Below are 72,089 nucleotides of genomic sequence, written 5' to 3' on the forward strand. Positions count from 1 at the left end.
GGGTGGGTCTCCACCAAATTTGGTGGGATGGTTCCAGCCTGAGCCAATTTAGATGCCTTTAGAGATATCATTGCCAAGCATTCCTGATATTATTGGTACAAGTATTCCCAAGATGGAGGCAGTGGTCTTCATCTACCCTTTATGTAGTTTTTATGTAGTTTTATGTAGTTTTTCATTTTCATTGTTCTGCATGGGGCAATGACAATAAAGATATCATATATCATAGATGTCAGACACCTTTTTGGAATCAAGCCAAATTAACCCTAAATAAACATTAACTGCCCCCTCCAAATAATTGATTTGGGGCCAAGACAAGTGTTACCCAGGTCAGCTTGGAGACCTTGGTTAGTGTGTGGTGCACAGCCCAAAAACTTATGAATTACTCTATCCATTTATATAATAATAATAATAACCACAATTTTGTGTGTTTGTCTTCAAATTCCCAGGCACTCCTAACTTGTCATTTATATAGTGCTATCCATGTTCATAACACTTTGCAAAGAACAAGAGGTCAGGTTCTTGCAAATGACCCATCTCATCTAGCAGTCTGTCTCACAGTGGCCAACCAGATGTTGATGGGAAGCCTGCTGCTAGGACCTGAGAGGAAGATCACTCTCCTCTCCTGCTGTTTCAAGCAATTGTCATTCTGAAGCATAACAGTGGAACATGGTGATTAATTAACTTGATTAAGTTGAGATGGTAACATTTCCACCTTTACCACCACCAGTTTATATATCCAACTTTTTCTCCAAGGAACATAAGGTAGCCTATGTGGACTTTCCTCACTCTTACCTCAACAAACCTGTGAAGAAGGTTAGGGGGACTGTTAGTGCAACTGGGGCAACAGCCCAGTAAAATAATGGCCAAGTGGGAATTTGAATATGGGTCTCCAAATTGCTAGTCTACCATTCAATTCATATAATGATAGCTTACGATATCTCCAGTTTATTCTCCATTAACCAATCTCTGAATTCAAAAGGTGGTTTTAGGCAAACAACCTAAATCCTCAGTTTTCCCTTCTGCTGTATTTTATTTATTGAAAACTTTCTCTCTTTTCCTTTAGTGCCTTACACGGGCTCTCAAGTAGGGTGTACAGTCTCAAAAAAGGGCGGGGCCTCCTATGCTTGCTTAATTCTCCTGTTTTGTGCACAACTATTGAAGGTGGCACGGTCTGTCTGCTTCCAGTGTCCCTGTTTTCCAGGGACGTCCTTGATTTAGAAAAGTACAGTGGTACCTCGGGTTAAGAACTGAATTTGTTCTGGAGGTATGTTCTTAACCTGAAACTGTTCTTAACCTGAAGCACCACTTTAGCTAATGGGGCCTCCTGCTACTGCCGCACCGCCGGAGCACAATTTCTGTTCTCATCCTGAAGCAAAGTTCTTAACCCGAGGTAATATTTCTGGGTTAGCGGAGTCTGTAACCTGAAGCGTATGTAACCTGAGGTACCACTGTAATCCCAGTTTCTGATTTGACCCTGGAATGTTCCGCTTTTACTTAGGAAGTCCCTATTTTCACTGGAGAAATGTAATGGAGTTATCTGACCCCCGAGCCATCTGAAGGCAGTCCTGTATAGGGAAGGTGTTTTTTTATGTTTAGTGTTTTTATATATGTTGGAAGTCACCCAGAGTGGCTGCTGCAACCCAGTAATATGTGTGGAGTATAAATATTTAAATTATCATTATGGAATGGGACATCACTATTTTCATTGGAGAAATGTTGGAGGGTATGTGCTTCTGCATTGACTACCTCACCCCAAAGACAGTCTAGATAGATACAGCAAGATATTAGCAAACAACTGTTTGAAACAGTTCCAAACAGAACGAGAGTGAAAAACCATATAGCTACTAAAATAAAGTTAAGCATATGAAACAGCAGAAGGCATCGTGTGTGCAGGTCAGTCAAAGGATAATATATTTTAAATGTTATTGGTATTAAATTTTAATTGTTGCAAGCTGCTTTAGAGGCTAAAATAAGAAAAGCAAAGGAACAAATAAATAAATAACAATTATGATCATCAGAGGTCTAAAGCCCATTGTCAGGGACTGGGCAGAGGAGGAATGGTGGAGACCGCCTCCCCAGCCTGACCCTTCTAGAGAAGAAGACAGATCAGAATTACAACAGGGGTTGGAGGGAGATCACAGCTCAGAGGCAGATGAGGGGAAAAGCTGGAAAATAATGGGAGAGGAGGAAGAAGAAGCACCAGAGGGGCGACAGTGTCCTCAGAAACCATTCCAGACCCCCCAGAACCCGGCGAGCATTGAAAGTAGGAGAGCAAAGAGCTCAGAGGCAGAGGGCACTTCTCAGCACCTGTAGTGATGGCACATGAGGAAGTGGGAGAGGAAGGGGGTGGAGACTCACTTGGGACAATGCCATTATTCCAAGAGGCTGCATTTCTAAGCCTCTCTCTGTGAATATTGAATAAAAAGCAGTTGGTAAGAACTTTTCCTTCTCTTATCAATTCCTGGCAACCTGCCGTGGGGGCTGAATCCTCTGCCGCCTGACACCCATCTTATTATGGCAGCAAGTCTTCACTTCCAACTAGAGCAGTGCTCTATTGCTGTAACCTCGGAGGTTGCTGTAAGTATGATTCAGACAGTGTGAAGCAATCATATTTAACACCTTTGCATAAGCTCCAGTGTTACCACTATTTATTACTTTATGCACATTGTGAATTATTCCACCTGCTGAATGGGAAAGCTTCCTCACACATCATGAATCCAACCTGGAAAAAGAGCAAAGTCTTCCAATGTGCGGATCAGAGGAAAATTGTCACAAAGAAACAGCCTTGAAAAAATCCAAGTGAATGTTTTGCCCATGCTGTGATAATTCTCCTGGTAGTGAACATCCAACATTTTTTTTAAAAAAACCACACACATCCTGATTGTTCCTGGAACAAATATTGAAAACTTGTTGACAAAGGAACCTAAAAGATGGTTTGATGTGAGATATATTTAGTCAAAACCCAAATAGGTGTGCATGATAAGTGTTAAGAAACAAAGATGCACTGAAAATGTAACCTTGTGTGCTTGTACTCCCTATATTTAGAAGACTGCATGCTCTATAAAAAGACAAATGCAAAGTGCCTTTTAGGGCTTGAGCAAAGAAATTATTCAAATGTATAGTTAATATTAAACTACTACTGAGATATAAATACCTTGTTTCCTTGAATGCCCTGTGGAAGTAAACCTCATGATGGGAACAAAAGGAGAAAAATAGACACTGCTATATAAGCCTGATGAAACACACCATAAATAAAGTTACAGTTGTTTTTACTATCCATGTGCACAATGCTTTACAAAGCAGGTAAGATACCCTACCAGAGGAGTTCGGAATTTAAATTTATACAGTGGGTAAAGACGAGAGAAAGAGTAACAAGGGAGGAAACTGGGAGAGCTACTGTCGCTCAGAGCAGACAGTAATGATTTCCATGGTGCAATTGTCTAACTCACTATAATGCCGTTTTCATATCATCAATGAGTTGTGCCAGAGCTTCACAACAGAGGTGAATAACTAACATAATTTTCAGGATTTCCCTTCATGTTCAATATAATGCTCAGGGCTGACCTCAGACATTTTTGCAGCAGTAGCAATAAATAAATAAAAATGCTGTGCTCTTCAATGAGCACTGCAATACATAAAAAGCCCAACAAACACTCCAAGTGTCTTAGATACCACTTGGCTAGAGCCTGGTACTGATAATGCCAAGGATGCAGGTTCGATCTCCATATGGGACAGCTGCATATTCCTTCATTTCAGGAGGTTGGACCAGATGATTATCAGGGTTCTTTCCAAGCCTACAAGTCTATGATTCTATAATTCTGTATTACAACAGGGATGTCTCTTGAAGACCTTTTAAAATTTAAATGGAAGCTTACCATTGGAGGATACATGCAGAAATAGCAAGAGAAAGGGCTGCTTAACCCTTTCCTTGTGTGCCACCAATCCACTCATTGCACCTTTTCATCAAGAAAAGAAAAGGTGTAGGGACCCCATGTCTTTCCCTTCATGGGTGAAAAAGCATTGGGGAGGGAGGTGATTTTGAAATGAGATACTGTAGGAAGTGAAAAGGATTAAACAGAGCATGCCCTGCCATCACAGTCTCCAAGGCTGTTTCTCCATTATTGTTATTTTTTTAAAAAAACAACAACACTATAAAGAAACACGTCCCCCATCTAGGTTGACCCCAGGAGACAAAAACTGAAAGCGGGGGGGGGGGGGATAATTTGGACTGTAATCTGGAGCCAAAGAAACTACTTCATATTGTATCACAATAAGATCAGCCCTGGAAATTAAGATGTGTTTCCGCTAAAGAATTCTGCTTCCTATAGGAAGTGCTTTATGTGGCTCCATGATATGGGTGCTCCTGCTAAGGCTACCCTATAGTTGCCAGCCCTTACCTCAGTTTTTATTTCCTTGGAATGAAGGACACTGGAGACTGGGGGACAGTGGCCAATGTAGCAGGGGACCCAGCAGATGACACTTCACTGAGGGGTCCCTAGAAACTGGAGCTGGCTCTAGTTATTCCAATTGCCTCCATGTAATTAAGATATGTCTGTGTTCCCTCCACATCAAAAACTGGATGTGCATTTCTTGCAAGTGAGAGAATTGAAGTCTATACATCTTTTTCTATGTGGAGCAGATATCCATACATCTAAAAAGTCATACATGAAACAACCTTGAGCTGCAATATAGAAAGATGATGATGATGATGATGATGATGATGATTATTATTACCCTGCCCATCTGGCTGAATTTCCCCAGCCACTCTGGGTGGCTCCCAATAGAGTGTTAAAAACAATACAGCATTAAATATTAAAAACTTCCCTAAACAGGGCTGTCGTCAGATGTCTTTTAAAAATAGGATAGCTGCTTATTTCCTTGGCATCTGATGGGAGGGTGTTCCACAGGGTGGGCGCCACTACCGAGAAGACCCTCTGTCTGGTTCCCTGTAACCTCACTTCTCGCAATGAGGGAACCACCAGAAGGCCCTCAGCGCTGGATCTTAGTGTCCGGGCTGAACGATGGGGGTGGAGACGCTCCTTCAGGTATACAGGTGTTGAACACCTCAGTTTTTTCAAACATTTCTCTCTACCCATACTATTAATATTTTTGTGGGACCAGCACTGAAAAAATTCTCTCTGTTTCTCCCAGTCTTAACCCTTCCCCTTGCGTCAGAGAGAATTCTCTCTCTTTAATAGCAAAATTATTGATGTGAAAATCAAAATCCACAAACATTTGGCTCAACCTTAGGAGGCAATAGTATCGAAGACAATTGGGTGCACTTCTAATTATACCATTTAAGCCTGCAATCTTATCCATGTCTACTCAGAAGTAAGTCTTATTGAATTCAGTTGTGCTTACTCTTGGGTTTAGTCTGGGTTTAGTCTGGCAGCCTCCATTCAAATCAGTGGGGCTTACTTCTTATTAAACATCCATAGGATTATGCCTAATGACTGGAATGTAAATTTCATGCACGCATACACACACAACACCCATTAGTTTAGCAGAAAAAATAAAAATGTGGCTAGCTGCTCCACTTCCATCATCCATTTTACTGTCATTAAGCTAAAATAGTGAAACTATCTTGTCTAAAAGGAGAAAATAAAGAAAAGAGATCAAGAAATTATCAAGAGTTCCTGGATTTTTTTCAATCCCTTAAGCAATATTATCGTGAATATTCAAAGAAGAACAGGAAAGACTCTGATGAGAGACTTTTGAGTCCCATATCCATATCCCCTATCCCTTTCAAATCTCTTAATACCAATCTAATTTATTAGCAAATGCATGGGGCTGCGTTTATGTTAATTTTCTTATATAAAAAAATGATATGTAAAGCAAAAGCCTTCTAATACATATTTGAATAATTGCTTATTTTTTCTCCCAAGAGTTTATCCAATTTTGACTACTAAGTGAATATACAATTAGCAACTTTATCAAAAGATAGAATAAATACATATCAGGGAGTTTGCTAGATAAATCACTCTGGATACAGCAGGATTTCAGTTCTTTCTTTCACATGATCCAAGGTCTTGACAAGGATAAAGTATGGTCAGCTGGGAACCCAAAATTTGGAAGAGATCAGGATGGGTGGCACTGCTTCATATATAAAGCTCCCCTGCTCTGAGCTGCTAGTTAGAGCACACATGTACCACGGTCAGTTAAAAAGAGAGAATGCTTGCAAAAGTGGAGCTTTATCCAGTGGTAAATCTACATAAACTTTATGTTTATGTTGCTGACAAGAATATTGGAGTGGGGAAACAAAGGAGCTCCATTTGAATTTTGCAGAACTTACAAGGATATAGAAAATGACTGCTGTTTTGGGGCTTGCTTACCTAATGTTTCTCCAGAATTGCTTCTTTACAACCACTTGCAAAACGCTTTGGTTCCACAAAACCAAACACAGTCAACCAAAGTGCTCCGCTATTTTTTGTCATCTTGAAAAACCAGGGGAGTTGTCACACTTCTGATCAACCACAATTCATTGCTGGTGACCTGCATTTCCTTTGGTGACCCACAAGTTGTCAGGCCTGATCTATAGTCACGATAGACTAAGGGAGTTGGAGCATATCTAGTCGTTGTCTTTGTTGTATGGGCAAATAAATATGTAAACAGTGGGCATTTAATCTGCTTTTTAAATGAGGCATAGCCCACTGGAAATGTGTAAGCCACATAGAAATGAATGGAGGCTGTACCATAGTGAATTGGGTAACAAAGACTATTCACTATGGTACAGCCTCCATATATATAGTCAGAGACATGGCCAGCAGAGAGGAATCTACAGAGGGGGAGGAAGAGGCAAAGGAAAGCAGGCATTTGGTTCATTCACACCAGGAAAGTGAGATAAGCCCTTCTCACTCTGGATTGCTGCCTGTAAGTTTTCGCAGCAGCCCAGAGATGAAGGAGGAGGATGCAGGTGGTAGTAGGGGGTCGGATTCAACTCCAGAGGAGGAGGAATTGGCTGCACCTGAGTCTCCCAGAAGTAGGAGGTGGAGCAAGCGATTAGAACAAAGGAAGACCAGAAGGAAGCAATGGCAGGCTTGGCAGGTGTATATCTGGCCTTGGAAGAGGCCGGAAGCCAGTTGAGTCAACTGACTCCGACAGTGACGTATGAATTGTGGGAAGCTCGGATTGCTGATAGCCTGTTGTCGATAAATAAACCTCAACTAGTCGAACTGCCAGCGTGTCATGTCTTGTGTGGGAGAAGTGCTAAACCTGACAGTGTACATGTGTGTGTGTATAAAATCCACATTGCCACCATATTTTCTAGGGCACTATCCATTGGAAAGTTTCTCTGTAGTATCCCTGTTGAAAAGAGCAAGACCTATACAATAGTGTAGGGTTGCCATATTTCAAAAAGTGAAAATCTGGACACAAGAGTTGTTGAGCTTTTTTGTTGTTGTTGCCAAAGTTGTTCAGGACACTGCTTCTGACTGCAGTATTCCAGCTATGTCCAGGATATTCTGGACGTATGACAACCCTACAATAGTGGTCTTACACAGCTCGCATTCGTTTCAATGGCATTTGCCCAGGAGATCTTCTCAGCTGTCAAAGTTAAGCCGCGCCCAGACCTCAATGGCATTTGCCCAGGAGATCTTCTCAGCTGTCAAAGTTAAGCCGCGCCCAGACCTCAGATCTGAGCAGGGGATGAGCAGGACCTCCCACCCCACTCTCCAAGCAGATTTCCACACTGCTAGTGACTCTGAAGAGCTGTAGAATCTGGACCTCCTTTCACTAGGAATAGAGGAAACCCCACCATCAGTTGCCTGGTTTCCAGAATGGCTCTCAGATCCCCATCCTGAATCTTTGCCAAGGGCACAGAGCAGAGGAGATGGTAAACCAGGCAAGACATTGAGGGCTGCTACTGAAGTACCTAGCTAGCTGCTCATGAGGCACCTGCGTGGATCATGGCCTGACTGAGAGCTAGGAAGAAATGAAGCTTCTGCCCACCATAGAAGATCTCAGTCTGAGCTGCTTCACTGCTGGCACTGCAGCTCTCTTCCAGGCTCCAGCCTTCCTGACCCGAGGAAACAGACACCAGTAGAAAATTCCCCTTTGGCAAAATGAGAGCACATCGTTAATTATATTTAGGCATCTAAGGCTTCTAGCAAGCTGAAAACTGTGGGAGGAATGCTTTTGAATATTTGATAACCTCAGAAAGGAGACTTGGTTCAAGGCTGATTCATCAAGTGAAAAGAGATTATGTGAATCTAGTTTATTTTTGAGACACTTAATTTACCATTTTCTTCTCTTCAACAACACTTTGCCTAGCAGAGGAAGGCCAATAAAAGGACAATTGTGGGCTCCAGGGTGATCTCATTGCTGGGAAAATGGCTATACTAAATACAAGTGCCTCCTCCTTCCTGGGGCAGAGAGAGACAGATGAGGCAGATTCACAGAACCCTTCCACCCTCACACACACTCACCAGAGAGGTGGAGGGTTGTCTTGGTTGTCAGATTTTTCTCCAGAGCTGGCCGACCCATTAGGTGGGGTGAAAGAACTGCCTCAGGCAGCAGAATTGCAGGAGGTAGCACCCCACCCACCCCACTGCTTCCACTGCCACTGGAACATCCCCTCTCTCTGAGTTCTGGCAAAAAGGTACATGGCATTGCTGCTTGTCTTACCTGTCCCTGGGACAAAGTAGATGAGTAGTGAGGCTTGCAGAACAACACTCTCTCTTGCTGGGTTATGGTAAGAGAGAGGCATTCAGGCATGCAACATTATCACTTGTCTCCCCTGCCCCTGCAGAGGGTGTTCTGCAAGGCCTTGGATGCCCTCTTCTGGAGTGGGCACACAAATAACAGCCTCAGATTATGATCACAGGGTATGGGTTAGTTCATATGCAAAGAGGCAGTCATCAAAACCAGCACTTTAAATTGGCTCTGGAATCTAATTGGCAGCCAGTGCAGTTAGGCCAGGATTGGTGCTATAAGCTTAACCCCGTCTTGCCCCGGTGAGCAACCTGGCCACTGATTCTGCACCAGCTGAATTTTGTGAATCATCTTCAGAGGCAGTCCCCCATATAACACGTTGCAGTAATCTAACCTAGAGGTTACCAGACAACAGAAATCAGGATATCCATGTCCAGTTAGGGGTGTAGGTGGGTACCAGCGAAAGCTGATTGAATAGTAGACTGTTTGTACTATGGTGAGAATCTACTAGTCCAGATCTCTTAATAAAGAGCAATTTATATTTTTAAGAAAACTTAAAACTTCATAGCAGAAACCACCCATCCCTAAAAAGCCTTAAGCTGCTACTCTGGTAGAAGTCAACTTGAGTGTGAAAAAAATGCTATAAGGGAGGGTAATCAGTTTTGCCTGAAAGCTGGTGGTCTAATGAGGCAAATTTTCCATCGATTTCATCCATATTTGTTTCTTTTGCATGACACCAAGATGTGCTTACGCAAAACCTCCTCAGGCACTCTTTTTCATGGGTGCAATGGATCCAATTCACATGACAAATTCCTGAGTGCAAACAGATGTTCATAACTCCAAGTGAGAAGGGGGAAAAACACTGCTTCCCTAATTTGCATCTTCAATTACTACCATTGAATACATAATGGGAAATTGTGTGCACAAATGGCTTTCCTACGCGCCCCCCCCCCACCTTTTTGCTTCAAATATGCATTAACAAAAGGAGAAAAATCTGGAACCGGAATATGGGCGCTTGGAGTAGTGAGGACTACGATCTGCTAGCTTGACCCTTCATGGCTTTTGGGACTGGCGAGATCAGGGTTGGGTGACAAGACCCTGAAGGCAGTTAAAAGCCAACAACAACATCACCACTAAAAAAAAATAAATCCAAATTATTTGGATGTGGACCATCCATCTTCAATTAGCCTTTCTTGAGCGTGTGATAGAAAAAGTAGTTGCCTCTCAACTCCAGGTAATTTTGGGTGACATTGATTAGTTGGATGCATCCCAGTTATGGGATGAAAACAGCCTTGTTCATCCTGGTGGGTGACTTACACTGGAGGACGGATGGGGAACTGCTACCTTGTGAGTCTTTCTGGTTATCTCTGATCATCAGTCATTTCATCCTTCTGGATTGACTGCCAGGATTGGTTCTAGTCCTTCAGTGGTTGCACACAGAAGGTAGTTCTGGTAGACTTTTGCTTTCTCCATGGTGATTGGCTTGAGGGAGTCCACAGGAGTTAATTTTGCCCTTTTTGAAAGATATACATGAAACTGCTGGGCTGCAGTATCATCTGTGTGCTGATGACACTCAGTTCTACTTTTCTTTTCCATCCTCAGGTCAAAATCCTCAAGTGGTGCCTAGAATAAGTTCTTAAATCAGGTATAGGTAAAGTCCGGCCCTCCAGGTGTTTGGGACTACAATTCCCATCATCCCTGCCCACTGGTCCTGTTAGCTAGGGATGATGGGAATTGTAGTCCCAAACATCTGGAGGGCTGGAGTTTGCCTATGCCTGTCTGAAATGGATGCAGGCAAAAAAGAAAAAAGTGAGGTTGAATCTAAGCAAGATGGAGATGCTGTGGGCAGGATCATTTACTATTGGGATTGGATGTAGTAGAATACAATTTGGAAGTGCTCCTGGGTTCAACACTGACTTGGGGAGCCCAGTTGGCATTAGTGACCAAGAGTGTTTTTTTAACAGCTTAGTCTTGTATTCCAGCTGTGACCATATCCAAAGAGGGCTGGCCTTGCTACATTGATCCAAGCTCTGGTCACATCCGGATTATTTACTGTAATGCACTCTATGTGGAGCTGATTTTAAATGCAGTTTGGAAACCTCAGCTGGTCTAGAATGTGGTTGCCAGAATCCTAATGAGGGTGAGACATTGAGCATCTTAAATACCTTTACAACTGTACTGGTTACTTATACATTTCCAGGCTCACTTTAAATTCTGGTTTTGACCTGTAAAACCCCAAATCTTCCTGCCTGCACTTTATGGTCTGATTTAGATGTCTTTAAAAGACACAACAGAAAAGGTGTTGGGACATAATCTGGAAGGGTGGGAAGCTACTGGCAAACTTAAACTGCAGAAGATGGGTGTTTGCTGTGGATGGGTGCAAATGGCAGTATAAGCTACAGCACAAGTAGATAAATAGGAACTTCTGTGGCAGGAAAATAAATGGTGTTTCCGTGTGCTCTGGCCATGCTGTCCCATTGCACCAGAAGCCTTTTAGCCATGCTGGCCATATGACCCAGAAAGCTGTCTGTAGACAAACGCCAGCTCCCTTGGCCTGAAAGCAGAGATGAGCGCTGCACCCCATAGTCAATTTTGACTGGACTTAACTGTCCAGGGGTCCTTTACCTAAGCTACAGCAAAACCATGTGGTGTACAACAAGGAGGAAAACCTATTCTTACCTCATGAACCTAACTAAGGTTAAGGAAAGACAGCATTGCACCCACCCTATGAATTTTGGAGAAACATTTCCCACACAATCAGAGTCTTCAGGGGTGTTTCCCCAGCCCAACCCCACAAGCCTACACAAACTATTAAAGAGAACTGGCTTCAGAATTTTGCCCCAGCATTGATATATATTGCCTAACTTGGCTATAATACCAGAAAGAGAACTTCCATTTCACCTCACCTTACCTCAAGCACAGTGTTTTCCAATGGAATCAATGAACTCATTCTGCCGCATTAAAGTGTACTGTAATCAAATGATGTGCATAAATACGTGTGTGCCATTCAGGCTTTGGCCTTAATGTATTTAAGAGCAGCACATTCTGATCAGTGGCAGCTGAGCAGCAAGGTTTTTGCTCTTTGTAACAGACTATTACTTAGGGAATACTTCAGAAGTGAGAAAATCATATTAGAAGCAATCCACACCATATGGACAAGGCATGGCACAGGGTTTGAAATTCTGCTGCTTCCTCCCCCACCCCACTTCATTAAATGTTAATGAAATAGACAATCTAAGGACACCACTTTGAAGGATAAACCAGTTGTGTTTACTAGATGAGCAGCGTTATTGACAAACCATTTAAGTGGAACATTTAACCCATGCATCACTCTCTCTCTTTTCTAAACCACCCTATATTGAAATTGAGTCAGGTAGCCATAATTTTAAGATGGGAAGGAAAAGCATACAGGTAAAACAGCTGATTAAATTTTCACTGCCATATTTTGGAATACACACACACACACATACAGTCATACCTCAGGTTACAAATGCTTCGGGTTGTGCAATTTCGGGTTGCGCACCATGCCGAACCCGGAAGTACCGGAATGGGTTACTTCTGGGTTTCGGCGCTTGCACATGTCAATTGATTTCACCTCAACAGCTGGATTTTCAAAGAAGCTGTCCATTCAGGCTTGAGAAATATGGAAATATGTATAATTAACTGACTGGTCATGTATACATTTTGTCACGTCTTTACTTTTTTGTTGTTGTTTCTGTGCTACCGAGCAAAGTAAGTTGGGTGGTATGCTATCTGTAACTCCAGTAAATATATTGTGTGCATAAAGGTTTTCTTGTTTTCTTGTTGAGGTTTCTGTATATTGTACTTGGGAGACTGTGTAAAAAGGAAAATATATATACTGTGTATGTGTGTATATGTGTATACACACACACACACACACACACACACACACACACAGAGTAGTACCTCGGGTTAAGTACTTAATTCGTTCCAGAGGCCCGTTCTTAACCTGAAACTGTTCTTAACCTGAAGCACCACTTTAGCTAATGGGACCTCCTGCTGCCGCTGTGCCAGCGGAGCATGATTTCTGTTCTTATCCTGAAGCAAAGTTCTTAACCTGAAGTACTTTTTCTGGGTTAGTGGAGTGTGTAACCTGAAGCGTATGTAACCTGAGGCGTATGTAACCCAAGGTTCCACTGTGTGTGTGTGTGTGTGTGTGTGTGAACAAGTATCTCTATATTCACTGCTCCATGGCTGGATGCACCTCCAAAGACTTTTCTGGAATTCATGAGCCATGGTCTTGACATAACTGCAGTTGTACAAAGCATTCACACAAATATTTAACATGCTAAAATTAAAAAGAAGAAAAGAAGCCAGTCTGCCAACCCACAGGGCCATGTGGTTTTGGATCTGGAATTTCTCTTGGCTTGATTTGGAAGTGAGCTTGACAAAGTAAGCTTGTTTTATATGTGAGTCCAGTTCCAAATTTCAAAACCCACTACAATCCTAATGACTACCAGGAGTACAACCAAGTCCAAAGGCCTCTCCCACTGCCAGAAGCCCTGGAATTTTTAATTACAAAGACACTTGACATTAATATAGCAGCTCTCAGTCACCACCACCACAAAGTATATAGGAAGGGGACATTTGTGGAGACCCAGTGGTGATGGCACTGCCATACTAAATATGAGTTTGGCTCAGACTTTTTTTGACATAAACTCATAAAGTCCCCCGTACAACCCTCATTTTGGCACCCTCATTAGTCTAGATTCATGCAATATCTCACAATTGATTATCAACTATATGGAATGTGTAGGACCTTATTCACACATGCTTGTTGCTTGTCACCGAATATGTGGTCTGCTACTATTATGGAGTATCATCTTTGAGGTGATGTGAAACTTCTGTATTTTGCAACCAAAATGTCAGCAGTTCCAGAAGAAGAAAAACACTTGCTATTTACTAAGGAACTCTAGGTATATTTAAAGTTATGATAACTTTAACATTTTTTTCCTGAAAGGTAGGCATAGCAATGAATCACTCGCCTAACGACGCCCACAGTCATTTTAACCATTTTAAAAATAAACTGTATAAAATGATTGCTTTTTATACTTCCTTTGGAAAATGCAAATGTACAGCATATATATGCAAATATATAGCTCTTTTGATGAATCTTATGTTTCAAGACAATTTGATCTCTGTTCCATCAGGTTCATACATAAACTGTCATCCTTAAAGCCCTGCCATGAAGTGTGTGGTTCTCTCACTGTCAACCAAAAATACTTCATTTTTTTTCCTGCCAAGCTTCATCTGCAGCAGCTGACAGTTGGAAATTCTATTCCCACAACTTCTGATAAGCAGCCATTTTGTACTCTCTTCCACTCTTCATCATTCTGAAGAAAGTGGGTTTTCTTCTTTTCGCTCCCCCCCGCCCCCATTTTCCCCCTTATGGTTTTTATCTTTTATCTTCTGCGTCTGTTTATTCTTCTTTCTATGGTTTAAATTCCACTGCTCCCCATTTGTAAAGAAAGCAAGAAATATTAGAATTACTATTATTTCATTTCAGCCTCAACAGCTGTGCTCTTAAAGTGAAGAAACCTCCTATCAAATTTATTGCAAATGATGAAAAAGGCAGAGATGTATTCCACAATTTCTAAATTTAATTTACAGCAGGCTGCTATATTAACAGCTACTGAGAATTGAAAATGGTGGCGGTGGTAACTCTGGCAGTATGGTAAGAATGAATCCAGGTAGACCAAGCAAACAGCTGGCATATATACTATCAGGACATTTGAAATTTCCTGGGAAGTATATGATTGACAGTAGCTAGATACTTTTTACTTAGCCTCTTTAATAAAATGCAGTAATCTTATTTAAATATAACATTGCATAAATAATTGATTAAACACAAACCACCATAAAAGGTGATCCAATCAAGTCTTGGTGATCCCGCTTTTGATCTTTCACTGTAAAAGAGGTTCTTCCCTGCTACTGCTCTGTACAAAGTATACCAGTTCAACACTGTCTGTTAAGGAGAACATGAACAGACAAATGGAAGAGATGAATACAATGGTTGGGATTAAGGATGGGGAAGCAATTGGTTTGATCCACTTTTTACAGCAAATTAACCTGTCTGAACCTGCATGCCCATCAGAATACAGCCCAGTCAGATGACACACTTTGCCAGATTTTTCAGTGGATTCTCGGTTCACGAAAAGCACAAATTTCATATAACACCACCGTTCTACAAAATACATACTTGATTGGTGAATGAATTGAAAAGTGTGCATTTTTCACTTTAAAAATGCATACCAAATGCATACAATGTGACAGGGCAGAGTAGCACACAGCAGGATGAACTGCCATGGCATGCAACAAACTAGAACAGATCTATGACTGCTGGGACTTAATGAAAGCTATAAAGGATGGAATTAGTTGCTCAGCCAGCTATACAGGATGGAATTAGTTGCTAGACTGTGTGGTTGCTACTGAAAGCAGAATTCAGATATCTCCTCCTCCTCTCTCCCATATAATATCTAGTAATACCAATAATATCTGTTCCCTACAAATAACAGACAATGAAGTGGAGTGCAGGTGGAGAAACACATTCCTCTTTGATATTAAGAAGAGTAAGCTGTATAATTGCTGCAGCTGCTTATGGAGGGAACAACATGTGACCAGTAGTGATTGCTTTTATCTATTAGCAGTCTAGGCACTACAGTAATCACAGATATTTTGCCTATGTGATTTTTTTTTCCCGGGTTCCTGTCTATGTGAAACATCTGAAGGAAAACCAAAAGAATTTCAATTAAACTAGCATCCATTCTTGGAATTTTTCTGCACATCCTTACTATATTCAAGCGTCAGCAACCTTTCTATATCTGCCTTGATGATGGCTATCAAATCGATATGCCTGTTATAGGGAGATGATTGGGGGAGAGACAATAGAACAAGAAGAGTAAGGCTGGCATAGATTTACAGGGAACAAAGGGTGGAATTCAGCAAGGGGTTAAAGGCGTTCCTGGGGCGTGCAGAAAGGTTGCTCAGAGGGAGAAGACCTTCAGAAAGTATTGTAGGGAGTGCTCAGGGGGAGATGAACAATACTAAAACCTGGTGTTAAAAAGACTTGTAGCAGATCCCAAAGTGTGTCTAAATGAGTTGGCATGATGACCAACAAGGAGAGGTCAAAATGAGGGGATGGAAGGGGATCAAGTAAAATCTAGGTAGGTGTGTTTGAGCTTAAGGGAAGGGTTTCATGAGACAAGACCCAGTAATGTGACGAGGAAGGGTCTGGTAAGAGGTAGCTTGTGGCATGTAAACAAGCAAAGATGGTTCATCCAGAAGGTTTATCTTGTAGGTGGTCCTCCTGGATGAATATACCTATCAAAAACAATGACTAGGGCAAACAGCTTACTGGTGAGTCATGCTAGCTTGCCTGGAGATGCTGTTGTTCTGTCTGTTTTGCACTTCCATTTCTTTAGAATTTATAGTTCATGTAGGAAGTTTGTCTCTGGAGCTTGTTGTAGGGGCTTCTAGAGGCAAAAACCTGCCTCTGGTGGCTTTTTGATTACCAATAATTTTACCTTTTTTGCAATGATTGCATCCTAGCTCTCTACTGAGTCAATTAACTTTCTGGAGCCTCGTGACCTTGTTGGCAAGAAGCTCAAGTATAGAGAAACCAACCAGAACACCGTACATAAGGTCAAAGGAGGAGAGCCATTTCCCCTGGTCCTTCACTTTAGTCAAATCCATCTTTGGTCCAGTGCTGAATATAAAATAGAAGCAAGCAGAGAAATCTTCATAGAATATATGCTAGCTCTCTTTATGGATGTGAAAAGAAATGATGGAATTGTAACTGTTATAATATTTCCATGAACTCCAGCAGTAGCAGAAAAAACTTCTGTCCACTGACCATTAAACTGGCAAAGTGTATTCAGGGGATGTGGGGGAGTGGGAATAATAATCTTCTAGCTAAAATGAGTGTATATTTACCATTCTCACCCAAGGAGTCCGCTAATCAAATAAATATATTTGATTTTTAATTCCACACAGCACTCTGTCTCCATGGAAAGTAGATTAGCAAATGGATTAATAAACAGTAAGTGCATCTGCAATGTAATTCCACTGAAGTCAATAGAAATACTCTAGGGGTAAATTCAGTCCCACTAATCTTTTGATGTTTGCAGTTCTTTGACTACAGAGGCATTGTTAATCCAGCCCAAAGGTTGGTAGATTAAGGAATGCTTTCATTGCTTGTCTGAATAAACAGGTGAAACTAAGTAGGCAAGGCCTTCATGCACATTGAAACTTAAAAGGAGTGATAATTTAAAAGCAAAATCAACATGTTTTCAGGGTATATTTCACAGATATCCCTATATGTGGAGAGGAACTGCCAATGTTCCTGAATATATGGATATTTTGATCTTTGCCCACAGCCATTTAATGTTCCCCAAAAAACCATGTATAGATATATTTAATCTATCTGTCTTAAATATTTATACCTTAACCTTTTAAAAAATGGGTTGGTGTTTAATAATTTTGCTGTGTGTATGTGTATAGAATTAGATCAAGACAGCTAGTCATCATGTACTATATGTAATTTATCGGGCTTCTATGTATAGTTCTCTGTATTTAAATTATATTTTTGAGCATATGTCTTACTCTCACTCAGAAAGGATAAAAATCTGTTTTGCTATACACATAAATAGCAATGGGAAATGTTGTAAATCTTTAACAATGGTGTGATTTCTGTCATTTATACGAGATGTGCCAGCTTTGTCCCACGTGAAGAAGGAAAAAAAGGAGTCCTCCTGCCACGATCAATATTAGTTTTTGCAATATTAGTTCTGTAGTGTACTTAATGTGGGGCTTTCTGTGGGGCTGTGCGAAAAGTTTCAATAAACTTTGTGAGTTTTATTGAAATAGCTTTCCACCAGAAGAAGAAGAAGAAGAAGAAGAAGAAGAAGAAGAAGAAGAAGAAGTGTATCTTCAGCTATTTCCCATCAGGACTTGAAATTCACTTCAAAGTTCATTTCAGGGAACATTTAAAGGAGCAGCTATATTAATGTTGGCAGCAGAAGCAACAGAGAGCCTTGTGACATATCAACAACTGACAAAAATTGTGCTTCCATTGAATAGAGCCTAGCTCATCCCATGAAGTGTATGAAGTGGCTCATACACTTCAGCTGCTGCTGGCTGCTGCTGCCCATCTTGTACCAAGAGGGAAATAGTATGTTCCATTTATAGTGCAGAACATTGCCCAGGCATAAAAGAGGTGAAATAGCTGAGAAAGGACAATGGTGTAGCGTGAAATCAGGCCAAATCTTTATTGACCACAGTGGGTAAACAGGGTTGGAATGGGTGTGCAGCAAGAATCACTTCCTTAATCCACTGTCCATGCTGATGGAATGGCACTCCATTGGGGTTGGGAAGTGCCTCAAACCTCCCCCATGGCAGTCGTCCAGCACTGAATCTTGGTGTGGTCCAAGCCAGGCATTCAGGGTCTTAGAATGAAAGATTCCATCCAAGTAGAGGCCCTAACATGAGGTTAGGTCATGCCTTAGCAAATCATCCCCTCAGGCCCCCTAATGGGCACCCCCTTTATTATGCTGATCCTGCCATATGCAATTTTCTCCCACAAAAGTACTGAATTCTCTCAATGCCTAACATACACAAGCCATATTTCTCTGAGGGAAAGGCAAAGGGAGAAAACCTCAACCAGTGGGCCAACTGAGGTTGGAAGAAGAAGAAAAGCTCACGGGACAAAATAGTCTCAAAACCTTGTGGGTGAGGCTCTTTAAAGGCCTCAGCCACTCCTTCCATTTGTGACATCCTGTGGTATGATTGACATCCCACAACATCTTGTGAGAATGGCAAGGAGCTGTGCTTGGTCCCGCAAACCACTTTGTGTTCCCACACCACCAGGCAAAGTGGAGCAAGGCTTATTATACTTCCTATTGGTTGGCCTCCAGACCCAATTCAAGAAGTTGGTTTTGTCTTTGAATTCTCAGGCCTGGTTATTTCAGGGACCAGCCTTCTGCATATTGATTTTCTCTCCCACTGTACTGTTGCCTTTGGAAGTCCTTCAAAGAGTCCCATCACAGGAGAGGGGAGAATGGGGAAGGATAGGGCGATGCTTTCACACAGATTGCCCTGAACATCTGAAATGTATTCCCCAAGCAAGGAAATATTTTAAGCAACATACAAACATACAAATATAAAATGATTTCACGGCTTCCGTTGAATTTTCTACAGATGTTTTGCCCTAGCAGGAAATATCCTTTCATTTCTGGAGACATTTCAGTAGAAACTCTGGAGAAACACTAACAGCCTTTCAGACAATTAACTTCCTTCGAAGGGCTAACTCATGTTGGTGTAATTCGGATTTCACTTTAGGTGTAATTCGGATGTGACACTAGTAGAAGTTAATTACTCGGCTGAAGGGGGTGAGATTACAACAGTTGACTTGAGGCTTTGATGTACTAATAATTCAGATAAACCATGAAATTTAGTTTCAGAAGGAAGTGTTACTATCTGACCCATTTTACCTTTTGCATGGAAGACAGAAATAGCAACCTGTTCTTTATGGGCATTGTAGCCACTAAATGCCATCTTGTAATATAAATTGCCTCCTAATTATTATATGTTAGAGCAGAAATTCATAGTTAGTATCAGTCATATAGTGTCTGGAAATTATTATCAGCTAACAGATAACCTTTGAGTTTTGTGTTATAATAGCTATCTCTGGTACTCTAATTTGAGTGTAATCCAGGGGATGAAGAACTAGTGACATTTTCTTCTTATTGAACACTCTGTCCCCACTTTAATTATATTGAGAATACTAATGAAATTCAGAGACAAAGGATGGAAGTAGATGACTGATAGCCACCTGGCAAATTAAGTGCTTGGAATACTGACTGGGAGTACTTTGTGCTTTGACTTCCTTTAAAATCCCTCATGATTTTGCTGAAAAGGAACTACCAAAATCCCTTTGAATTTAGCTTTAGGCAAAATTCTAACCAGAGATCTGTAGAATCTTGTGGCAAACACTTGCCTCCTCTTATCATCATCACCATCCCTTCAAATTATTTAGATGTTTAATCCACACACCAAAACAACAACAACAACAACAACAACAACAACCTTGTTACAAAGTATAGTATGTAGAAGCTTGAATTTTGTGTTTAACAATTTCAGATCATTGTCATAGGAATAAGGGAGAAATTTGGTTTGGTTTGCATCTTAATGGGAACCTACCCATTTCACACAACCTGAATGAATACACATAGCTGAAAGCAGTCATTCTTTGAAAGCTGCACTTCTCTGAATATTGCAATGCTGTTATCCAAGCAAAAAGAAAATGGATGTTAGGGGAAAGTGTGAGTTAAAATGCACGTATTAGTGAAAATAACACCAAAAATGCTTTAGATTAGGGAAAATTGGTTGCAAAAGTGATGTGTAGGTTAGGCAAAATTGCATATTGAAATGCTGGTGAATTTTCAGGAAGATTGTTTTTTCCCCCCTAATCAAACTGAGGCAGAAAGGACTGGACCTAAAATTGAGGGAAAGAGAAACTGAGAAAAATCAACTTTAACATATTCATCCATCCCAACACTGGATGCATATGAATGTGATAGGCAAGGAGCTGTGTTGCCATCTGATTCTACACACACACACACACACACACACATAATAATAATAATAATAATAATAATAATAATAATAGGGTTTTCTTCTAAATAAGTGTGCACAGGATCATAACCATTGCACACTACTCTTAGTGGCAGCAGCTGTCCAAATTCTCAGGCAGAGGATGTCTCCAGGTCAGCTGTCTGAAAACTCTTTAGTGGAAAAGCTACATGCAGACCACTGATCTGGGAGATTGCTTGCTTGAGTTTGCAAAATGCTCAACTTGATTCTTGGATATGAAATTCAAATTAGCTTCTGCTCTAGCCCCAATTTATAGTTTTGAGCAAAAAGGGCCTCATTCTAAAAATATATTTAATCACATTCTTCGTTAAATTTCAGTATGAATAGTTCTTTAGATTCCCAGGTTTCTGTCACTTTGCATACATTCTGAAATTCTTACCTTGCCTAAGACTTGAAGCCTAAGTAATTTACGGTGTTCTCATGCATTCCTGAATCTAAAGCTATCATATAGTTTTTTAAAAGATATTACTGTTGTTCTGTAAATTTATCCAATTATTATGTTAACAATTTTGGCATTTTTTTAAAGCCCCATTATTTCTTTTGATTATTTATTTTTTTAATCCATTACAATTTTAATATCCCCTCACTCCCCCATTTCAAAAGCTCTTCTGTATCAGGGAAAATGTGTGTCTCTAATGTGTATATATGTTTAATCTCTTTCCTTGTTTGGTTTTGCCAGTTTGACAGACATGGCCTGTGTTCGGCAGCCAAAAGAAGTGGTTTCCCTAGCAACGGGATCCGTGTAAAATCTCTCTGAACACCTGTTCTCTCCACTCTCATTTCGTTCAGCTAAGCAGTGTACACTTGGAAAATAGGGTGTCTACTCCAAGGTGTCACTCAAATAATTCAACTGAATGGTGACAAGGGCTGTGTTGAAAGACCCACCTGACTTTTTTAGGCAGACACACCTACAATATGTGTGGATTTTTTGTTCTTAATATGGGTAATTGCTATCTATTTTCCCCTTATTGTTTCGTATTTTTTCTGTCTGGAGTCGTAGCTGTCAGAGACATAATTTAAACTTGAGAAACCCAGCAAGGAATAGCAGGCATTTTCAGAGCGTGAAATGACAATACATTACTGACACTGCTGCTCCATTGTCACCCTTAGGCTTTCCAGGCACACACAATTCATAATTCATAAAGCATCACGACAGAAAAGGGCAATGTAACCGAGCACTCAAGAAAAAGACTGCCATATTTTGGAATACACACACACACACACACACATACAGTCATACCTCAGGTTACAAATGCTTCGGGTTGTGCAATTTCGGGTTGCGCACCATGCCGAACCCGGAAGTACCGGAATGGGTTACTTCTGGGTTTCGGCGCTTGCACATGTGCAGAAGCACCAAATTGCAATGTGCACACGTGGCACTGCGGGTTGCAAACGCTGCAGGTTGCGAACATGCTTCTCACACGGATCACTTTCGCAACCCGAGCGTCCACTGTAAATATATGTTAGATTCCTCGACTTAAAGTTGTACAATTCCACAGCACCTCTTGCCATGATTTGAAACTTGTTGTCAAATTACCATCTTATTATCTGCCTATATAAAAGTCAGCTTCCCCAGCATCTTGTCAACACGCTGCTTTGTGGTTGGTGAACCTATGCCCACTGCTAACCAAGATGTTGCTGGACTATAAAGCCCATCATCCCTGACCATGGACCATGATGACAGGGGCTGATGGGAGTTGGAGTCTAACAACAAATGGAGGGCCTTCCCTGTTCTTGAGTGATGATGAAACAGAACCCAGGCAGGGCTATTGCAGAGAAGAGCTGTCCTGGTTTCCATTGTTTCCCAATTGGCTGTGGGACAACAGTAAGAGATTGGAACTGGGATACAGTTAAGATGAAGCAAAACCTGCCCCTCAAACTAAACAAGGATGGGGGCAAGGGGAAGTTGTAGTACCACCCTGATTTTATCACTGGATATACACTTAAATCCCCCCCCCCCCATACCTGCCATTCATTCTTTTTGGGGAAATAAAATATTACAGCTGGAGACAATGTTGCTATGGGGAGAAAACATGAAAACAACTCACTCCTCCCCTGACATTAGATTTCAAAACAAATATGTTAAACCTTTTTTTTGAAAAAAGTATTCATTTTGACACCTCTTTTTTGGAGCAGACAAAAGCATAGGAAAATAATCAGAGAACTGTAAAACTCAAATAATAAGGGTATTCCAAGCTGTGCATTAGTCTGAGTGGTGTGAATCAGGTCAGTTCATATCACAACCCTCAAAGAACGAATTCGCCAAGCAACCACTCCCTCTTAACTGTCCAGGGGTCCTTTACCTTTACCTTTTCCTACTGCATGAATTTTTCCACATGGTTTTCTGGGTACAGTGGTACCTTGGGTTAAGAACTTAATTCATTCTGGAGGTCCGTTTTTAACCTGAGGTACCACTTTAGCTAATGGGGCCTCCCGCTGCCACCGTGCCGCGGCGGCACAATTACTGTTCTCATCCTGAAGCAAAGTTCTTAACCCAAAGTACTATTTCTGGGTTAGCGGAGTCTGTAACCTGAAGCGTCTGTAACTTGAAGCGTCTGTAACCTGAGGTACCACTGTACTTCAGTTGTCCCTGTTGTCTGCTAAGAGTTCAGCTGATGACTCCTCATATGTTTGATTACACACTGCTCAGACTCTAACCTGCTCAAACAAATTACACAGAGCTAGAAGGGAGGGTTTGGGTCATGCAGAAAGCACACTCACCTCCTAATCCAAACACTAGACCAGCACACTTTGTGCGCACAGGCCAAATAAGGGAAGAAGTGAACAGCAATGCTGTACTGCAGGGATAGCCAATGTGGTACAACCCCCCCTCCAGAAAAAGTTTTGGACTACAATTCTTATATTCCCCAGTCAGCATGGTCAGTCGTCAGGGGTGAGGAGAACTAAGGTTGAATGACAGCAGCAGGGCATCTTGTTCCTGTTGCTACACAGACTCCCTCTCCATGAGAGCCTTAAGATGGCTTGCACACTGCAAATATCAATCTAAAGGTATCAGAGGGAGGATGATTGTGTTGAAGTACCATTGAATGTAAAGAAAACCTCATTGATTTTCATCGCAAAATGCAAAACTATATCAAGAAATAGCAAAAGTGTCAAATAAACAGTAGAAGTAAACAGTGCTTTTTTTTCTGGGGCTACGCATACCCCTAAACATTTCGTGAATCGAAGTTTGCCTCTTTGAGGGGCAGTATTTCAATATGAGTAGGAAAATGACAGTACCCCTAAACATTTTATTATTATTATTATTATTAGAAAAAAGCACTGGAAGTAAAACAGAGTGCACTTATTCATGCCATTTAAAAGCACTTGAGTGAGCAAAATTCATTTTGAATTCATGTGGTATATGTTGCTTTTGTTTTCTTATCGGTTCATTCCTATGACCCATTGGATAATCAGCATCGACATAGGAAATGCTTCTTCCTTTCTTCCCTGTACAGCCAACAAAATGCATACAAATTGTTCTGAAATATCATTTTGAAAAAGCAGACATACTCTGGCTCTTTTTGTCAGAGTGTAGTTAGTTTTTTTTTGTCAGAGTGTAGTTAGTTTTCCAGTCACTGATAGCAATGCCCTCAGCAGCACTTGGTCTAAGCTCAGAGAAAATACTCCATGACAAAGAAGTCAGCAGCTGAATTTCAAAAGCCACCACAGCTGCATTATTATTATTTTTCTATTTGTGGAAAAAATGTAAAGATTCTCAACTTGCACTTTAACTTTATCCTGCAGCACATCCATTGTGATAGGAAGATCAATCTTGCTAAGTATTAGTTAAGCTCTCCCGATGTGAAACACATATTTACTGTCTTTTTAACTGGAGTAATGATGCAGGGAAACATGCAGATATGAAAGTTTTGTTCTTATACTTTTATTGTGCATTTTGGTCCCAGTTGGAACCCTCAAGTATGGCTAAAAAAGAATTTGAGACTATTGGGGGAAATGGAAAAACAGAAGAGGGATAATTGAATGGAACACTCTGAAAAAAAGTATGGCTGGCTGGCTGGCACAATGAATAGGAGCATTGCCTGCTTCTTGGGAGAAAAGCGATGACAAACCTAGACAGCATCTTAAAAAGCAGAGACATCACCTTGCCAACAAAGGTCCGTATAGTTAAAGCTATGGTTTTCCCAGTAGTGATGTATGGAAGTCAGAGCTGATTGCTGAAGAATTGATGCTTTTGAATTATGGTGCTGGAGGAGACTCTTGAGAGTCCCATGGACTGCAAGAAGATCAAACCTATCCATTCTGAAGGAAATCAGAAGAGAAGACTCCCTGGAAAAGACCCTGGTGTTGGGAAAGATTGAGGACACAAGGAGAAGGGGACGACAGAGGACAAGATGGTTGGACAGTGTTCTCGAAGCTACCAGCATGAGTTTGACCAAACTGCGGGAGGCAGTGGAACACAGGAGTGCCTGGCATGCTCTGGTCCATGGGGTCATGAAGAGTCGGACATGACTAAATGACTAAACAACAAAACAACAACAACACTTGAGAAATATCATTTTGAGAGCTCAATACATCAAAATTTAAAGGAAACTAAATATGAAGCAAATAGATACCAACGGCATTTGGGGGAAATTGAATGAAAATAATCAAAATGCAATCCATAATTTTTCATTAGAAACGAAAGAATAAGACTAAGCACAGTCAGATGGACCCAGGACTACCATCAAATAAGTGGCCTGGAAAGGGAATACTGGTTAATCCACTGTTTTGACACCACAAGTTGCAGTTGTGGGCTAGCAATGTAATTGGACCCAGGGTACTATGGGGAAAGAGTGTTATCAGTAAACAAACCTTTACCATGTTTTGATATCCAGATGTTGAACTGGGAAGGCATAGCGGCACAATGGAGAAGCTCACATTATAATGACTTTCCAGTTGCATATAAAACAGAGCACCAATGAAAACTGATGAATCAAACACATGCAACACAAAGCACAGATGGATGGACATGCCCCACTTTCCGTACGGTGAATATTGCACTGTAGCCGTGTCTGCTATGAACATCCTTTTCTTTTCCACACAGCTGTTTCTACTTATAGTCTTAATCACGGCCGGTAGAATTCTGACAGGCTGTGATCACCCTGTCACAAATGACAGAAGACAACCCCTTTAGATTCCTGAATGTCACAGCTCTGCACATCATTTCCATCCAAATGTCATGAGCTCTCACAAGTCCCCGCCTCAATCACTGAGCTCAAATAGCTTCAGAATATCTATCAAACCAAGACAGTCAAGGTTATGAGGCCATCTTTCTGTGCATAGGTCCTCAGGATTAATTATCGTCAAACTCCACAGGAGTTTTGTAGGCTTTCTAAGTGCTGGGATGCAGCCCTCAATTTTCATTAACAATTATACAAGTTAAACAAAATACCAAAGGGGCTAATTCAAGCAATCCTGCACAATGCACCACATAGGAAGGAGGGTTAGCAGCAAGTGACACAGACACAAAAAGTCTTCTTCTTATTTGGCAATCACTCGTAGCTGAGTAAAATTGTCTTCCATAAACATGGTTTTAACAGTGAGTCCGTAAGTGACTGTGGAGGCCAATTCTGGACCCACACGTCATTCCACAGTGGGGACATAGGTTTCTGGGCAGGAGTTGATCATGGTGAGGGTTTGCCAAACATGCCTTCCTCTTATTGTGTTTCTCCCTTTCATCCTGAGTTTGAACATCTTTCAAAGCCCATGACATCTTTGGTAAAGGCTGTTCTCCAACTGGAGCGCTCGCGGGCCAGCGTTTCCAAGTTGTTGGTGTTTATACTACATTTTAAAAAGATTTTCCTTGAGAGAGTCTTTAAACTTCTTTTGTTGACCACCAGCATTACACTTTCCATTTTTAGTTCGGAATAGAGTAGTTCGGAATAGAGTAGTTGCTTTGGAAGGCGATAATCAGGTATTTGAACAACATGACAAGTCTAAAGAAGTTGATGTTGAAGAATCATTGGTGATCTTTGCTTCTTCCTGTACACTGGCATTAGTTAGCCTGTCTTCCCAAGTGATGTGCAAAAAAATTCAGAGACACTGTTGATGGAATCTTTTGAGGAGCTGGAGATGGCATTTATAAGTGGCCCACATTTCACAATCATACAGTAAGGTTGGTAGTACAATGACACATGAAGTAGTACACCGAGGAGTGGGAGTGTGGCAAGAGAATGTATCAGCAACCCCAGAAGAGCGTGTGTGCATGCACACAAGTGCACATGAATGGACACACCTATGTTTGATATAAGCACTTCCCACACAACAGCAGATGGAGCATGGGGCATACTTATCCTCAACCATGTTGATGATGGTTTTACAATGCAGATTTAAATCACATCTGCACTGTGCGTACATCACTATCTTCAGTTGACTTAATTGCACATCATGTTCTCCTTTCAAAAGAACAGATTTCTTTCTACAGCAGCATAATGTAGATCTGAATCATTGCTGCACTATTCATTTAACTGCACGAATTTGCAAATAGTTTCTCTGCTTTCTTTTGAAAAAAAGCTCCTTTTTATTTGCTATATTGTATTTTTGCCGATACAGTGAAAACAGTCTCAGACTTTCTGCCTGTTTGGGACATTGCTAATACGATAATATGCTATTTTCACAAACAGAGTGGAAAACCATAAAATAGTCTTAGCGTCCTTAAATATTACTTCAAATACACTTTATTCAACATTATAACCCTGCATTTGATATGTTAGTCTTTCATTACAAATATGTAAAGTAAATGGGTCAAAAAAATTATAATTTGGGGGGAGAACATAGGCTTTTCACACTATTCACAGTCATGAGTAATATCAAAAACAATTCTTCATCCTATAAAAGTATTGTGTAATTATCCATCTTATTCGGAATGATCCAGTGGCGTAGCGTGGGTTGTCAGCACCCGGGGCAAGGCAAGTAATTTGTGCCCCCTAACCCGTGGATTTGCGCCCCCTAACCCATGGATTTGAGCCCCCTAACCCTAACCCCCAGATGTTGCGCCCGGTGCGGCCGGCCCCCCCTGTACCCCCCACACTACGCCACTGGAATGATCAAGATTAGATTTTCAGGGGCAACCCTCGAATTTATTTAATAAAAAGTGACCACTAACACTGTGACATCTGGGCAACCCCTAGGCTGGGATCCTTTCCCTTCTGCTATAATACACTCCTGTGAGTAAGATATCAGCTATTATACATTTGAACAGCAGTTTGGCTGATTTTGACATTGATTGAAATTTATCAACCTCTCTTCCATACACTGTTCGAGCCTGGATGGATGTTAATACATTCCCCAAACCTTAGCTCTTCTGATGCTACCTGAAAGGCAGTCTTTGTCTTGAATTATGGGCAAATTAGGTGCAATGCCATTCATGCTACTCGTAAGGGTTCTTGGGTGGTGGTAGGCTTTGGATTGGGGAAAGAGATTTAACCCTTGATCCCCCACAATGGTTGCCTGAAAAGGAAAACTCAATTGGTATGAATGGAAGCTTTTCTTTCGTTGCAAATAGGAAGTAGGTCCCTTAATCCTAATTGGAACCATAGGAGGAAGCAAAGATTTAATGCCCCCATCTCCTCCTATAACTCTTATCTGAATAGCTCCTCCTGTGCTTGCTATATATTTACGGTCTGCAAATTTACGGTCTGCAAATAAAAACATCCTAAAGTTCCCAGGCCACAGAGAAGTTAGGCTGGCCTTAACTAGAGCCAGGGCTTTCTCGGCCGCGGCTCCAATCTGGTGGAACGCTCTGTCACAAGAGACTAGGGCCCTGCGGGACCTGACATCTTTCCGCAGGGACTGCAAGACAGAGCTGTTCCACCAGGCCTTTGGTCAGGGCGCAGCCTGACCCCCTCCTCTGGCAACCTGCACAGAATTTTGCTTGATGGTTGCCATTAATTTGATCTTAATTTGATTTTAATTAATTTTATAATGAATGTTTTTAGAATGTTGGACTATTTTGATTGTTGTTAGCCGCCCTGAGCCCAGCTTCGGCTGGGGAGGGCGGGATATAAATAAAATTTATTATTATTATTATTATTATTATTATTATTATTATTATGAAACAACAGCCATTCATGCAATTATCAGTTTGGTTTGATCTGAAGAATATGAGCTCTGAGTTAATAGGCCCCTTGTTTAAATCTGCTTTCAGACCTAACTCACTAGATGACTTTGACAATCAACTGTTATCCCTTGCTGCACTTGCATCTGAATAGGAATGTCCAATCTCTTAGGGACGTTGTAAAGATCAACTGGGTAATAAGGCTTCTGAGCATTAAAACACACATCTCTGACTGCTAAGAAGAAATATGCCAGTTCAGGAGAAGAAGAAGACACAGGAAAAATTACTTATTAAAAAGTAATTAATAAAAAATACTTCTCCCAAAAAATTTCTGCACAAAATTATATGCATGGCAGTGTCCCAGACCAATATAAGGAACAACTGGTATTAAAGATGTAAAATGCTGGGTTAAAAAACATCCATTGATTTATTGGTGTGATTAAACGACTAATTCATTCATCAAAGTTTAAAAATGTGGCTTTATAATTGGTTTTTAATTGGAGCCCTCTGCAAGGGTATTAAGTGCTGATGGCATTGTTATAAAGAATTTATTCATATGCTGAGTCTATCAGTGCATTTTGGATGATTTTATAATATGAGATCTGTCAGTGTAATTTCTCCATTGTTCCCACACACAGGCTATTAAGAATCCAAGCCCATTATTACCATTGTCAGATGACGTGTACAAAATGGCTTCCTTGTCATATTTGGCTGTTGTGTCATTGCACAACAGGGAAGGAGAGGCATTATCCCACACTGCAAGGTATTCTCAGTGGTGGCACCCACATGGCCTTGCCTACAAGATGTTATTCTGCTCTTGAGAGTCCCATGGACTGCAAGAAGATAAAACCTATCCATTCTAAAGGAAATCAGCCCTGAGTGTTCACTGGAAGGACAGATCCTGAAGCTGAGGCTCCAATACTATGGCCACCTCATGAGAAGAGAAGACTCCCTGGAAAAGAACCTGATGTTGGGAAAGATGGAGGGCACGAGGAGAAGGGGACAACAGAGGACGAGATGGTTGGATAGTGTTCTCAAAGCTACCACCATGAGTTTGACCAAACTGCGGGAGGCAGTGAAAGACAGGAGTGCCTGGCGTGCTCTGGTCCATGGGGTCACAAAGAGTTGGACACAACTAAATGACTAAACAACAACAAAGCAAAAATGAGTCCTTCTGTCACAATCCTATTGTCCACAGCTTTGTGGGTACATGTGTGCGCATGCATATGCCCCCTCCAACATTCATTCTGTTTTCTCTTTAGGGTTTTCTGACTGCAGTCCAATCCCCCGTTTCCTCCGCTCAGCTCCAAGGGATGGAAGAAAGGAGCAGTAATAGGCAGGTTGCAGGCTGCAGGGATTGGAACCCTGGCAGAGGTAGAAATCTTTAACTCGTTGTCCCCACTCATATCCTAATTGAGATGTGTTTGTGTGCTATTTGCATGGAAAAGAAAGCTTTCCTTGGCATGGCTCAGGACTGCAATGCAGGTCAATGGGTCCTAAGGCTCTGAAAGTGAGTTCCTAATCCTTAAAAAAGTGTAGCCACAGAAAGTACTTGTCTAGACTATTAACTCCCCCATCTACTCTTTTTTAAGAATTGGGGAAGACATCTCTGTTGTTGTTGTTTTTCAAAATATGTTTACAGTGGATGCTCGGGTTGTGAACGTGATCCTTGTGGGAGGCACGTTCGCAATCTGCAGTGTTCGCAACCCACAGACCACATCTGTGAACGCGCGGGTCGCAATTCAGCACTTCTGCGCATGTGCAAAGCACGATTTAGTGTTTCTGTGCATGCATAAGGACCAAAACCAGGAAGTAACCCGTTCCAGTACTTCCAGGTTTCGGTGTGTCCGTAACCCAAAAACGCGCAACCTGAGGCGTCTGTAACCCGAGGTATGACTGTATTATTTTACATTGATTTACATTAAGATCATATAACATACGATTTACATCAAAATCTATGTATTGATCTTGGCAACTTCCCATCTTTACATCTGTGATGGTCTAATTCACTCTCCTCCCTGCTCCCTGCCCAACCTCTTAACATTATTTATTTACCTAAATCCTATATTACAGTTTTCTTGCCATTCCTCATAAGTCAAAACTTGTTTGAAATTTTATTTGGCTGTATAACTGCAAAGGGTTTCCATTCTTCCACAAATATTTCTTCTTTGTGATTCCTTATTTTATCTGTGATTTCTGAGGCCAGGGAGAGGCTAGTGCTGCAGCAAAAGGCTGCTGAACACGCCCCCTCTGTGGCACCTGATTGGATGGCCACAGGAGGGGGCGTGAGCACCAGCCAGGTGAGCTGGAGGCAGGGGGCAAATGCCCCCCTGCTGGGCGGTGCTCGGGCTCCCGCCCACAACCACTCCCCTCTCTTTCAGGGAGGAGAGTCTTTCTGCAATTTCTGCAATTTCCAGTAGCTTCAGTACCCCTTCCTCCTTTGCTGGGATTTCTAATGTTCTCCATTTTTGCACGGAAGGTATCCTGGCTGCAGTGATGGCGTATGAAAACAATTTTACCAACTTTTTAAAGGGGGGGGTCTCTTTTTTTAAAGCTCTGCCAGCTTAGGTTTTTACTAGCTTCTTTGCACTGTTTACCATATTAATGATATGTTATTGTCTGTGTTGGTGTTTTTAATGAGCTAAACTAATGACACTTCATTTTCAGTGGTAGAATGTATTGTCTAATTAGGGTGTAATCCTAAACACACTTTAGTAGATCCCATTGAACTAAGTGGGATTTAATGCTGGACTAAGGATTGGACATGTCACTCTAACCAGATTGTAGACATATGTCACACTTAGCACAGAAAATCACAATAAATGGAAGCGCTGTTTGCAAACATTGGCATGCGGTTTGATTGAGGGGTGGACAGAAGATATAGATTGTGTTAAATTTTGTAACTACAAATGGAAGATGAGGACACAATGATGGTTTTCTTCTTGGGAAATTATTATTATTATTATTATTATTATTATTATTATTATTATTATTATTATCATTATTAAATTTATATGCTGCCTTTATCTAAAGATCAGATAGTGGGTTTACAGTAAAAGTAAAATTTCTCTCTTTCTCTCTTGGTGTGTGTGATTTACTATTTCCCCAGCTTCTCTGTTTAATTTATTACTGTTCAGAAAGCCTATTTGGTAATTGAGACCATTTGTATTCTTGAAACAATCCTTGATAATATGAAAGGCTCTCTACTTAATCTAATTGAGTTCTCTACTCCATCTTTCTGTTCATCTAATGTCAGGCAACAAAATGTTGGCGAAGGACCTGATCCAAAGGTTAGTGTAGTAAATTGGAGACTGGCTCCAATAGGCTGGGTAGCGTTGCCACTTAAATTTCATTTTATTTGGTATATTACATTCCCTTAAGGAAATTAAGCCTGTGATCCACAAACCATTCACTTCAATTATGTTTGCTTTTAGCACAGCATTTTGGGAATCTGTTCATATATCAGCAGAATTAGGCCATCAGTTAAAAGCAAAACTATATCCTGATTAAACTTTGTTGTTATTATTAATCACTCCATGTATAGCTACATAATCAATTAAAATGAATTAACCTCAGTAAAGTTACCTATTTGAGGATATGAAAGGGAACATTCTTGGAAGAGTATTTGTGAAGAAGAATGACTTTCTTAAATTTGTAATTGAAAATGTGGTCCTCCCTTAGATCTCTGATACAGCATGACTCTAAGCAAGATGTCAGATACAAGCATGACTCTAAGCAAACTCCCATTGGGTCTTGTAGTGATCCCAGCCTTCACAAGTGCTCTTTGGAAAGTCAACATGAAAACACCATTTTGGAATAGTGCTGGTCTTGGGGACCCAGCAAATTGCCAACTACTATGCCTTCTGACGCTGGCCCTAAGACACACACAAAAATAGGTGTCGTGTAGGACCTTTGATGAAATCAGACGAATTGGTGAATGACCTCAGTAGGGACGCGGGTGGCACTGTGGGTTAAACCACAGAGCCTAGGGCTTGCTGATCAGAAGGTTGGCAGTTCAAATCCCCTCAACGGGGTGAGCTCCCGTTTCTCGGTCCCTGCTCCTGCCAACCTAGCAGTTCAAAAGCACGTCAAAGTGCAAGTAGATAAATAGGTACCGCTCTGGTGGGAAGGTAAATGGCATTTCCGTGTGCTGCTCTGGTTTGCCAGAAGCAGCTTAGTCATACTGGCCACATGACCCAGAAGCTGTACGCCGGCTCCCTTGGCCAATAAAGAGAGATGAGTGCCGCAACCCCAGAGTCGGCCACAACTGAACCTAATGGTCAGGGTCCCTTTACCTTTACCTTTACCTTTACCTTTACCTTTATGCCTTCTGATGCTGGCCCTAAGACACACAAAAATAGGTGTTGTGTAGGACCTTTGATGAAATAAGGGGAATTGGTGAATGAACTCAGTAGGTTTATACATTGAGCCTGAATATCCACTTCACACCACAACATCACAAAGCAATTGCGACATGAAGTTATGAAGTATAGATGAAAGCCACTAGTTATCTGTGAGGAACATTCAGATGTCATTAATTTAGTGCCACTAGGTGTCACCATATAAATAGTCCTGAAAGATTCATCAGGAGTAATTTTCCGGGGGGGGGGGGGGGCGGGAGGGAGAGAGAAACAAATGGAATGTTATTTCAATTTACACAGAGAGAGCATGCATCTACCATACATAGCAGAGGAACTGGACTGCTTTTCTGTGGTGTTAAAATTAATCAGGCTCATCACCTAACACTGAAATGATAAATATATTCTTCTCACAAGCAAAATGAAACTGAGATTTATAACTCTCCTGTGCATACTTTTAAAGCAATAAATTAAACTTCTCTGTGCCTGCTTCTTTGTAATAAGTAAATACAGTCATATGAGATATTTCCCCATATTAAATATAGTCATATGAAATATTTCCCCATATATATATATATATATATATATATATATATATATATAATGTTAGTGTCAGAACAAAGGATGACTTCCATATAAGGCAATGCAGGAAAACTTTGTTGTGATTGCCTGTCTCTGTGTAACCTATACCTCAGCTCAGCTTATTGATTAGGTATTTAGAAACAATTCAAGTGGAATATTTGCTGTCATGGCAACTCTATGTTCATAACAGCAATCTGGGTAGGAATATCTGCGAATAACTCAACAGGTGCACTGGCAATGCACAACCTATAACAGGCATAGGCAAACTTGGCCCTCCAGATGTTTTGGGACTACAACTCCCATGATCCCTAGCTAACAGATCAGTGGTCAGGGATGATGGGAATTGTAGTCCCCAAACATCTGGATGGCCAAGTCTGCCTATGCCTGACCTATAAATAACTCAGTATTTTAGTCCAAAAATCCACATTAGGGCAATAACTTTCTTAGAGTCAACCAGAACATCACCATATAGTATGCAAGCTTTTGAGTGCTACAGAACTCTTTGTCGGGCCAGAGGTGTGGCAGGGTGGGAAGAAAAATAGTTGGCTGATAGTAAAACATGGCTCTGCATTTTATACGAGGTTATATATGCAGGTGGCGCTGTTGTCTAAACCACTGAGCCTAGGGCTTGCCAGTTAGAAGCTTCGAATCCCCATGACGGGGTGAGCTCCCGTTGCTCAGTCCCTGCTCCTGCCAACCTAGCAGTTCGAAAGCACATCAAAGTGCAAGTAGATAAATAGGTACTGCTCCAGCGGGAAGGTAAACAGCGTTTCCGTGCGCTGCTCTGGTTTCACCAGAAGCAGCTTAGTTATGCTGGCCACATGACCCGGAAAAACTGTCTTCAGACAAACGTCGGCTCCTTTGGCCAGTAAAGCGATCTTTTTTAAAACGACAACCCCAGAGTCGTTCGCAGCTGGACTTAACTGTCAGGGGTCCTTTACCTTTTTACATATGCACTTTACATTTAAAGCAGTACCATACCACTTGAAACAGTTATGGCTTCTTCTAAAGAATCATGGGAACTGCAATTTGTTGGGGCTGCTGAAAATGGTTAGTAGATCCCTATTTCCCTCACAGAGCCACACCTCCCAAGGTTCCCGGGAAGAAGGGTTGATTGTTGTCTCACTCTCCTCCCTCTGAACACTCCCTAAATCTGTTCTAGGAGTTCCCCAATCCTCTTGAGCAGCTTTGGGGAGGTTGGTGAAAGGGGGGGAGAGTGAGTCCAATGCTTGAATACTCTGAGTCTTATATAAAGGTAAAGGGACCCCTGACCATTAGGTCCAGTCGTGACCGACTCAGGTTGCGGTGCTCATCTCACTTTACTGGCTGAGGGAGCCGGCGTACAGCTTCTGGGTCATGTGGCCAGCATGACTAAGCTGCTTCTGGCGAACCAGAGCAGCACACGGAAATGCCGTTTACCTTCCCACCGGAGTGGTACCTATTTATCTACTTGCACTTTGATGTCCTTTCGAACTGCTAGGTTGGCAGGAGCTGGGACAGAGCAACGGGAGCTCACCCTGTCACAGGGATTCGAAATGCCAACCTTCTGATCAGCAAGTCCTAGGCTCTGTGCTTTAACCCACAGTGCCACCTGCATCCCGAGTCTTATATAATTTAGCCCATTATTACGTGGAAGCTTCATTAGATTCTAGAGATACTTCTTAAAGAAGGGGGTAAACCGACAAAGAAAGGAAGATATTAAATTCTGTATTTACTGACCACTTCTTAAATGCATTAAGTTGTGAACTTCCCTGGGATCTGCGGATGAAAGGTGGTATATAAATTTAACAAAGAAACAAACAAACACTTGCCGCTTGTGATAACCTGAGCCAAATTTGTCAGAAGAGTCCAGGGTAACTCTAAGATACTCTATAAAATAGAGAATCATTGCAACAACAGCATCCTCCTCTGTGGCATTTATTGCTTTATGAAGGTGGGGAATTAGGTAAATTACTGCTTTAATGTTTCCTTTTATTTGCTTGGCATTGTATTCCTGAATAAGTCTTTTCTGAACAGTTGGCTCCAGAGAGCTGCTCACATCTATTGCCAGTCATACAATTTTGCCTGATTGATGGAATACGTTATGGTTTCTATAATAAGGGCAATTGGTGGTGAGTGGGTTGAAAACTCACTTTCATGTGGTGAGAAAAATAAGTGCAGATCCACAGAAAGTAACTTCTGGAACATCTATAACACTGTCTGTACCCTAAGATCTCTTCCCCTGCATAGCAAAGCACAAATTTGGTTTATCATTTTTCAATTCTGAATTTTGGCTATCCATATTTCCACATAATGCCTGTGTTTTTTAATCCTCAGTGAAAACATTCTCTTAATATTCAAATTTGTAATGTGCTTTTGCCTAATATGCACATGTTACAATGCACATTTTCTCTAATAAAATGCATGTTTGTATGTTATATTCACTAATGCATGCATTTTTATGCACATATAACCCTAGGGTGTGCATTTTTGAACACATTACTTGACTGGAAAAGTGCATTGCAAAATTCAAAGATGTGTGAATATCAAAGGATGATAACTAGTGATAATCTAGTGATAACGTGTCAGCCAGCTACTCTGGCTGTACCTCCTCCTCCTCTCCCATTATTTCCCAACTGTTTCCCTCATCTTCCTCTGAGCTGTGATCTCCCTCAAACCCCTGTTGTAATTCTGAACCATCTTCTTCTTCTCTGGTAGGGTCAGGCTGGGAAGACGATCTGGACCATTCCTCCTTTGCCCAGTCCCTGACACACATATTTTATTTATTTATTTTGAAAAGTGCAAATTAGGTTGGTTTTCCTTTAAATGAGAAGTGAATCAAATTTCTCCCCACTCCCTAGTCCTCATATGTGTAGATGCCAGCTTTTTCCATTGTGCCACCTCGGTTGTGGAAATCTCTCAATTGCAAGGTTTATTATTATCATTGTGATTGGCATCATCATCAAAGTTAAGCTTGGTTGATTTGGTAGATATTTTATTTACATAAACATAAGAAGAGCTCTGCTGGGTCATCTTCTCACAGTGGTTAACTAGATGATTATGGGATGCCTGCAAGCAGGAGGTGAGTGCAATAGTTTACACCAGTAAGGTGTAGTGGTTAAGAGAGGTAGACTCGTAATCTGGTGAACCGGGTTCGCTTCCCCGCTCCTCCACGTGCAGCTGCTGGGTGACCTTGGGCTAGTCACATTTCTTTGAAGTCTCTCAGCCCCACTCACCTCACAGAGTGTTTGTTGTGGGGAAGGAGGGGAAAGGGAAATGTTAGCCACTTTGAGATTTCTTCGGGTAGTGATAAGCAGGATATCAAATCCAAACACTTCTTCTTTTCTACTGGTGCTGTTGCATAACCATTAATTTGTGTAATCCTCTTCAAAGTCATTCAGATTGGTGACCATCACTATTGCCATGCAGTTTTTATTTTGTTTTTCATTCTTAATTCATTATTGTTGCTTAAATGTTCTTAGCTGAATTGAACGCTACTTTGAGTAAGTCAAAAGGAGGGGTACAAATTATTCAAATAAATGAATACACATGCAGACTTAAACAAAGGGCTGGATAATTTAGCTGCTAGCAGATGTAAACTCAAGAGTATCATCTGCCCATCCAACTGGGGTGTCAAAGAATCACTCTAGAAGAGTTCTGAGAGTAGCAAGCATGCAGGACTCACTAGAGTAAGCTCTACTCCGTAATGGTGAAAACAAAACAAAACTGATAATATTAAGAATATTAAGAATAGCTCTGTGACTTATAAGAAGCACTCTCCAACAGTGAAGGGTGGGCTGTTATTTTACAGGGTTAATATATATCATTTGAAAATAATAATCTGCCAAGGGCTTCTCCACCTGCAGTGTTCATGGACTAGAGATTTTCCAAAGAAAACCACATGAAGGGACAATGTAAAGAATCCTAGGGTACAAATTTCAATGAAACTATGGTATAGCAAATATTTTCCAACTACGAAAATGAGATAGTCAATATTAGTATTCTTAACCTCTCAATGGCTTCTCTACCTACAGTAATCAAATACTAGACAGCGTCAAAAAAGAACCACATGAACAGATCATACAAATGAGAATGTCTGTAAAGGCCATTAGTTTAAGGCTTTTCACATCAATATCAGCCTAATGTTCAGTATCATTTCCCAGAATGTAATCGCTGTTGATTGGACATACCAGTAAATATCTATTTGAAACCATAGATTCCCCACAGAGAATCTGGACAGCATCTAAAGGTCTCTAATAGCTATCTAATGTAGAATAATGAAATGCCTAATTGATTTACCACCATGGAGAATTGCACAACCAGTGGATGCCATGTGCACTATCATTTAATGTTGTTGGGTTTTTTTTAAAAAAATAACTCTACAGCTGTGTAGGCATTGGTACATATTTTATTGACTGCAAATATCTTGGGCTTTCAAATCCTACATGGATATTTGTTTTCTCTACCATGAAAAGCTAACTATCATGTGCTTCATTTTTTGAAAAAGAAGAATCACAAATGGTCTGGCATTTTATTTCAGGTTGCCCTTAAAAACTGGAATGCCATAAGATGTACCATGGACTCACCCAATGAGTTGAAAATGACTGGAGATTGATGTATAAGTCTCCTCTATGTCAAGCTTACGTAGGCTTATGCATGTTTGCACTTTCCTGTTTTGCACCAGATACTTTGGGACAAATTCAAGTAAGTAGATATACTTAAATTAATGGAGCTGAGTCCTTCATGTCCATTGCTTCGCAATGGGTCTACTCTGAGTAGGACCAACATTGGACACAACCCTTTGTCTAAACTCAAGCTAGGATGTCAGTTGTAGGGTATACACACAAAGGGTATGAACATCAAAGGAAGACTGTGGTGTCAAATTGCCGAATTACAATACATCAAAAGGTTCAATGCAATTGCTTATGGATGAAACGAAGGCAAACCAGGAATGTTTAGCAAACATGGCAAAACTCACCTGGATGAGCAGTTTAGGATTCAGCAGATCTCTGTCTCAACTGGCTGATTGGTGACTCAGCTGGCCTTGTCCCAGACACTGGCTTGGCTGAAAATAAACCTGCATAACTTGTTCATTCTAGCCCAGGTTCCTCTGGCTCCTTCCAGTCAACAAGGGTAATAGCGGGAAGTAAAATAACTTGGTTTGACTGGACAAAGAAGTGGTTAAGTGAAAACAAGAAATGTAGAGAACATACAATTTTTTCTTTAAAAGGATTATTAAAAAGAGGAGAGATAAAGAAGGAAATATAGTTATAAAAGGTGAAACCAGCGAAATTTATAAAATATTAGTAGAACTGGTGGATCAACAAGATCAACTAAAAGAGGTGTGGGGAAAGGAGATAACAGGGCAGATAGATAGTCAAAGCTGGGGGGAAATATGGGAGAAACACACTTTGAAAATGTTGTCTATAAGGATAAAAGAAAATTAACGTAAGTTAGTATGGAGGTGGTATCTAACACCAGCAAGATTAAATGAAATACACAAGAAATATTTGGTGTTATGATGGAGGGGATGCTAGGAAACTGGTGGGGTGTGTGTGTGTGTAAATGTGTACAATTTCTTTTTGGCAAAAGGAGATAGTTAAAGCTTAGTGAAAGTCCAGAGGTAGCATTGTTATCAATTTACGACAGGGTTGAATGTGTGCAGACTATGACGGACTAGTGGTTCAGTGTTCGGCCGTCATTCCAGTAATCAGCTTAGGCATTGAGCTTTGTAGTAAATAATATACAAGGGGAAGACAGTACGTAAATGATTTAAAACAGGGGTATATCTGTCCCCATCTGAATGTTTCCATTGGGAGAAGCATAGAAAGAGGATGCTATATTAAAAGTGAACTCTTTATTTTCTGCATTTGCAATTGTTTAAGGTAAAACCTATTTGAAAACTACTATTGCAATTTTTATGGATGTTTATTGTTTGTTTACAGATAGTTGCCTTGGTGATATTATCTTGTGTTGATTGCAGTAGTCATTGTATCACCACCCTGTTCATTGATTTATTGGCAAAATGAAGGTGAGCACAACAACACACACACCCTGGCCCCAACTTGTGTGAATTTCACAAAAAATGATCTCTCCTTTGAGTACTGCTGAATGCAGTTTCTTTTCTCCTTAATTGATACAGAATGGCTGAAAAAAATGCAGCAGAAATATTTGGCTGAGAACTAGCAACATTTGCTGGAAGATCACCTGGGTCTGGGTGGGGTTTTTTTTGCTGCCTCATAGCAGGCCTTGATCTACCATCCTATCCATTTCAATAAACTCTGTTCAAAGATAGCTTCTCTCCACACGTTTATACCATGCTGCCTCTCACACAAACAGATGTGAGGGATTTACAAAACCATCCTGCTCTTTCAAGGTAAAAATGGAGAGCTTATTTCACATCTATCTTGAGGATGACAGGTCCGGGAGAGTTATGAAAGCTAGAGAATAGCCCCGGTTTGAAAATAAACTGACTTAGGTAAAAATTCTACAGGCACAGCAGGGAACAAAATGAGATGTAAAACTATCTCAGACTTATGAAAGTGGGTTAAGAAAAGAATATGGCATGTAAGCTTCAGAAGTGCTGAACATATCATTCCACTGAACCAGGCAAAGTTTGGCACCTCTTAAGACAAAGGAAAGAGGAAGAGTCTTAGAAACATTAGATCCACTCAGATGAAAGGCAGTCATTTTATTCTTCTTCAAAGAACATTTACACACATTCTGTGCTAGAATCCTTCAGCTGCAGTAAAGGTCAGCTGTATAGCCATGGTTGCCCCTTTTAAGTGTCCAATTTTCATGGGTAAAAATGGCTTTTTTCAGCTTTAGCTCACCAGTACTCACCTCTCAGGTGGGTGCCATTGCCACTCTGAGAGAACAAGGAAGAAGTTCATGGTGAGCTACAGAACCTCTTTTTCTAGAAAAAATAGCACTGGGTAAAACTATTTCAGGTGACCTGTTGTGTGGCCTAACACACTGACCATAGGGACTGACCATATTTATAGGCTGAAATATGTGCCTATCCCAGTGCAAGCAACTTCCATCACTGTGTTGAGAGGTCAAATACACTGGCTAAAAGACATCAGCTTCTCCTATGGAATTCTCTGTTTTTCTTTAATTAGAGGTAGCTTTGCGATTTTATAATGTGAAATCCAAAGCAGTAATCTGGAGAAGCACTTGCAAAGTCTCAAGGGAAGCTAGAACAGTTTCTTAAAAGACACAAACGTAACTCCAATGCTAGCCCATCCACGCAAAATTGCTGTTTACTACTAATTCGGGGTGTGCACCAGCTTCTGCCAAATTCCCAACCAATTTGTGTTGACTTGTTCCTTTGCTGTTTCCAGTTGAAACAACTCCAAATTAGTAGAGAGCAGATTGGTTTGTCCCAAGGCAATTTGTCATAAGTTGTGCTGATCAGCAGCTCAAAGCAGTCTCTCACAAGGCCAGGCAGTTTCCAAATTGCTGCATTCTAAAATTAAAACACCATATAAGACAGGTCTGGCGCTTCCATGAGGCAGAGTGAGGCAAGTACCTCAGGCAGGAGGTGAGGAGGGACGGCGGCAAGGTGCACATGTGCTACATGCCTCGCCCAACACTCCCTTAAGCTAGCCTGCTGCCTCAGTTATGGTGGAGGATGCCCCCTTGCCATTAGATTCAACAGCCAGTTGACACCTGAACGTGGAATGGAGACATAGAACCATCTTGTCCTTCACCTCAGGCAGCCCACTCAACTCTCTCCAGTCACAATGCTTGATGGATAGATGGCGAAGTCTTAAAATACAGAGCTCTTTTGTAAGTTCTGCCTCTTAGAAAGTGTCTGTGGATTTGGGCAACAACTGTTCAGCTTGTGTTTGTCTCCAATCCTTTCCCAAGCAATCTCAGTCTTATCTTTATTTTATTTTTTTAATAATATGTTTCTGATCCATGTCTTAATATCCCCCGCCTCCGCTCAGCTGCCCACCTGCCCCACTAATCAAGATTTGTGGTCATGACGGCATATGTTGCTATTGTGTGGTCTTGTACTAAGCAAGATACAGAAAAGAAAATGAAGGACCGTTGAACCTTATTTCGTACATGGTGCTCTACTGAAAGCTTGTCAGCCTTGTGTGTTTTGATGTGGACAATCATTTTGCTCACTGTGTGGTGAAGCTTTGTCTTCATCATGTCTTAGTGGTACTCTATCTGGATTCTAATCTTTTGAACAAGTGAGCAAGGTTTCTACTAGAGAAGAAGCCCTGGATGGTATTCAACCATGTACAGACCCACTTCGATAAGTTGAATACCACCCATTGTTTCTCCATACCTGTCGAAATTGTATCGAAGTGTATCGAAATGCTGGAACTTCTCACAAAACCAGGGTCCATGGACATCCTGTTTGGGAGATGACACCAAAATATTCAACCCCCCCCAAAAAAAAAAAAAAAAAAAACACACCAACCCACAGTATTTTCCCCTGTCATGCTTGTATTTCAAGCAGAAATATTTATTTATTTATTTACTGTTTAGTAAGTTATTTTATTGTAAATAGTTGTACACCACCTCGTTATGCTTTGCTATAAGCTGTTTCATGCACTACATGGTGTTGGAAAAGCATCTCACCGTCTGAAGAAGGTGAACCTTCTGATAGTGTCTACCATGCACAAGTAGGTACAGGATTCTCCAAACTGCAAGATTGACTATCCCTGTCACAAGCACAAATGCCCAAAGACTTTTAGCAATTCAAAACAAAATGAAAACAGCATTTTCTTCCAAGTTGAAAAAGAAACAAAACAGCTCTAGTTTGTGTAGCTGCATTATTCACAGATTATAACTACAGGGAAAATAATTCACAGAGCAAACACCCCCAACACAGCTGTTGAATATAATATATTCATCTCCAGTATTCTTGTGGAAGAGGGGCCTAGCAGGTGGCTACGAAGAAGTCTGAACCATAATGGAAAACCACAATTTTTTCAAATTATATAATTGGCCTTCCTATATATTCTGAGATTATTTTATTATGGAGAACACACAAAAAAAATGCTATTAATGACTGGGTAAAATCGATTTTCTTCATTCTGTTCCCATAATTATTTTATAATTCCCCTATAATTCAGATGTATAAATAAAATAGGCATGGGGAAGGGAGTTGCCTACCATCCCTGCCTTGCCATTGTTAGTAGCACAGAACATTAAAAAATTGAGAAGAATTGGGGAGGGGAGACAAGAAGATCAGGTCAACCTGGGTGTGGACAGGCCTGCACAGCTTGCAAATGTGCTAGCTTTTTTATTGCTGCATCACTAGGAGGATGAACCTTGATCTCCCAAGCACATCTGCAAGCTGTGCAGGCCTATTCCACACCCAAGTTGACCTGATCTTCTTGTCTCAAGCTGCTGGAGAAGATAGGGCTTCATTCTGATCCAGCAGGGTTCTTCATATGTTCTTATGATAAACCCTTCATGGTGACTGCCATCTCTACATCACTGCTACTGTTTAAAAATATCTCATTGCTACCTCCAAAGGGTGTGTGTGTTCCTACTAGCTTTTTCATCTCCTGAACCAAAAAAATAGCATTTTTCCAGCACTTCGAGAGCACTGGGCACAGAATATTTCCAAGAGGCACAAATACAGGAACTACCTGTCCCATAGGTGTCATCTCAGGGGGCCCATGGGTGCTTGGCACCCACAAAATTTCCACTGTGGGTGTCTGGCTAAGTGACCCAATGCATCGCCTGTGTAATGTCACCCCTATCCAGGCTCAGCTGCAGGACAGGGGAAAGGGTCATCACTTCTCCTTGAAAGTAACAGCTGCTGACCAGCTGTGTACCTCTCAAAGAGGGTGGCACTGTGGTCTAAACCACCGAGCCTCTTGCTGATTGGAAGGAAGGCAGTTTGTATCCTTGTGATGGAGTGAGCTCCTGTTGCTCTGTCCAAGCTCCTGCCGACCTAGCAGTTCAAAAGCACACCAGCACAAGTAGATAAATAGGTACCACTGTGGCGGGAAGGTAAATGGCATTTCCGTGCACTCTGGTTTCCATCACGGTGTTCTGTTGTGCCAGAAGCATTTTAGTCATGCTGGCCACATGACCTTAAAGCTGTCTGTGGACAAACGCCGTCTCCCTTGGCCTGAAAGCGAAATGAGCATTGCAACCCCAAAGTCACCTTTGACTGGACTTAACCATCCAGGGGTCCTTTACCTTTTTTAAAATCCTTTTTACCTATCTAAGGAAAAAGAAAGTTGGCAGTGTTAAGCCAACAACAACAACAACAAACTATGGCCTTAAGAAGCTCAGCCCATCTGCCCCCACAGTGCTTTTCTAGCACAGAAATGGATGCTGGGAGCTGTAGTTCAGGCTGGCCAAACCCACTAGAAGTCCATGTTGCCTTTGACCCACAGTCCGAGCTGACTCTAGAGGCAAAGGAGAAGCACATGGCTTCAGCAGGGAGCTAGCGCTGAAGCCCTGGAGACTGGGGTCCTCTTTGTGCTTGGTTGTTTGGCCAAACAGTTGTACTACAAGCCCCAGGGTGCCTTGCTGCGTGATTGCTGGGTAGAGCATGCAGACCCCAAGGCCACTCCCTGCCTCTCTATCCCAAGGAGAGCAATGAAGCAGAGAGTGACAGGGGTGACAGCAAGCAGCGTTTGCACATGTGCTGTGATGTCATGACATGATGGCACATGGCTTGAGTGACGTCATGGCGTCACAATGTGGTTGCACACCGCTGAGCACTCAGAATATGGGGCCCATGTGAGCTCCCCTCATCTGCCCTATCCTACTGCTTACATTTCTTTAGTGGTTTTTTCTGCTGGTTGCATTATTAACAGAATTTAAAGGTAACCATTCACTCCAAATGCACAGTAAGGCTATTAACATCATGACCTTTGTAACAGAAGTCTAGACAGCAATACTGGGTACCGAAAAAATAAAAATGAAAAAACAGTCATTTACAAACCGGTCTAAAGTTATCATGGGAAACCAAACAAAACCCATGAAACAGCAGAGCAAAATGCCAATGTCCCATTAGAGCAGTCAGATCAATATAAGAAATGAAAAGACACACCGGCTCCATTCCTCTGAAAAAGACTTAAAGCTGACTGGCAGAGGATTGATCAGTTTTAGAATGGAGACTTTCCACTCCTCTTCAATCCCATCAAAAAAATAATAATGAATGAATGAAGGGAGAAAAGAAGAAGAACACATTGAAGCAATATGCAATTTTTGGTTTCAAGATTGCTACATCTCATATCTCAGCCTTTACGCTGATGTGGATATAGCATGTGACTATTGGGCAGAACGGGTAAGTGCGGAGGGTGTGCTAGGATGGCAAGGTGGGCTGGAATGATCCTGATCTCACATCTTGTGTATAGAAGTATAGAATTGTAGGTGGAAGAGACCACAAGGTCATCTAGTCCAAGTCCCTGCAATGCAGGAATCTCCTGTCCAACATGGGGCTTGAACCCATGACCCATGAGGTTGAGAGACATGCTCTACCAACCATGCTACTCTGGTGTATAATACGACCACTTGCATAGCACAACTGGTATTTCCAGTTGTTTCCAGTTACGCATTGTATCCAGCCCTTCTTCGTATTGAATCCAGGGCGGGTAACAACACTTAAAAAATACAGCCCAGAGGCAATGACACATCACTCTGTGGGAGTGAGAAGTTTATTGTCTGCTGCCACTACTTAAGGAATGTCTACCCACTATCCTATAGCCTCAGCTGCACAAAGGTAACTAGACTGTTGCTGTAAAAAACTGCTACTGAGGATAAGAATAGGAGAAGTGATTTTAGCCAAGCCACACTGGATAGATGCCAAGGTATTTATTTATTTATTTTATAGCTGTTAAACCTGGCTTTATAGAATTTTGCACTAAGTCAACTAAACCAAGCAGGCAAGGGATAACAAGAGATGTCAGCCTGGATAGCTCAGTTGGTTAGAGTGTGGTGCTGATAATGCCAAGGTTGCAGGTTCGAATCCCTGCATATTCCTGCATTGCAAGGGTTTGCAATGGATTAGCATTGGACTAGATGATCCTCAGGCATCCTGCCAACTCGAAAGTTTGATGATCTATGATCATAACACTTTCCTCTAATTTATGGTAGCTATCTAAGGGGTGTTCATTAGATTTGGAGAAATCCTGAATCCTATGCTGAAATTGTGCCTTGGGCTTGTCAGTAGCAACATGAGTCACAGTGAGGATTCCTGAGGTTCTTTGTACTGCTTTGGCAACCCTGCTGAAAATGATAATGAGGAGGATGAGGATAATGATATCTGCAGAGATGAGCATAAGGTTTTATTTCAAAGGTGATACTGATTATTCTTTTAGTCTCTAATCGAATATATCTCCTCAATGGTAAGGATAAACTGTCCTGTGATCCTTGGATGAAGAGTGGTATAGGAATAAAATAAATAGATGGCTAATAACTATATGTAATAACTTCTTAAAATGTGTTTAAAGGTTTAGTGAACTAATATTGCATGTGTCATCTTTTAGCTGTTCCCTTTTGAAGCTGCTATTCGACAAAAATCTCTTTACATTGATGAAAGAGTTGAGGTATCTCAAAAAAAATTAAACAATCAAATCAAATCAGCAAACATTTCCAAGTAATTTATTTTAGGGGAGAAAGACACCAAAGTTCCTCACATTCTCAATCTGTTACGATTTCAGTGCCAATTCATATAACAAAACTGATGTGTCAATAAGAATGGGACCAACGAGGGTTTAGCAGGCAGCAAAGAGGTCATGTGATTTCTTTACCAGATGCCCAGTTTTCAATTCAACCTGCATTTCCTATTCAAATCCTATTGGCACTTCTCTGTCAGTTTGAAAGCCATCGATCTTGCAGTTCCTCAGCTAATGATAAAATGGGGAAATCAGCTTTGCATTTTTCAGCATTGGGGGGGGGGGGCAGAATACTTTCAGGAATAGATGGGTAAAGGAACTTGTAAACTACGAAGTTTTCTCGAATGGAGCAAATCCTCATGAGACTTGCTTGTCGGTGAAATCAGGCAACTCCTCGAGCCCTGGCGATGACATTTAAAGAATTGTTTTCAATTCATAAAGGAAGACCACACAGATTGTATGGCATGCTGGATGCAGCTTCAAGCTGATCCATCTTCAAAGTGAATACCTGATCAAAGCAAAGAGTGGTATGCACAGGAGAGGACAAATGAGTACAGCTGCAAAGTATATGACAGAGTGCACAATACAATGGCTGAGCGGCCATGTTTCTGGGATCAGCAAAACTAGGCATTTTTCTATAAAAGTGTATTATTGGGCAGAGTCTAAATAAAACACCTGAAACTTAAGCTCCAATTCAAAAGCAGTGAATTTAGCATGTGCGTAATTCTCACAATAAAAGAGGGACATTTATGTGCCTAACTCATGCTGGGACCTTTCTATTATGATTTTAATTTACACTATAGATGCCCTTGCTTGAAAACACATTCCCCCCTCAAAGAATTGTAGTTTGTTAAGGGTTGCTGGGAACTGTATTTCTTCGAGGGGGTAAATGAAAGTGCCCAGAATTCTTTGAGATGAAAAATGTGCTTCAAATATGCTTTAAAAGGCATAGTGTTGAGGCAGACTGTGTCATCAGGCGATGTGCTGCTTTACAGTGTTACATAAACAAGATAGGTCGCTGTCCTTTCTCTTATTATTGTTAAATAAAATTGAATACAGTCTCTGCAAAAATAATAATAAACATATGCCTGTGGAAAGCCTACATTGCATATTAATATTTTACAATTATGTAACATACGCTATAAATTCAATGCGTTGCCCCCCCCCCCGAGACTATATTATATTTTACAGAAGAAGAAGAAGAAGAAGAAGAAGAAGAAGAAGAAGAAGAAGAAGAAGAAAGGTCTCTGTCCCAAGGATCTTGCAATCTAAATGCTGATAGTGGGAAAGACGAAAGAAATGTGAGAGTAAATGAAGAGAAAAAGTGGCAGGCAAACAGCAGCAAAGGAAGAAAACAAGGTGTAAGGGTAGCAAGACATCTCTTTGCTTATTCCCATCCATGTGCAAATATGTGGAGGGAGCAACAGGAATATGTTTGCTGGACCCAGCACAAACATTGTCCTTCAGTGGAGTGACAATAGGCTTCTGAATACCAGTTGCTGGAAGTCGCAGGAGGGAAGCTTGCAGGACCTGTTTGTGTGCTTCCCGATACGTTTGCCCAATGTGAGAACAGGATGCTGGACCAAATGGACCACTGGCCTGATGCAGCAGGCTCTTCTTATGTCCTTATGTGTTGGCGAAGGAGCACCTGTGCAAGGCTGGGATCAAAGGGGGCACAATTGCTGTGTCCCCACAAAGCCCTCCCGGAGTGCCCTTCAAGGCTCGGATCCAGGGAGGGAGGGTGCAGCAACCACATGCTGCACTGCCTGTCTGCTCGTGGCACTTGGCGGATGCAAAGCAGGTGCCCCTACGCCAGCGCCTGCAGTGCTCCTCTCCAAGAGCATTGGTTCCATCAAAGCCTGGAGAGGAGTGCTGGGCCGGGCTGGGGACACCTACTTTGTGCCACCTCAACAATCTGCACCTGGGGCTATGGCCCCTCTGCTACACCCCTGGTTTGCAAATCTAAAGCAATGCAATCAATTCAGGACAAGGTAAATAATCACATTTACAGCACAGAGATACTAAAACCAGGCGTCAGCAGCTTATCTTAAGTAGCAAGATTCCTATCTAACCAGCCTGGTCTTCTCCTACTTCTTAAAAACATAGCCAAAACATAGCCAAGATCAAGTCTGGTGACCCCTTTGGAGAGGGAATGCCACAATGGATGGACAACCACCCCTTTTCTCGTAACTTTCCACTACTTAAGAAGTCACGTTCATTTCAAATAGAAGTTGCCTTCTTCCTTCTAGGAAGACTTAGATCACTTGAGTCTTTCTATATTGAGGTTTATATGATGAGATATACAGCATCTTTGCTGCTTCTTACAGAAGTACAGTACTTGCATCATGCATACATGTCTAAACACATGTGTTATACTACTCCTAAGAAGCAGCTCTTAACTCCACATCAGTCAAGCTATTACAAGTTTGTATTAGTCTTTCCTAACCTTTGGAGTACCCAAGATTGACTCATGGGCTGTGTCCATGCAATGCATGCCCCTGACTACTGAGGTTGGGTTCCTTTTGCTTCACAGTACCCGCTAAGTGACAGCTATTAACATCTCCCCCATTAGCAGCAACAACAATGGGAAACTTTTTTCCTCCTCCAATTAATACAATTACCCCAAACTGCAAAAGTGCAGATTGTTTCTCACAGCTGTTTGTTCAAAGTAGGGTCGCTTAATTTTTTTTGACATCTAAAGAAGTTGCAGGACCAGGAATCAAAGGAAGCAAGCTCAGAGAAAAGTATTACTTTTACATACATCATTTGGGACTCCAATGACATATAATCACATTTTGGAAGGAGGCAAAATGGTGTGTGCGTGAGTTGAAATCAATGACTTCTTCTTCATACGGAGTGAATTCCTAAGTGTCTCCTTCCCTGTGCTTTGTTTAAAAAGATGTTAATTAGTAAAACTTTTGAGCTGCTCTCCCAGCACAAATGTGCTTAGATCTTTGTCCTATTTAGTATGTCTTAAGCTAGATGGTATTTTATTATGTTCATCCCTGCTACATTGACTGAATGCTATTAGGCAGTATAATGCTATGCTCTCTTTCAACAACCTGTTCATTCTTTTATTAGGCCTTTTAGTACTCTTCACAAGGGCTGGGTGCTCCTCAAAGGAGTTTGCTGCTTGTGACTGATTCATCTCAGGCCTTGAGGTAGAAATCTCCTTGAAAATGAGAACATCGCTTATTACTACCAATTTAGCTGAATTGCAGTTAATTTATAAAACAGGCCTGCACAACTTTTGACCCATGGAACTGAAGGCAGCCCACACACTATGTGTGGATGCCCACTAGGGGTTCAATAAACCTTCAATTTTTCCTGCCTTCCTGGAAATGATAAAGGAGGTTGTCAAGTACCTGACAGCCTATACAATACAAGGCTGGTGAGTTGTGTTCAGCGTGTGTGTCAAGTTGTGCAGGGTTTGTTATAAAGTAATCATCAAATATGAAGCCTATGCCTGAAAGAGAAGCATTCCCCTGCAGTAAAGATATTCCTCCTAATTGCCCACAAAGAACTAGAGCAAGTAAGGAAAGAATGCAGACCAAGTTGTATTGCCAGGAAACTTGGAAAAAATAGGACCTGCCTTATTTGTTTCTTTATTTTGCTTTGGTGGCAGTTGTCAGAAAAGAAAGGACACCTCACCTACATCTTGCATGAATATAAAACTTTTATGTATTATGCTGGGCTTAGCCTTTTGATCCATCAAAAACTGCTGCTCTTTGTCCTGGACACACCCAAGCACACTGCATTCTGCTCATAGAACCCCAGCACCCCCCAAACCAACTAAGATTTACCCCTAGATTCATTCCCAGGTCTACTATGGTGTCTATCCATTGGTAAAAGGGTAAAGAAAGAAAAAAAGGATCCTTGGATGGTTAAATCCAGTCGAAGGTGTTGCAGCACTCATCTGGCTTTCAGGCCAAGGGAGCCAGTGTTTGTCTACAGACAGCTTTCCAGGTCATGTGGCCAGCATGAATAAACCGCTTCTGGCACAACGGAATACTGTGATGGAAGCCAGAGTGCACAGAAACTCTGTTTATCTTCCCACCACTATGGTACCTACTTGCACTGGTGTGCTTTCGAACTGCTAGGTTGGCAGGAGCTGGGACAGAGCAATGGGAGCTCACTCCATCACAGGGATTCAAATTGCTGACCTTCCAATCAGCAAGTGCAAGAAGCTCAGTGGTTTAGACCACAGCACCACCCACGTCCCTTGATAACTTGCGTCTCTTGGGAAGTTACAGGGAACCAGGCAGAGGACCTTCTCAGGTAGTGGCGCCCACTCTGTGGAACACCTTCCCACCAGATGCCAAAGGAAACCAGACTTTTAGGAGACATCTGAAGGCAGCCATATTTAGGGAAGCTTTAAAAATCTGAAGGACTATTGTATTTTAATATTTTGTTGGAAGCCACCCAGAGTGGCTGGGGAAACCCAGCCAGATGGGTGGGGTATAAATAATAAATTCTTCTTCTTCTTCTTCTTCTTCTTCTTCTTCTTCTTCTTCTTCTTCTTCTTCTTCTTCTTCTTCTTCTTCTTCTTCTTCTTCTTTGGTATAAACAACACTAAGGCTAAGATGGAAAAAGTCAAAAGGCAGTGCCCCATTTGCCTTACTGGGCTAGTCTCCACTGGTTGTATCACTAAACTTTGCCCAGGTTTCAGAATGTAATTTGTTAATAGGTAATTAACCTGTCATTTTAATGTGAAAGAACCGCTCATGGTGGATTGCAGCATTTAAAATAATAATTTCATTTAAAGCAACGACAATCAAGGAGACAGGAACAGCCGTTAAAAGCAAGGATAATGCAATTATGCAATACATACAACAAAACCTTGATGAACTCAAACAGTCCATAGTAATCACTGGAAAATGTAAAGGAGGGAGACCAAGTGTACTTCAGCATCTGTTGTTGATACTACAGCACAGCATACTTTGACCAGTGGGATCAGCTGAGTATGCACAGCTCCAGCACAACATGAGAGTCTTTCTGCTTTTTCGTTGTCAGTGTTTTCCAGAGTTCCCGGTTAAGGAAACTCCTTGCCATTATGTTCAGCAAAGTATAAAGTATTTACTGTTTCATGGTAGAAGACAAGCATAAACACACTATTTACATAAACTTTAAGAGATTCTGGTACATCATGAACTAGTATAGGTAAAGGTAACGGGACCCCTGACCATTAGGTCCAGTTGTGGCTGACTCTGGGGTTGTGGAGCTCATCTCACTTTATTGGCCAAGGGAGCTGGCGTACAGCTTCCGGGTCATGTGGCCAGCATGACTAAGCCGCTTCTGGCGAACCAGAACAGCGCACGGGAACGCCGTTTACCTTCCCGCCAGAGCGGTACCTATTTATCTACTTGCACTTTGATGTGCTTTCGAACTGCTAGGTTGGCAGAAGCAGGGACTGAGCAACGGGAGCTCACCCCATCACGGGGATTCGAACTGCCAACCTTCTGATTGGCAAGTCCTAGGTGTGGTTTAACCCACAGCGCCACCCCCGTCCCTATGAACTAGTATACTGTGAAGCAATTATCTGGTCTTAGAAGTAAACCTTGTAAAGATCCAAGTTTACAGAGAGACCCATCAATACTTTACCATTCCTGCTTACCATTCTACACTACCACCATATAGGATGTTACCCTCAGCTATACTCCTGATACTTCACACTGAGCAAATGCCTCACATTCAGGCAAATACCTCATGCTCATGCCAGATGCTGCAGAATCCAACATTGGCTTTATATCCACTACTGCACATACACAGATTCCTTAGAGAAAGGAAGTGTGGATGAGTCATGCTTTAAGCTCTTGAGCTTTGGGCTGTTTCTAAACATAGTGTAATAGGGACATGGGTGGCGCTGTGGTCTAAACCACTGAGCCTAGGGCTTGCTGATCGGAAGGTCGGCGGTTTGAATCCCCTCGACGGGGTGAGCTCCCGTTGCTGGGTCCCTGCTCCTGCCAACCTAGCAGTTTGAAAGCACACCAGTGCAAGGAGATAAATAGGTACCACTGTGGTGGAAAGGTAAACGGCACTCTGGCACTCGTCACGGTCCTCCATGTGCCAGTAGCAGTATAGTCACATCAACTGGAAAACTGTCTGTGGACAAATGTTGGCTCCCTTGGCCTGAAAGCGAGATGAGCACCGATATTTCTCCTACATAAAACCTAATAGCCCTCCACTATGCATGAGAGAATGCTTTAGTAGAGGTACACATCAGCATATGTGGTGGGAGTGTCCAACAGTAGAACAATTTTGGAAGGATGTCCTTTATGAGGTATCCTTGAGTATGGCTCAGGCACTCCCAATCACCTACATTTTAGCCTTACTTAATTTTTATCCTCAAGACGTGGAACAACTAAAGAGTAAGGAACTCATAACTTCTTTGCTAACACCTGCCAGGACAGTCACAGCTACAACCGGGAAATCCTTGCAATTCCTGGCAGGCAGCTTTCTTAGGAAGAATTATCACAAAAAATAAAAGTAGCAAGGAGACAAAAAAAGGACAATGTTTATGCTCTCCTCTCCCTTCACTTGTTCTAGGGTTTCTCTTGACCCTCCAGAGCGGATCTGAGGAGGCGAGGAGGGTGGGGGGAGGGAAGCATGAGTTTCCATTAGAGGAATGGGTTTGTGGAATGCATCACATAACCAAAATAATGTTGCAATATGACAACAACATGAATAAATAATATGGATATATGTTGTCCTGAACCTTATCGTCCCAAAACATAATAAAAGTTGTGAATTGTTCATTTAATCTATTTGTTTGCCCATTTTTCTCTTGAAGATCTCCATCTATTATACTGCATCTACTTTCACGCATACTTAGAACTGATGGGACCAAGCTTTTATTCCATACTTTAGCAACAGCTATATTTGCTGCTATCAGCAAATTTGAAACTATTTCCAGGTCTAACTCTGGGATATAGTGGTACCTTGGGTTAAGTACTTAATTCGTTCAGGAGGTCCATTCTTAACCTGAAACTGTTCTTAACCTGAAGTGCCACTTTAGCTAATGGGGCCTCCTGCTGCTGCCACGCTGCTGGACCACGATTTCTGTTCTCATCCTGAAGCAAAGTTCTTAACCTGAGGTACTATTTCTGGCTTAGCAGAGTCTGTAACCTGAAGTGTCTGTAACCTGAAGCATATGTAACCCAAGGTACCACTGTAATTGTACATGATTCAGGAAATCAGAACTTTGAGAATACCAGTTCAAATTCCACAGGTGCTTAACTGCAGGGTGTCTTCAACTTCAGTACCTTTGGGTATGGTACATCTGAATTTGTTCTTAGAGTTTTAATATTTTATATCATAATTGCATCTCAGGGGGTTATATTTAACAAAGTTGTCCCATTTGCATAAGGGCTTCCATTTGCCCAACAGAACTTAGCCTACCTTTCCTCTTCTTGTGTGCTCCAATACCCCAATCTGCTCTGGCTGGTTTGGGGGAAATGCAGAACAGATGATAGGGGGCACACGAGGGAAGGAGAAGGAGAGGAAGTTCCATTACACAAACATAATTCCTTGTGCAAATGCCCAACTTTGTTGGCCACAACCCAAAGAGCCCATTGTGTGCAATTGTACCCTAGCACACTGAGCCCTAGGATGCAGAATTCTTCCTAAACATATCCATGTTAAAAATAATAAGAAAAGGTTTCACTAATTTACTCAGCTGTATTTTTATAGTAAAGGGCTGAAAACAATTTTGTTAGTCTGTATCCTGGCAATCAATTTAATCATAACCTCATTCTGACAAGCCTCTGTATGTTGTGTTTGTCTGTGTGTACACTCTTGAGTTATTTTCTTTTCAATATCTCCCAGGGAAACAGTTCATCAGAGTATTAGTTTTGTGAAAAGATTGAAAAGAACCATTATGACAGTCTGTAACCTTTCCAGCCTCTAAGAGTTCCTATGTATTGATCTGTTTTATTTAATTTCTACAGCACATCTGTCTGTACCCAATCCATAGCCTGTTAGTGTGATATTGGAAAAAAATAGCTAGTTCACCACACACCTATTAAGACAGTATTGGGAACTTGCAGCAATTTCCCTCAGCCTGGGCAGATGAACTCAATACATTTGATTCAATTTTATATATATATATATACATATTTCCCCTCAAAAAAAATATCAATTAAGGTGGATTTGTTTTCCAGACATATTGCAGTGATCTCCTATTACTGGCAGCTGTAAAGGCTGAAATGAAATTAAGGGGAAACTGTTTTAGCTGCATTCTGAATAACTCTCTAAAATTGACTCAGAAGACTGTCCCAGTGTCATTAGACATACAGTTATTTTTAAAAGCCTATTCTTTGGTCAGCTCAGTCAATAAATACTACATGAGGGAAGTACATGAGTTGAATTCTTATTATCTAACCTGCGTGTAGTGGCAGAAATTATTAAAAAAGAAGAAGAACCAGGAATCACTGTGATTTTATTAATATGAATATATAATTCACCAAGGGACGTAAAGAAATCATCTACAGTCATGGTAGTTCTGAAACATCTCCTGTGTATTGATAAGAATATAGGGGGGGGGGACTTGCCTATCTGTATATTGAAGTGATTCTGTCAACCAAATCCATTGAAAAATGAGACCAAAGAAGGTAGAATTAATTTCTCTACATTGGCTATTTGTTCCATGGGAAGAAAAAGTAATCAGTAGACATCTAAAATATTATCATTTCAAGAATTAATAATTTGCTCTGAAACCCAGAAAAGGGGCCTGTTGGGCTCCCAAAGATCAATAAGTACATAGACATGAAAAAAATGTCTTTGATGATTCCATGAGCTATGCTTATGTCTTTAGGGGTTTACCACTAGAAAGCTCACAATGCTAATGTTCAGAAAGATTTTTAAAAATGCATTGCTCTTTTAATAACATTTTTCTCTCCTCTTTTTTCATGTCCTACATTTCAATCCAGCATTGTTAAAACACTTCATTCTTTCCTTATGTCCTTTGATTATTTAAGCTCAAGAATGTTGATTAACTTCCCCTCCCTTCCCACATGAAACCAGTCTACGTAATTCAGTAGAAAGGCATTAATGGCATAAATTAAAGTTACTGTTGATTTACACATTTATGACAATAATACGCAGGCAAATTAGCTTTAGATCTGGCATACTGTACATACTGTGAATATTATCCGTATATACATATATACATATGTACGTATATATGTATATACTGTACATATATACATACACATATCATTTTATTTGTATGCCATCTTTCCATAGTTAAAACCATGCTCAAGGTGGCTGACAACATGAAAAAATACATAATTACAAATCTAACAAAATTAGTCATAAACAATAAATAAAACACAACTAAATTGCCACATAAATCGTAATAGGATATAAAAAAGATTTTTAAAAATTGATAACAGTAACAAACCTCACCCCACCCAAACAATCCTGACTAAACAATACCCCCACCTGTGATGAAATAAATATAGATATTGTCATTATTGATTTTCATATGCATATTTAAAAGCTGCACCTATAAGATTTTCAGATGGTGTTCCTTTGGCTAGTTGAATCATGCACTAATAATACAGATAATATTTTCTCCCTACTTTCCCAAGTGGCATAGGTTAGAACAACAGCAGAAAACACAACATTTTAAGTGACCAAAACACTGACAGAAGAAAGCTTATATAGAAGAAAAGTGGACGGGATCTGTAATTGCAAAACTTTTCTTTATAAGCAGTCCTTTTCCCTTTAATTTCATGGATGGCTGGAATTTTCCATCTGAAAATATATCCAGCCCTCCATGAAATTTACTTGTCTATAAAATGTCTACTCCTGTTAACTTGAACAAATAGGTCCTCAGAAGGCTTGGTTACATATAATTAAACAAAAGTAATGTAGGTGCAATGAGTGTCGCGAGGTTTGACCTCCAAGGATATGACTGCACTAAATGTGCTTCACCTTAGCTTAAACAGTAACTGTGTCACTTATCCTCCTTCTTGATTAATTGCTTAATGATCAATGTAAAGAAATTATCCGCAAAAATAAGCTGTGTTTCACTAAGAAGATAACCTCAAACACCTCAGGGTAAGAAATTTGGGGTGCAAAAAGCTGGTGTTGGCATCCACCTTTCTTAGGAGATCATGGAGAAATGTATCTTTTGGGGAGAAGTCAAACCATTGGAGAGTTATAATGCCCCTGCTATGGCTGTAGAGACCAATACAGGAGGGACATGTTTTGTTGCAGCTGGGGTAGATGTAGTCTTTGGTTTTGCTGCAGATGCACCACGGTGTTTCGTTTGAGCTCCTCGTCTGGTAATGAGCCATTGTAAAATAAGCCAGCATAAAGTTACACCAGATCCAAAACCCTTCCAGCAGTGGGGCTGCAGCTGCTGCTGCTGCTGTTGTTTAGTCATTTAGTTGTGTCTGACTCTTTGTGATCCCATGGACCAGAGCACTCCAGGCACTCCTGTCTTCCACTGCCTTCCGCAGTTTGGTCAAACTCATGTTGGTAGCTTCAAGAACACTGTCCAGCCATCTCATCCTCTGTCATCCCCTTCTCCTCATGCCTTCAATCTTTCCCAACATCAGGGTCTTTTCCAGGAAGTTTTTTCTTCTCATGAGGTGGCCAAAGTATTGGAGCCTCAGCTTCAGGATTTGTCTTTCCATTGAGCACTCAGGGCTGATTTACTTCAGAATGGAGAGGTTTGATCTTCTTGCAGTCCATGGAACTCTCAAGAGTCTCCTCCAGCACCATAATTCAAAAGCATCAAAACTCCATGGACAGCCACTTTGGGGGTTTGTGATGAATTCATGATGTCTGCCCTGGTCATAGATGACAGCTGTGGCGTTTGCACACACTCATTTTTTGAGGTGCATGGCCAAAGGAAAACAAGCCCAGATTCCTGATTCATAAAAGGTAAAGGTAAAGGTACCCCTGCCCGTACGGGCCAGTCTTGACAGACTCTGGGGTTGTGCGCCCATCTCACTTAAGAGGCCAGGGGCCAGCGCTGTCCGGAGACACTTCCGGGTCACGTGGCCAGCGTGACATCGCTACTCTGGCGAGCCAGAGCCGCACACGGAAACGCCGTTTACCTTCCCGCTGGTAAGCGGTCCCTATTTATCTACTTGCACCCGGAGGTGCTTTCGAACTGCTAGGTTGGCAGGTGCTGGGACCAAGCAGGGGGAGCGCACCCCGCCACAGGGATTCGAACCGCCAACCTTTCGATCGGCAAGTCCTAGGCGCTGAGGCTTTAACCCACAGCGCCACCTGCGTCCACTTCCTGATTCATACTCCAGTAATAAAAAAGTAGAAAAGTAGCAGATAAAAACCAAACCAAAACAATGTTTTGAGGCTGTTCATATTCTAACACTGCCCCCAAAGATTTGTATTGTGGAAATACAGAAGGATAGGCAAATATTCTGATCGGAAATTGACATTCTGTTATGGAATGCTTTAGCAGGCGTAATGAAGAACATCTGCCGGTGAGATGAGCAAATCATAAGGCAGCCTCTTGTCAACAGTGTAATTAAAGGTCGATTTATTAGTAAAGAAGTAAACATGCTATATAAAGGAGTGAAAGATGAACCTGCTCTTCAGTAATTTTGGAAGATTCATACCAGAAGATCCAATAAAGTTGACAGAAATAGTAAGAAGTAAGGGGGGTGGTTATGGGCTTGGTTATAATCTGGGCCTGAATGGAAGGTAAAATATGGAACTATAAAATACCAAATAGCATAAAGACTTTTTATTACCTCAGAAAGAATTCTGACAAGCAACCATATCAAATGAATTCACTACAATCTGGTTTTTCAACTTGTTGAGGCAACCCAAATATGGTGTCCCTGTTTCCCCCCTTGCCACTGGATCATTCCCCCCTTCCCGAGATAAATAATAGATCTGTGTGATAAACCAAGATGTTTGGATTTGAAGAACTGCATTTCAGATTTAATTGCTCCAATCCAGCAAATGAAAGAGGCTTCCACATTTAGATACCATTGTTACACTCATATCCACACATACAACAGAGTACTGCACCGGTACAGGCCGAGCATACCTGTGGATATGAATTTCCATTCTGGTTAGTGGTCCTTCATGACTTGGACACAGGTCTCGTATCCACCAGGAGTCATGTGTTCTGTATTGTGGGCCCAGTTTTATGGAACTCCCACTTAACGTCAGGCAGGTGCCCTGTACAGTGGTACCTCGGGTTAAGAACTTAATTCATTCTGGAGATCCGTTCTTAACCTGAAACTGTTCTTAACCTGAAACACCACTTTAGCCAATGGGGCCTCCTGCTGCCGCTGTGCCGCCGCCACACAATTTCTGTTCTCAACCTGAAGCAAAGTTCTTAACCCGAGGTAATATTTCTCGATTAGCAGAGTCTGTAACCTGAAGCGTCTGTAACCCGAGGTACCACTGTATTCTGAATTTATGGTGCCTACTGAGGACTGTTTTATTCCACCATTTCAACTGAAATCCAAGTTTTAATTGATTGCTCTTATTTTTAATGTACTTTTGTAAACCGCTTAGAGACCTTTGTGGTTAAGCAGCATATACATTCTTTAAAGAGAATAAAACAAACGCCGGTTGTCATAAGCTCCCTCAACCAATAAAACAACGGTTATGGTTCCATGCTTATTTCCCATCTTCATATTTATGCATCAATTTGTGCTTGTTTTAAGGCAAGCTTATGGATGTGTTATTGCTATACTAGTGTTATATGAGGCATTCTCATGCTGTGGTTTTATGTCAAGACTGTAGTGGTTTGATGTGGTTGACACCACTGCCCAAATAGTTTTTTAAGCCCTTCCAATAAAAGTTGTGGCCTATTTAAAGTCCATTTTATGTCTTCTGCTCTTCCTTCCACTTTTCCCCTCACTTCACCCTCTGGACAGAAAAGCCTGCATTCAGATGTGACCTTCATGATACACACTTACCTATTAATAAAAAAGAAGCTGGTCTTTGAAAGGTTACAATTGAATTTTGTGGTAGAATTTCCACTTCTTTTATTAAACTCTATTCTACTCCGCAGAGTGAGGGGGTTATTTAAACATAAGAGGTGTCAAATTAATATTTGAAAAAAAGCACTCAGGTAAGCTAAAAGAACTATTTGGAGATTACATTTGAAATCTAAGCACTATAGGCATTTCCCGCCGTTGTTCTTCCTAACAAAGGGAAATATTCACATTCTGACAATAAACTGACCACCCGTTGTGATTAAAGTTTGCCCCTAGCTGACTTGATTGTTCTTTGAAAACTCCCCGATGTACAGCTGTGATGTGGGGAGAAATACCTGACAGGAAAATGGGGAAAGTGATAATATTTTTATGGCCAGAAATACAGTGTTGTAACCCCAGAAGAGGATGGAGAAAGACTTGCTTTGATATTTGGCAAGAACTGTGCAGAACACTACAATCTTGCTTAATTTATAAAAAAAATCAAGGTTGCATGCCTATACCCATTTGCTAGAGAGGAAGCTTCATTGATCTCATTGGGGCTTATATCTGAGTAGGCATGTATATGATAGTATTGTTAAAGCGTGTTCTCCTTCATGGAGAGCATGTGTTGTGGTGGGGGCCGCCAGGACACTCCAAAGTTGGGGACGGGCTAATTGACCGTTGGCCACTGATGCGATTGGGGCTTCCCTTGTTGTTGGGAAGAAGTTAATGCTGCCATTTGTTGATTGACAGTCAGAAATGCTAAAACTCCTTGCACGGGGCTAGAGCTTCCTCTTTTTGCCCGTGCATCGGATTGCCCATCCCCCCTCCCTAGAATTAGGATTGTTCGCTTTGACCTTGCTATGCCTGTCATGGGGTTGTCTGCTCTTGGGGCAGGGGCCCGGTAGGGATTTTGTCCATCTGGCTGATTGACTGGGGCCATTTGGTTTTTGCCTACTGCGTAGCAAATTGTCACAACTTGTAAGGTTGCGGTTAGGCATTGGTTTATGGTTTGGTTGGTTGAGGGGCATGGATTGGCTGTGCCTGCCCCTCTAATGCTGCTGCTGCAAGGGATTCCGTTAAAGGAATTGGGGGCTAACTATTGCTTGTCCTCTCTGTCAAGGGGGCTCGGGCCATAGCAATGAGCTCCTGGTTGCATTTGGGGAGGGCTGAGGGCAGGTTCCCTGCTCCGACGCTACCCCCAAGTGTATTCCCCTTTTCTGACTTTCGCATCGTACGGAATGTCAGTCTGTCCCCCATGGTGGGGGCAGATAGTCACAACCAATGCCTAAGCAACTACTCACATTTTTGTATTTTAATAAAGTTGTGGCCAAAATTATGCCAAAAACCTTAAACAAAAAATTCTGTGTGATGTGAGTTATTGGGGTGGTCCTGGGGACCTCGCCACGCAAGTACCTGACCTCTTCCAAGGAAGCAGAACATGGGCCAGGAATAGCCAGACTGGTTCCCTTCAGATGTTGCTGGACTCCCATCATCCCTGACCAGTAAACAAATTGGTTATCTCTGACTTAGGGCATAAATGGTCCTTCCTTGAATCTTGGTGTTACATTGAATCCACCATAGAACTAGGGGACAAAACACGCACATCTATTCCAGTCTGCTCTTATCTAGGTTCTTTTTCTCTGCCCCCCAACTCCACTTGCTCTAACAAAGGGGGCTCCAGTGTGTGGTACATCAGGCCAAGCAGTGGGGAAGATGAAAAGATGAATGTGAGAAACAGTGAGCACATAACCACAGTTGCCTTGCATTCCTCTTCAGCAGCAGAGTTAAAGGAAAAGAGGGGATATTTAGAGATCACCTTGTTCCCTACAGCTCCGCCTGGTCCCTGTGTTCATCTGATAAGGCCTTGCTGATGGCTCCAGTTCTTCAGTGTGTGGCTACCAGTGACATAACCTTCAGTGTGGTTTCACCACTGTTGTGGAATGCCATTCCCAATGGCAATTAGGCAGGCATTGTCTATTCTGTGCTTTAGGTCTTCTCCAACTGAAGTGTTGTTTTTACCTTGCAGCCAATACGATCTATAGTAGATGATTTCTTTTTTATTATTATGCTTTGTCATTATGCTTTATAGTTTTTATCCTCTGCATTTTATGTTCTCTTACCCACCACTTAGATATTTTACAGTTTACGCAATTTATGCATTCTATGAATGAATGAATGAATGAATGAATGAATGAATGAATGGACTGCGAGCCCTAGAGCTAATATATCTGTACCTGTTGTGGAAGTTTGAAACACATGCTCAGGCTGTAAACAAAGAAATCTTTAATACTCTCTCTTACCTTCAAAGGACAACTCTATAAGCCTTGCAGCTGAATGCCTTGACAAACTTTATTCCAAATGAACAGAAAATACAATGTTTGTCAAGGAAAGCATCAGAATGCATTCACATATTGAAACATTAAATGCATATTTTGTTTGTATGCTACTGACCATTATTTTATGTACTTTTTAACTACTTTTTAACAAGTGTGTGTGTGTGTGTGTGTTTCTGTGTGTTCCAAATGATCATACAGGGAACTTTCCAAAGTTTTACCAAACCAAAATTCCCAAGATTCATTGGCATGAACTCTGAGAATTACACTGATGTGGAATTGATACGAGTTTGCAGATGTACTATATGTTATTGTTTTGAAGTGCAGACAGGCATGCTTAATAAAAGCTAATAATTTTGTCCAAGGACTAATAATGATGCTTAATACCATGGTTCAACGCTTTCATTTAGGAAGATCCCCATGACCTGTAGAGGGATGGCTATGAAAAGAGTTATGAAGAAGTGTCAGACTCTTCAATTACAATTGGATAAAGGTTGGAGAGAGAAATGTACACTGCAAAATGAGTTACAACCCAGGGGAGAAAACAAGGACAATGGATTTAGAAAAGCAATATCAGAAAGCAAGAAAGATGGGAATGTAGGCTTATGGAAAATTGGAGAAATAAAAAAAAATCATCTATATAAGATATGCCAATTTTATTTGCTCTTCTGCAGCTTGCTTGTTTGTTTAGTCAGTTCCCTTTTCTCCAATATGATAAATATATTTTGATGATATTTTCATCAAACTAAAGCCATCAACTTGATGGGTTCCCCCCCTCCCTCCATATATAATTATAACAGCTGGAGAAGAATGGCTACACATCATCTTTGAAGTGGTACTTCAATTGTCAGAAAGCAACCCAGGAAAATGCTTAAACAGTATAGGCACAATGAGTTATTTGTCTCCTGGCACTACATAGATGCATGGTGCAGCAATTTAACAGTAGGCACAATTCAAGATTAGTTAAGCATGTTCGGGTGATACCAGTAGGACATAATTGCACAGAAAAAGTGCTCAGGTCCTATTGGTTTCAATGACTCTTTATCTGGATTATGCCTAGCAAATTGCACTTTGTGAGCATCAGCGATGCAGAGTTGTCAATATCTAAAGCAGCTGGTGATCTGCTAGAGCTGTAGAAATGCTCACACATTGCCCATGCATATGAATTATCCATGCAGATGAACTCTTTGGCCACTAAGGAAGCACACCTGAGAACTACCCCAATGAATAGTGAACATTTATTCAGTCATAAAATCCACATTCGCCCTAATTCAATGTCACCTTTCCGATGCAAGAGTTTTGATCAATGCATGGAGCTATCCTGTCTGTGAGGCCTTCTCCATTCACTGCTGTGGAGGTTGCTTTGTGTCTACCATGGCTCTCATTGAACTGAATGTAGAAGTGCATCAGAATGCAAATAAAACTGATAATCAGGGTCATAATGATTTCAAAACTGCAGTTTTACAGAAGCTTATTAGGAAGTAAATCTTATTGATACAGTGGGACTTAGGGTTAGGATCAAACCATGTCAGGAGTGAGCCAGCAGTAAATCACACAGAGTACATGAAGCTAACTTTTTATAAGAAAAGGCAGGATCTGCGCAGAAATGTCAGGCCTAATGAGCACAGTGACTCTTTTTCAATCGGTCTCGCCAATATGAGGCAGTTGCAGAGACTGAAGCTCCCCACCTTCCCACAGCTACCTTTGTCCCCTCCTTTCCTAGATCTTTCCCAAGCTATCTGAGACTGTGCCTGCTTCTCTGCCATTTCTTCTCACACTTCATGCCTCTCCTGGTCCTGGGAGACCAGCAGGGATGGGAGCTTCTCTCAGCAGCAGGAGGAAACACCCGTGCCTCTTCACTAGCCTGACTCATCTTTGCTACTTGGCCTCCCTCATCTCACTCTTCTGCTTCTGGTCTGAGACTTCCATCTGCCATAGACTCTCTCTTCTCATCAACCCTTGTTACCTCTTCAGCTTCCATCAACTTCTCCTTCCAGTCTTCTCCCTCTTCTCCATCTGACTACTCATTGTCGTCCCACCACCAATCCCCTGGCTCTGAGCTTTCTTTCCTTGGGGGTTCTCCAGTTGGTTCCTCCCTCCATTCCTCCATGTTCAACCAGCCCATGGCAAACTGTAGGAATACTTCAAGAGCTATATCAATCACAATCCCTGTAGAATGCTCAACAGCCCAACCCCAAATCTTGCTGTTCGGGCTAGTTGGTTCATGGACTACAGCATCAGAACAAGAAAAACTCTGGCTGTAAGCAATAATTGATTTAACCCATAACTTTAATTGAACAATTCAGTTTTATAGCTTTCATCAATTAATCAGTGGAGGAAATTTGAGTCAGCATGGTGCAATTGAAAGATGTACTGTTTCGGACAGTGAGCAGCGCTAGGAACACCTCATCATACAATGCTATTATTCTAGGGACTTAAAAAAAACTGCAGGTGCAACAATGCAGAGGTACTGGTGCAAATACAATATGCAAGGAGAGCAATGTTCCCTGAATAAACATTTTCAAAGCAATCAAAGCAATGTTGACTGGCAATGGGCCAGATCTCAGCAGCCATTTCTAATAATTATTTTTGAATTATTACGAGCAAATGCATTTTGTATTGAATTGTATTGCTTTTGCTCTACTGATATACTAGTGTGTGTTTTCTTAATATCCTCATGGTTCTGGAAATATTTGGCATTTGTTGATTTCACATTATTGTTGTGAGCCGCTTTGAGTTCGACTTTGTTATTAGAAAAGGAGTGTGCCAATATTTAATCCATTGCTAGGGGTGGGAATATTTTTTCAGCACTGCCAAAATATTGACAAAAAGCACACCCCTAATTTTGCTCCCCAGATAGTTGTGTCGCAAAAGCAGCATTGTGTGCTTGAGCATTCTTTGATGTCTTGTAAGCACCCTTGGAGCAGAGAAATGCCTGTTTTTGCTTATGTAATTCTGTAAAGCAGAGCATGTAAAATAAATAATAAATTGAAATAATAACGTTGCAGAGGTTCTGGCACAGTAGTGGGTGGTGGGGCTGGGTGTCTGAGAGGTTAGTGTGGTGCAAATGCAAGGGCCAGAGCATCAGATTGCACCACATCAACTTTGCCACCAGATTGCCTCTCCCCAGCCACCTCCTGACCATCTTGAGGTGAAGTGGTTTGTAATCTCAGTCTGTTGTCTAGGTTGGCTGTGGAGTCAACACCATGGTTCATATCTCTTCCTCATTTCTTGGAGGGATTACCATCCCCTGACCCCTGAATATTGAATCTTGGGAATAATAATAATAATAATAATAATAATAATAATAATAATAATAAGTTTATTATTTCTACCCCGCCCATCTGGCTGGGTTTCCCCAGCCACTCTGGGCGGCTTCCACAGAAGGTTAAAAATACATTAAAACATCAGTCATTAAACACTTCCCTAAACAGGGCTGCCTTCAGATGTCTTCTAAATGTCAGATAGTTGTTTATTTCTTTGACATCTGATGGGAGGGCACTCTACAGGGCAGGCACCACTACTGAGAAGGCCCTCTGCCTGGTTCCCTGTACCTTCACTTCTTGTAGTGAGGGAACCACCAGAAGGCCCTCTGAGTGTCCGAGCTGAGCTCGGTGGAGACACTCCTTCATGTATACAGCACCAAGGTCGTTTAGGAAACCCACCCCCAACTTTTTTAAAAAAGAGGGGGGGAAACAAACATAATAATATTGAATTTATTTTGTAGAAATGGATCATGAAACTAAGATAATAATGGAAATGAGAACATGCAAAATAAACATTGCATAGCCCCAGTTCATTACATTTTCAGAAGTGGTTCAGTGGTCAGGTAGAGCCACTCTGCTAGCTTCCTGAAAGGGAGCCACTGTTCCTTACCAGAAGGGAAAGGAGGAGGCAAGGTGGTAGAGAGGCTGGTGCCATGACAATCTGGCTGTTCTGTCAGTGCATTTGACTCACCCCTTCCCCTCTCCCTCCCTGGAAGCAACAGCGACCCACCAGCTGAGAAGCTAGTGGAAGAGCACCACCACACCAGGCAATTCCCTTTCTCAAAAGCCAAACTTCCACTTTTCTGTGCCTAGGAAGCATGAGTCCGAGGGTGTTTGCACTTCTTCCATGCCTTCTGGGCACAGGTCCAAGTGGTTTGGATTTGCCCTGTCACTTCCCCTGGGAAAACCAGCTGCTTACCACTAAATAGGAGCAAACATTAATCCAGAGAAAACCCAGTTTGCTCTGATTTAGTGGTAAACAGCTGGTTTTCCCAGCAGAAAGTGGCAGGACAAGAGAAAGTGTGGATGAGCCCTTACACTTCTGTTTCTGACATTTTCTTACATGCTGAAGAATCCTCCATATCTCATTTCCAGTTCCATCCCAGGCCATTTATCCTATGAAATATACCAGCAGGTTGTGAAAGACATGCTGATGTTCTAATTCTGGCCAAGACCTCTGGCAGTCACTCTAAACTGGCTGCAGCAACACAAGTGTGTATATTTTACAAATGACGGGCAAGCTGTTATTAAAACCTCTGAGAGCAGGATAGTAAGCAAATACAATTTTTACAATTAACTATTTGGAGCAAATCCTGGAACGGCTCGATTCTGCAACGACAAGGCAGGCAATTAAACCAAAGCAACTGGTTTAGTCTCATCAAAGCCGGCGTAGGAGTGTGCCAGAATGTAAAGATGTAGCTCTTAAACACATTGCATTCTGATGGGGTGAATCACAAATATGCTGGCCTTTGTCCAGGCAGTCAGATATCTGTGGCTCGTGAGTGTGGTGGAAAGAACTCAAACTGGACACCAGTGTTGGGGTGAAATTGGGACACAACTAAGCAGCAGGTAAGTGGCGTTAGCATGGCAGCAGGACAGGATCGATTCCTTATACTACTCAGCCTTTGTTTTTGAAATAGCATTCCACACAGTGTTCAGCCAGTGTTGAACTCTGGTGTGGTGTAAGTCACATGGGAACCTGTAGGAGGAATCCTACAGAATTTCACAAGAGGGGGAAGGGGCTGAGGCTTTAAAAGGCATCACCCATGAGGGATTGGGGCTATATGACCTGCCAAGTTCCCACACTCAGTGCTAGAGCCTCACTGGACTATTTGGGTCAGTGGTTGACAGGGCAAGAAAGGATTTATTTCCTCCCAACCCCAAATATCTCTGGGTTTTGTGGAGCATGTGTGTCTCGTTATCCTCTGCAAAGTGCTTCATTATGTCAGGTGATTGGATATTTTTGTCAGAACTTAGTGTGAAAATGGCATTGGGCATGATCAGCATAGTTAAGAGGGCTCAAATCAAGTTCAATCCTTCTTTTGTCACCCAGGAACTGCAAAAGAATATTCAGGGAGGGCTAAAGGTGGTGGATAGCGTCGGTTTGCACATTAGTCTGGGACGTGTGCATCAGATTGGTTCATACTGGCATTTATTTAGAATGGATTTCTCAGGCACCCCTAATGTTCACTTGGAAGTACGTTTGACTGAGTTCAACAGACTTTGTGTGGATAGAAGAGGAAAGCTATGGTCCTACTTCCAGGTATAGTTCCTACTTAAAGAAGTGGGAATTCTCCTGAGGAAACGCAACAAGTAATGGGATGTGGGGCAGGAATGGCCAGCATAGTGGGGCAGTGCTGTGCCATCAATTTTCCAAGATGGTGCATGAAAGGGCAGGGGAAAGTTGGTGCTCTGTAGGTACACTGGTAGGAGCACCAGTTAAACTCCACCAGTGTGAAGACACTCCATCAGACAAGGCCTCTTTCCACCTGCCTTGCTCCACCCTCTAGCCTCTGCTTCTCAATTTGTATTCTATTATTTTATGTGCTGTGGTTTGCCATTGTTTTATTGATCATAGTTTAGAAATTATTTATTGTAACTATTGAGTGGATTTCTGTTTAACTTTTATATGTTATTATTTTTATTTAATACTATTCCAATGATTGTTGGATGCTACTTTTTTGATGTAGGTTGCTATTGTAAAGTTGTTTTATTACCACATTTTTGTATTGCATTAGATTGTTATAAGATGTGCATTTTTTTTGTTTCTTCAGCTTGTAAACTGCTTTGAGTAAGACAGAAAGACGGTATACAAATTAAAAATGATGATGATGATGTGTTTGCAGAACCCCAACCTCACTACTGCCATGCCCCAGCAAGTTACACCGATGCTTCTGGCAGAAAGGCAGTAGCATGGCACTATCACACTCTTCTGCTGGCTCCTGCTGCAGAGTCAAAGCATGTTTACTTGCAAGTAAATCCCACCGCTACCAGTTGAACGTACTTCAAGGTAGAAACAGGGACATTGCTATGAAAATTGTGACACTTAAGACATTTTTCACTTCAGTATTCCTCAGATTTTTTCCCCAACCAGAAACCTTCAAATCCACCTTGGAACTTGGATGTGACTTACGAATGTGCACCTCCCCACCCAAGTTATTTCATAAAATCACTATTGTTTGTGCTTCCTGCTGTAATTCCTTGGATATGATGCCTGAGCACAAACCTCCAAATCCGGCTCAAATTTCATTTTCGCCAACTCTAGTTTTGATCTCCACACTGTTTGTTAAGTTGTGAACTTGACCAATAAATACGGCACAGCAATCGGTCTCAGGGATTCTACAATGTCATTTCAGGAGAGGAAAGTTTTACATTTCAAATGCAGTTCATGAAAAGAGTCTGAAAACTGCAAAGTGAAGCAATAAACCAAGTTTTCAATTGATTCCGTTATACTGAGATTGAAGTAGTTATTGAGGTAGCTGTTGATCCAACCATATTCAGAAGATCAGAAAGTCGTCCAGAAATGACAATAGCCGAGGACAATGATAATGCTGGTTGAGAAAAGACCAGTGGAACTGAATAGCTGGAAGATAAATATTCTGTGAACTGCTATTGAAGCATAGCAGAAAATAACATTCAGGATTCTGGGATTGTGGGCAGGGTACATAATAGTAAAAAAAAAAATCAAGAGAAATGGAGTCAAGAGAAACCTACACTGAAATACAGATATGCACTGAGCTACATTAGGGTTGCAAACCATATCAGCTTTATAATGTGATATCCCAGCATGCTGAAAGCTTTATAAAACTCAGACTTCTTTGAGGCCTGCTCACAGCAAAAGCTACAAGCCTGTAGAAAAACAATGTTTTCTTTAAAAATTATAATAAATCCCTAAGGAATGTGTATAATGATGTCATTCCCAACTGATGCAAATATTGGCCATTGATGTAATTATCACTTCATTTGTTTGAAGCTGAATCCTTGAGCTTTTAGTTTCATTTGGTCCAGAACAGTGCTGGATTTATGTATAAGCTAAACAAGCTACACTGTAGCTTAGGGCCCCACTCTCTTGCCCCCCCATATACTTATTCTTAATTGCATTTCACTATTAATATACTTCTTCTTAATTGTATTTCAGTTCAACAATTATTTTGATAATAATACATATTTTGTTATGTGCAAATGGCTTTAGATACCTATTAGGTCCATAAATTACCATATAGCATATATTCAACACACACAAAAAACAGCGACAATTTGTTGTTGACAAAGGACAGCTGGACATATAAAGGGCCCCATTCTCTTCAGTAGCTTAGGGCCTCATCAAACCTAAATCTGGCCCTGGTCCAGAAGTAGAAGTTATACTCAGCACCTCTTACCACTGCAATGAGAATTGCAGTCATCTTCCCTCTCAAAACCTTGTGTAATTGCAGATTGCTTACTCGTCTGTTCTTTGGTGTCGCTGTCAGTCTTAATTTGCTTTAATTGATTGGTGCTGACTATTCTAATAGCGAATCACTTAACTGTGAGTAACTGGGAGAAAGTTACTGCAGTGAGACAAAGCGGCTGAAGAAAATGGAAGCGACAATTGAGCATTGTTGAGCATTTGCATTTGTCCAGGGAGGAACTGGGATGTGGTGGAGCTCTATGGAAATCAGCAACACTTTGATAAAATGAAACAGATGCAAGTTAGTGGAGAATATTACAGCATTGTGTGGAGATACTCAATTTAGACTGTAATCTTAAGCATGCCCCAGTGAGTATCCATTTTCTGACCAAAATTTTGGCCACTGCTTCACTCAAAGAGCAGGGGCACTTGTTTTCCAAAGTTGTATACAGTGGTACCTCTAGTTACAAACTCGATCCTTTCTGGGTGCCGTTTGCACTCTGAAACTATAACTATAGCGCCCCTTCTGTGCACACGCGTGGCACGATAGAGTGCTTCTGTGTATGTGCGAAGTGTGTAGGAGTGGCGAAACCCAGAAGTACACACTTCCGGGTTTGCCGCATTCACAAGCCGAAAAGATGCAACATGAACCTAACGCAACACAAGGTATGACTGTATATGAGAAACAGATCCCTCTGTCTTCTGCAGCAAGGTTTTTGAGAAGGAGGGGAAATGAGGACACAGGGAAAATGGGGAATTGATTAAAATCTACTCCACCCTTCTCTGTGAGTGGGAACATCCAACTCCTGAAATTGAACAGTATTTCCATGGAAATATATTCAAAATTATGAATATTGCTGGGTATCAGAACTAATATAGATAGCATTAGTCTAATTTCCCCTCATACTTCCAGTTCTCTCTCTTCCTTCTTGGAAATATCAACTGGCAAAAAGGTAGTTTGGTCTCCAGGCTACAATTATTTGCCACCCTCAAGCTACTTAGCCCAGCTGTAACCTAAGTGAAGGCCACTGCCCTTCCTATTCTAGAGTATGAGGCTTCAGAATGGTGGCCCAGTCCCTCTGATGTGACTCCTGACATGCATTGCCAATTAATTTCCATGACTTTGGTAGACTTACTGACAAGGGCAGACCTTCTCGTGAGATTTTGAGGTCTTTGTGCTGGAGGTCAGGCTAAGAGCATCAATCATAGTAGAGTTTTCTTAAGTTGTCACACAAAGCCTGACCAATATCAATTCAGAAATGCTTGGGTGTTATCCTCTAGAAAAGAAAAGGCTTAGGATTGCCTATCACAGGTTATTAGGATGAATACAAACAGAGAGGCACATGTGGCTAGTCACAAATTGTGAAATCCATCCATCTTCATGCCATGCATGATTTGATGGTTTGTGTACATGTACATGCAATATGGGACTGAGACTGAATTAAAAGTGGTTTTGTAGTTCAGTCTTAAAAATAATCTCACCATATTTCTCTCTCTCTCTCTCTCTCTCTCTCTCTCACACACACACACACACACACACACACACGAATGATACATATAAACTTGCATCACAGAGCACAACATAAAATAGCTTAAACTATGCCAACCTGGGCTGAGCAACACAGAAGAAAGGTGCAAAATTTATTTATTTATTCTCCATTGCAAACCAAAGACTGGAACCTTTTCTTTTCACAGATTAGTAGCACATGCACAAGTTTATTCTATTACTTTATTTTAAAAGGAACAACTGCCACCTAACTTACAAAGCTGTTGTGTAGATTAATGAGTTCAAGAGTTCACCTTTGCCCACTAAAAAGAGGAATGGAAATGCTTAATAACCATAATTCTTCTCCACTGACCCTCTTCAGAGCTTTACCTAACGCCGGAGACTGGCTCTTGGAAACTGAGTGGATTTTAATATATAAATCAACTCTACTCTGAGGGAATTATATCACTTCAAAATCTGATTTTTATTTGAACAGCAACCTATTTGATCCAATGACTATACATTCCAGAAGTGATAATTTCAACTTTAACCTTGCTGTAAGCCCAAAGTTGCATTTTTGTTTCCTTGGAAAATTTCAATTACCGCAAAACATAGACTTGCTGTTATTTATCCTTTAATTGCTGATCTCGTTATTTCTTAGGGACTCTAGGGACCTAAAATAATGAGCCCTAGGAAGAAATAATATGGAACTCAGCTCCCATTTTTACAAGCCTTCTGTGAGCTAAGAAAAGGATAGAATGATATTTCAGCATGTAGAGAAGTTGGATGTTTGGAAAGCTATGTGTTTCCAAATCACATTACTTACAAGTTGATCACACAATTTTAGGGCCTCCATATTTTAACATTAGATGTTTTAGGGTTGACATGAAATCTGATTATGAAATCTGATAATCACAAAAGTGCTTTCTACACTTACATGTGTACACACTGTCAGTAGTTACATGTTTATGCTAATGGTAGGGATTCTTGAGGAATGTAATTTCTGTGATTCTGATACAAAATGACCTGTGGTTGTTTCTAGCTAGTTTACAATGGAACTTCCTTTCGCTCTGCTCCCAAAAATACACCACCCACCCCAAATCTGTTTCAGAGGTCTCCCAACCTCCCTTGATGGATTTAGAGGCAATGCAGAGAGGATGTGTAAATGAAGTAGAGGGAGGAGAAGGTCCATTGCACTTGTGGAAGTTGTTTCACATTTCTGGACTTATGTGTGGACAGAAACACAATTAACCTCCAGATTTTGTCCTTCCTTGAATATTATGAAAATTCTTTGCTGATAAGGTATGCCAAAATATCTGAAAATGTGCATTTTAGGTTAAAACATGTCTAGAAATGTGTATAATGAGACAGATTTACAAATGTTGCATTTTGTGTAAAATATATATTCAAATATCCTTTTTATGCAGATTCTTTTTTGATTAAAACCCCAAACATTAAAGTGGAAAGGGGATAAAACAGACTTATGAAGGAAACTGACACAGACCATAAACATAAGGATATGTCTATCCCTAGCCAACAGACTTTATTAGTAGCCAGTTGGTGCATCCCATTTCACGGCTTGAGGCAAAATGGGGAGTGCTGCATTTCCGTGCCCTTCCACTTCGACCACTTCTCCACCTACCCTGTTGCCTCTGCCACTGGTGGAGATGCAGTGCCAGCATCAGTGCCAATTTTGGGCAAGATATTCCCCAATTTGGGTGAGTTCTCGCCTGAATTGCCTGAGATCTTGTGCATTCCGAAATATCTCTTGTGATTTTGGATGCAATTTAGGCCAGAA

Source organism: Podarcis gaigeae (genome assembly GCF_964106915.1).
Source record: "Podarcis gaigeae genome assembly, chromosome: 7".
Classification (NCBI taxonomy): domain Eukaryota; kingdom Metazoa; phylum Chordata; class Lepidosauria; order Squamata; family Lacertidae; genus Podarcis; species Podarcis gaigeae.